This window comes from Solanum dulcamara, chromosome 3, assembly GCF_947179165.1.
Source record: "Solanum dulcamara chromosome 3, daSolDulc1.2, whole genome shotgun sequence".
NCBI classification, from domain to species: Eukaryota; Viridiplantae; Streptophyta; class Magnoliopsida; order Solanales; family Solanaceae; genus Solanum; species Solanum dulcamara.
In genome coordinates this window covers 10,626,508-10,698,596 of record NC_077239.1, presented here as the reverse complement: position 1 = coordinate 10,698,596, position 72,089 = coordinate 10,626,508, and the positions used below count along the sequence as shown (strand labels likewise).

At 38.4% G+C, this 72,089-nt stretch overlaps 3 protein-coding genes across 3 annotated transcripts in view; 1 reads left to right on the top strand and 2 right to left on the bottom strand.

The window, feature by feature from the left end:
- LOC129881541 (probable L-gulonolactone oxidase 6) overlaps positions 1-1,673 on the top strand; it is a 9,650-nt gene extending 7,977 nt beyond the window's left edge. Inside the window, exon 4 of the mRNA XM_055955725.1 lies at positions 828-1,673. Coding sequence (XP_055811700.1) covers positions 828-1,543 — 716 coding nt within the window. The 3' untranslated portion in view covers positions 1,544-1,673. The remainder of the gene's footprint in view (positions 1-827) is intronic.
- A 22,717-nt stretch (positions 1,674-24,390) lies between these two features.
- On the bottom strand, positions 24,391-26,409 carry LOC129883436 (uncharacterized). Its single transcript, XM_055958109.1, has 2 exons — positions 25,626-26,409; positions 24,391-25,214 (listed from the first exon to the last, which is right to left on the bottom strand). The coding sequence occupies exons 1-2, from the start codon at positions 26,407-26,409 to the stop codon at positions 24,391-24,393; spliced, it is 1,608 nt and encodes a 535-aa protein (XP_055814084.1).
- Positions 26,410-27,128: 719 nt separating this feature from the next.
- On the bottom strand, positions 27,129-28,917 carry LOC129883435 (uncharacterized). The gene is made up of 4 exons (XM_055958108.1): positions 28,626-28,917; positions 28,359-28,579; positions 28,153-28,308; positions 27,129-27,752 (listed from the first exon to the last, which is right to left on the bottom strand). The coding sequence occupies exons 1-4, from the start codon at positions 28,915-28,917 to the stop codon at positions 27,129-27,131; spliced, it is 1,293 nt and encodes a 430-aa protein (XP_055814083.1).
- Between the last annotated feature and the right edge of the window lie 43,172 nt (positions 28,918-72,089).

The following is a 72,089-nucleotide window of genomic DNA, read 5'->3' as shown; positions in this document are numbered from 1 at the left end:
TTAATTCTTTCATCACAACACCGTAAAAGTAATATAGGATGTTAACTCCAGATATCGTATCTATAGAGACTTGTTGGATTGATCGTCTAATTTGAATTATTATTTCAACTATCCGATAAGTAACAAACAACTTTGGGGATTATGTTTTACCATGCTAAATTTAATATTTGTACATAGATCAAAAAAGTGTATCAAACAAAGTACTAGCAATACACAAAGCTAATACATATATATATATATATATTTATAATGCACTCTACCGCCAAACGACCCCTAATTAAATATGAAAACTTTACGGTGCTTTACATATTCAATATCCAAGTAGCATTTAACATGTAAAGTATTCTTATTTTATATTTTTATTACATTATATTATAAGTAATTAGTTCAAGTTCTCATTTGTGGATTTTACTAGGTATATTGTTGTTATATTATAAGTAATTAGTTAAAGTCTTTATGTAATACTTCCTTCGTCCTAATTTATATGACACCTTTCGGATTTCGAGATTCAAATAAGCTTTTCTTCGACTGTGAATTTTTCATATGTCTTTTAAATATCTTGAATTATCAATTATTGTGTCTTATAATACTTTTTACTTAATACTCAAATATGTAAATTTTATTTCAAAAAACATAACAGATTTCATGCCCAAATTCACGGTCAAAATTAAACTGGTTGACTCTCAAAATCAGAATTGTGTCACGCAAATTGGAATCGAGGGAGTAATATTTATCTTCTTAATTAATTTTATTTTGCAAGGAGAGTTCTTTTTATTGTCCTTGTCAATATTTAAGACATTAATATAAACTTGATCACATTCTCTTAGGTTTTGCCTTTACTGGCTATCCAGTGGTTGGGTTTCACAATCGAGTCCAAGCATCAGGAACATGCCTAGACAGCCTTGAAGATGCAAGAATCACAGCATGCCCTTGGGACCATAGAGTTAAAGGTCTATTTTTTCACCAAACAACATTTAGCATTAGCTTATCCAAAGTCAAAGGTTTCATTGAAGATGTCCAAAGGCTAGTAGTTTTAGAGCCTAGGGCACTATGTGTCCTTGACTTATATAATGGAATCCTCATGAGATATGTTACAACTTCAAATGCTTACTTGGGTAAACAAGAAGATGCTTTGGATTTTGACATCTCATATTATAGAAGCAAGGACCCAATGTCCCCTAGGCTCTTTGAAGATTTCCTTGAAGAGGTAGAGCAACTAGCATTTTTCAAATATGGGGCATTGCCACATTGGGGTAAAAATAGGAATGTAGCATTTATTGGGGCAATAAACAGGTACAAAAATGTTGATAAATTCTTGAAAGTGAAACAAACCTATGATCAATTAGGATTATTTTCTAGTGAGTGGACAAATCAAGTTTTAGGCTTAAAAGATGGGTTGACCATAGTCAAAGAAGGGTGTGCTCTTGAAGGACTATGCATTTGCTCTGAAGATATTCATTGTGCCCCAAAGAAGGGTTACTTTTGTCGACCAGGCAGAATTTACAAAGATGCGAGTGTGTGTACTCGTTTGTCGTCGCGGTAAAAGACAATAAGAGATTCAGTGGTGTATGCAGAATTTATGTAAAGAAGAAAAAAAATAAACACATCAATGTAACAAGTAAATCTTAATTTAATACACTTAAATATATATTAATACAATAGTTCTTGATGAATTTTTATTACTTCTATAAATACTAAAGATATGATCTATGTTTTTTTTTCTTCAATTGAATGTACAATTTTCTAATTATTGCATCATCATTGTCATTTAGATAGTACTTTTGTAATTGCTATGCTTGCTCTTCTCCGCCAGCCCTAACCCCTTGATCAAAAATTTTAACATTTAAATTAACTTTTTTATTGAGTTTTAAGTGGATTAATTTGTTCTGATTGATAGGCTTTTTATTCAATTGCAAGTTAAGTGATGTTTTAGAGGTTAAATATGAATTTGAAAGCCTGTATATATTGACACAACACATTTCGAAGTTTCTAATCACGGATAATACACATTAATCTTAAAAATCATTTAAAATAATACACTTGAACTATACATCTAACCTAAGCTCGTTAAGAAATTATAAAAACTCTGCTTTGCCTTGAAGGAAACAGGTCCTTCACCGTCTGTTCACTGCTTGTAGTACGATTTTGATAGCAAGTCTTTGTTGTAGAGATGTTAAGGAACTGGTTCTCTTGAAGTACTTCGTTATGAACACTATCGGTCCTCTATTGAAATTTGTGAAGGACCTAGTTTTGCATATGTTTGTAATGTTTTTTACTCATTTTTCAATCATCAAAACTTTATATTGTTAGCCTTAGCTTATAGCCCTCTAGCTCACATTTTTCTTCCTAGCAAATGTAGCTTTATAGCTCATGACTTCAGCTCAACACCTTGTAGGAATCCATCCCATGCCATAAATATTTTTTATTTTGTTGCAAGGTTTAAAATTAGATAGTCAAAAATATGGATTTGGTAGTTGGCAAATTTCAACAATCAAAAGATCACCATATTTGTCAAACCAAAATCTCATTATAGTGATATCAGTTGCTCCTTTTGACCCGTGCTTTTTTCCTTATTTAAAAGGATATCCAGGTAAAATTCTTGGTGTCATTATTTTCCTATTTTATTTCCACTATTTTGACATATATATTTTTGTGTTAGTCCATTTTTTCCCAACAAACTTGTATCAGATAAGGCAGGCAGCGGTACCAGAACAAGAACAACCGGACCAATATCAATCGGAACCGGACCGTACCGGTACCGATATGAACCGACAGATTTAATGGAGGCCGTCTCAGTCCGGTATATACCGGGACGGGACCGGACTTGTATTATGGGTTTCCGTTATTTTTTTTAAAACAATTAGTTAAATTAACTTAATTAATGATTAAAAAAATATAAAATACATAATTTATTTAATATTTCTTCCAAAAGTATAACTTAAAAAGCTAAGAGTTTTTTAAAAGGTCAAATTTTAAATTTTTAAAGTTTAAATTTCAAATTTTAGACTTTTAAAGTTTAAATTCCAAATTTTAAAAAAATGATTTTGAAAATTAAAGTTTTAAACTTTTAAGCTTAATGTTACACCCGGTAAAATTACCAAAATACCCCTAGACTAAAGAACGCTAGCGCCACGCAACTTCCTTAACTTTTCGATCAATCCAAGGCCAAAATATTGATCAGGGTGAAAAAATGTGTGAGAAAATGGTCTTAGTTGTATTTTAGGCCAATCGAATCAAAAGATAAATTTCAGAGTGAAGTGACGAAAAGAGAGGTGGGCGATAGGTCCATGTCGCGGACCTGTCGCGGATTTGGACTTAATTTTATCCTCATTATTTTCTACGGGGTTAGAATTCGATCGAAAAATTTTCAAAAAAATGCACTATGAGGGAACTTATAATGACCCGTTTGGCCATTTTGAGTACGAGTCCTCCTTTTTTCATAAAAGATCCCTTTTGTATATTTAAATTGAGAATTTTGGACTATTCGATAATTACAGTTAATTAGTTGACGGGTGATTTTTAGATAACTAATTAGTTGGTGGGCTAAATTGATAATTTATCTAATATCATATATCACTTTTCTTATATTTATGAAAATAAGTTAGTAGGATTTGTTACCATAATACATAATTAATTAGAAAAGAAAAGATAAAGGGAATAGACGAGAAACTTACATGCGCGACGTCAAAGATGGAAAGGATCCACTGCAACGAACAAGTAAGTTTAAGTTGGTGGTCATATTATTATTATTCTAGTAGCATGATGTGGAATCATGAAAGCAATAGGAAATTGATTTGTATACAGCAATAGAAATTTGGCGTGGTTGCTGCCACTGGTTTCGTAACCAGTGTCTTCAATTTTAACGTTTATTATTTTATTTTACATTATAAATTAAGTTTTGATATATTGACACAAGTAACTAAATATTAGGTGTATTGTGTTATATGAATTTTATTAAATTTATGATATTGGAGAAAATTGAGACTTAACCCTAGGCTTGAGATTTAGAAAATATAATATTTAATTTATTAATTGGCATTAAGATTTGGGAACTTGATTATAAAATTGTGTGAGTTTTTGAATCTAAGCTAGACATGGGTGTTGTTAGTTTCAAACTCGTATGGTGATTATTCATTTGATTAGATTACATTGATTTGGAAACCCAGCGACAGGGAAAGGTTCAGGTCTTAGAGTAATTGCTTGATTATTTGAGGCAAGTGAATTTCTAAACCTTAGTTTAAGCTTGTAGATGCTTGTGTTTTCATGTTATGTGTACTGGAGATTAATGTGAATTGGACTGGGTTATTGACTGTATGATTGACCTTAAAAATGAAGATGAGGGGTATAAAATGGTGATCTAATGACATGTATTGGTGGAATTGATATGTTGTGATTATGAGTTTATTTTGTACATGTGAAATGACTATGTTGATGTGAGATAGGAAAAATTATTGTTGTTTTCATGTTATTATCGTGAATCATATGAACATGAATTGATTATATTGGTTCTGACATACTATGCTGAGACTGAAAATGATATGAAACAAAGGGGTCGGGCCACACGCTCCGTGGCAGAATATGTATATTGAGGGGATGGGCCACACGCTCTGTGGTAGGTAACATGGACAGAAATGTCCCCCATAGGTTCTGGACTGTAATTTAGCGGATGTGTACTGATAGGACAGACATGCATCATTTCATTGCATTGCATCGCATTTTATTGATATTTGTGAATTCGTGTTTACCACTTATTGCTCTGTATATATTGAATTTTACTTGATATGATTCACTTGATAAGACCACCGATAAATATTCGTGGACCGCATTGTTATTATTATGTAGAGTGTAGAGTTGGACTGATTTTATGCAGGTTGTAGTTGAGGAGGTTCAGTTGAGATGACAGGAGTACTTATATCTATCAAGCTTTGCTTAGCTTTAGTTATCCACTTGCTGAGTACTGTATTGTTTAGTACTCACCCCTTGCTTCTATACTTGTGTAGGTTGTGAGCCCGGACCTGCTTGATCTCCTCGTATTTTATACCACATCCGAGGTTATCATCTCGAGTGTTGAGGTAGTTGTTACATTCATCTAGCGGACACCTGTTACTTCTTTAATATGTTTTAGTCCTATTTTAGAGACAAAGACACTGTGACTGTATTTTCTTTTGTACTTTGGTAATATATTAGTGGCTTGTACACATGACAACCAATTTTAGGGGAATTTGAGTTTGTTTTATATGTTTTCAATTAAGTTAAATGTTGATATATTTATTTTTCTTCCGCATCTACTTTCCATTAGGTATTAGGCTGACTTGTCTCGGTGGATTGAGATGAGTGTGATCACACCCGGATTTGGGTTGTGACAAAATAGTATCAGAGCCCCAGGTTCATAGGTCTCACGTGTATACAAGCCGAGTCTAAGTAGAGTCTTGAGGATTGGTACAAAGACGTCTGTACTTATCTCCGAGAGGCTATGAGGACATTTAGGAAATTTTTCCTTTGTTCTTTCACTTTGTATCGTGCGTGGTTACTTGTGTTGGTACTGAATTTTCGCGTCTCTATTCCGACAGATGGTTAGGACTGGAACTACAGTTAGAGGTAGAGGAAGGGAGGCACTCCCCGGGGTTGATATTGGGACCCCAACTAGGGATAGAGATAGAGGCCGAGCTAGAGGCCGTGGTCAGGGTGTGGCGGCAGATAGAGGTCGTGCCCGAGGAGCGACATCAACTAGAGGTCATGCTAGAGCGACTTCTCTTGATCCACAGATTGATGCTAGAGAGGAACAGGTCCCTCCAGAGCTTGCTATTGCAATATTGCTTCAGGCCACTTTGATGCGAGTATTGTATGCGCTCGAAGAATTTAATCAAAGTGTGAGGGAGAATGGTACACCTGAGGGTTCTTATACTAGAGCAGGAGCTTAGACCCCTGGGCAACATCAGATTCTAGTTGTTCAGGGTCTAGTGGTCCAGTCATCTGCGGGCCCTAGAGCTGATGAGGATAGAGTACAGGTAGGGGGAGCTTAGGGTGCACCTGTAGTCATGTTGACTAACGACGAGCAATGCCGATATGAGAGGTTCCGAAAAATGGACCCACTATAGTTTCAGGGTGGGAAGACTGAGGATGCACATGAGCTTCTGACCATGTGCCGAGAGTAGTTGAAGGTAGTAGGGTTAGCTAAAACTCACGGAGTTCATTATACTCACTCCAATTACATGGACTAGCCAGAGAGTAGTGGAGAGTGTATCTGAGTTTCAGGCCAGTTGGGTCATCCCAGATGACTTGGGGTGAGTTTGCTAGTGCCTTTTATGACTATTTCGTCCCCTAGAGTGTGAAGGAAGAGAGATGTTTATGGTTCGAAAATTTGAGGCAGGAGGGTCTTACAGTTGCTAAGTATGAGACTCGTTTCTACCAGTTGTCCAGATATGCCATGGCTGTCCTTCCTGATGAGATAGAGCGGATTCACAAATTTGTGCGAGGACTGAACTATTCCATTCGTACAACAGTTTTTTGACCCGCCCGTCAGGGCGCTTCCTTATAGTCTATCATAGATGCTGCCAAGGAACAGAGTTGATGGAGAGATAGAAGTTCGGAGACCCCAAGAGGGCCTGTGCTTCTGGTTAGTGTTTGGGTACCTCATCTGGAGGTAGAAGGTCCTATAGAGGAGGTGGTTCCTTCCAACGTAGCAGACCAGTTCATGCATTTATGCCAATTTCTGAGGATGGTCAGACACCTCGTGGGTCCTACAGTACAGGTCAAAGTTACCAGAGGTCACAGTAGAGGCCGGTGAGCCGGGGTGATCATACAAGTTCTTCAGGTTTATCGTAGAGGTTTTCGCATGGGAGAGCATGTTACTTGTGGTGATCCAGATCATTTTTCGTGGCAGTATACATCTCAAGGTTGAGGAGGAACCCAACCTAGTTCTTCAGTTTCAGTTACAGGACCAGCACCGCTGGTCAAAGATCGAGGTAGAGCCCAGACGAGTAGAGGTGGTCGCACTCCTAACAGGAGTGCTGGTAGTGGTATAGTCCCTCAGGGAGGAGGTAGAGGTGTTGGGAAGGTCGGAGGTGGTAGGGGAGCTCAGTGTTATGGTTTTCTAGAGAGACCCGAGGCTGAGGCTTCCGACGCAGTTATCACAAGTATCGTCCCAGTCTGCCATTGACTTGCATCTGTATTATTTGATCCAGGGTCTACATTTTCCTATGTGTCTGTCTATTTTGTATCTGACTTTGATTTGACATGTGTCCGTATTCCATGCCTGTTCATGTTTCTATACCCGTGGGTGAGCCCTTAGTGGTGGATCAAGTATATCGATCATGTCTTATTTCCTTGGCTAGTTATAATACTTGGGTAGATATGATTATTCTGGGGATGGTAGATTTTGATATGATATTAGGTATGGATTGCCTTTTCCCCTATCATTCTATTATCGATTATTATGCTAAAACTGTTACCTTAGCGATACCTGATTCCTCGAGGATTGAGTGGAAGGGTACTAATGGCTCCTACCCCAGTAAGGTTATCTCATATATTCGTGCTCAGAGGTTGATTAGTAGAGGATGTATGTCTAATTTGGATTTTGTTCGGGATACCAGTATTGAGTCACCTCCTATGGAGACTATTCCAGTGGTTAAGGAGTTTTCTGATGTAGTTCCTACTGATCTTCCTGGTGTTCCTCCGGATAGGGACATCGATTTTGCTATTGACTTAGAGCCTGGCAATAAACCCATTTCTATTTCTCCATATCGCATGGCTCCAGTTGAGTTGAAGGAGTTTAAAGATCAGTTGCAAGACTTGTTGAGTAAAGGGTTTATTCGCCCTAGTGTGTTGCCTTGGGGTGCACCGGTTCTGTTTGTAAAAAAGAAAGATGGGACTATGAGGATGTGTATCGATTACAGGCAGTTGAACAAGGTAACTGTTAAAAATTAGTATCCTCTTCCCTGTATTGATGATTTATTTGATCAGCTATAGAGAGCGGCATTGTTTTCCAAAATAGACTTGAGATTCGGTTATCATCAGTTGAAGATTAGGGCGTCAAATATCCCTAAGTCAGCTTTTCGAACTTGTTATGGTCACTATGAGTTCTTAGTGATGTCATTTGGGTTGACCAATGCCCCTGCAATATTCATGGAGTTGATGAACGGTGTGTTTCACCTGTACTTGGATTCTTTTGTGATAGTATTCATTGATGACATCTTGGTGTATTCCAAGACTAAGGAAGACCATGTCCGCCATTTAAGGTTGGTACTTCAGAAGTTGAGGGAAGAAAAATTGTATGCAAAGTTCTCCAAGTGTGAATTTTGGCTTGATTATGTGACATTCTTAGGACACATGGTGTCCAAAGAGGGGATTAGAGTGGATTCGGCTAAGATTAAGGCAGTTATAGGTTGGACAAGGCCTACTTCTCCTACTGAGATTCATAGTTTTATGGGGTTAGCCGGTTATTATAGACAATTCGTGCAGGGATTCTCCACTATTGCAGCTTTATTGACTAGATTGACTCAGAAGGCCGTGGATTTTCATTGATCCGATGAGTGTGAGGCGAGCTTCCAAAAGCTCAAGACTTTCTTGACTTCGGCTCCTATTTTGATGCTACCCGAGAAAGATGTGGGCTTTACTATATACTGTGATGCTTCCGGTGTTGGTTTAGGCGGTGTGTTGATACAAAAGGGGAAAGTGGTTGCCTATGCTTCAAGTCAGTTGAAGGCCCATGGGAAAAACTATCCTACTCATGATTTGGAGTTAGAGATTGTGGTCTTCGTTCTTAAGTTGTGGCGCCATTACCTATATGGTGTGCATTGCAAGGTCTTCACCGATCATAAGAGTCTTCAGTATATATTCAGTCAAAGGGATATGAACTTAAGGCAATATAGATGGGTTGAGTTGTTGAAGGACTACGACATGACTATCTTGCATCACCCAAGAAAAGCCAATGTAGTGGCAGATGCCTTGAGTAGGAAGTCCTCTAGTATGGGGAGTCTTGCTGTGATCCGAGTTGAGGAGAGACCATTGGCTAGAGATGTTTAGAAGCTGGCTAATAGCCTTGTCCGGTTGCAGATTTTAGAGGATAGTGGTGTTCTTGACTTTGTGGAGGCACGTTCTTCCTTGGTTGAGCAGATTCGGGAGAGGCAGTTTGAGGATGAGAAGTTATGTATCATTCGAGATAAGTTATTACGAGGTGAAGCTAAGAAGGAGGTACTTGATTCGGAAGGTGTATTGAGGATTTGCGGCAGAATTTGTGTGCCTAAGGTGGTGACCTGACTAGATGTTTTTTGGAAGAGGCTCATTATTTAAGGTATTCTATCCATGTGGGAGCAGCCAAGATGTATCATGATCTGAGCTAGCACTATTGGTGGTGTGGGATGAAGAAGGACATCACAGAGTTCGTATCCAAGTATTTGACTTACCAGCAGGTAAAGTGTGAACACCAATGGCCTGGGGGTGTGAGTCAGAGGATGCCTATTCCTACTTGGAATTGGAAAATGATCACCATAGACTTCGTTGTGGGTTTATCTCCCACCGTGGCTGGTTATGATTCTATATGGGTAGTTGTTGATATACTGACAAAGTTTGCCCATTTTATTCCAGTTAAGGTGAGGTACACACCGGATAAGCTAGCCCAATTGTATATTAGTCAGATCATTCAACTTTATAGTGTCCTAGTATCCATTATTTTGGATCGGGGTTCGGTATTTACTTCGCATTTTTGGCAGGCATTACAGCATACTTTGGGCACTAGACTTGATATGAGTACAACGTTTCACCCATAGACCGATGGTCAGTCCGACCGAATGATTCAGGTGTTGGAGGATATGCTCCGAGCTTGTGTTATTGATTTTGGTGCTAAATGGGATCAATACTTGCCCCTATCGGAGTTTGCTTATAACAACAGTTATCACTCCAGTATCCAGATGGCCCTATTTAAGGCTTTGTATGGTAGGCGGTGTCGATCTTCTATTGGGTGGTTTGATTCAACTGAGATGTATTCTTTAGACACAAACTTGTTTAGAGATGCTATGAAGCAGGTTCGTAGAATTCAGGGTAGACTCTTGATAGCCCAGAGTAGGCAGAAGAGTTATGCAAATCAGAGAGTTCGACCATTGAAGTTCATGGTGGGTGATCATGTTTGGCTTCGAGTGTCGCCCATGAAGGGAGTGATGTGGTTCGGGAGGAAGGGCAAACTCATCCCTTGATTTATTGGGCCATTTGAGATTTTGGCGCAAGTTGGAGAGGTGGCTTATAAATTGGCCTTACCACCTAGCTTATCGGCTGTGCATAACGTGTTTTATGTTTCCATGCTCTGTAAGTATGTTCCAGATGAGTTCCATGTGTTATCACTCGATTAGTGGAGTTGGGTCTAGACCCGACATTTGAGGAGGAGCCTATAACTATTCTAGATAGGCAGGTTCGTAAGCTTAAAACCAAGGAGATAGCTTCAGTGAAGGTACAATGGAAGCACCGTTTAGTCGGAGAGGCTACTTGGGAGACAGAGGCTGATATACGTGTTAGATATCCCCATCTCTTTGAGGTTTCAGGTATATTACTTTACTCTATGTTCGAGGATGAACATGATTTTTAGTGGTGGATAATGTAATGACCCATTAGGCCATTTCTAGTACGAGTCCTCCTTCTTTCATATTCGTATATTTAAATTGAGAATTTTGGACTATTCGATAATTATGGTTAACTAGTTGACGGGTTATTTTTAGATAACTAATTAGTTGGTGGACTAAATTGATAATTTATCTACTACCCTATACCACTTTTCTTATATTTATGAAAATAGGTAGTAGGGTTTGTTACCTCAATACATAATTAATTAGAAAAAAAAAGATAAAGAGAATAGACAAGAAACTTACCTACGCGACGTCAAAGACAGAAATGATCCAATGCAACGAACAGGTAAGTTTAAGTTGGTGGTCATATTATTATTATTCTACTATCATGATGTGGAATCATGAAAGCAATAGAAAATTGATTTGTATACAGCAGTAGAAATTTGGTTTACATTATAAATTAAGTTTTGATATATTGAGACAAGTAACTAAATATTAGATGTATTGTGTTATATGAATTTTATTAAATTTATGATATTGGAGAAAATGGAGACTTAACCCTAGGCTTAAAATTTAGAAAATATAATATTTAATTTATTAATTGGCATCAAGATTTGGGAACTTGATTATAAAATTGTGTGAGTTTTTGGGTCTAAGCTAGACATGGGTGTTGGTAGTTTTGAAATGTTATGGTGATTATTGATTTGATTAGATTATATTGATTGGTAAACCCAGCGAAAGGGGAAGGCTCAGGTCTCATAATAATTACTTGATTATTTGAGGTCAGTGAATTTCTAAACCTCAGTTTAAGCTTGTAGATGCTTGTATTTCCGTGTTATGTGTACTGAGGAGTAATGAAAATTGGATTGAGTTATTGACTGTATGATTGGCCTTAAAAATGGAGATGAAGGGTATAATGTAGCATACCCTTTGGGAGGATGCAACTTAGGAAGCGAAAGACAGTTTTATTTTTCTTAATCTCAAATAGTCAACACATTTGGACAACTTGTTTTGAAATTCTATTTCCAATTCAACACCATTGTGGGTCCATAAAATAAACAAAACTCAAATTAGTAATTATCACAAGGCTATTATCTTACTTTGTGCATAATAAAAAGTCAAAGTATAAATCTAGTACATGGCATGACTTGAGTTAAAAGCACACTAAAAAAATAGCAAAACTAGTCACCCAGTTCAAGTTACAAGCATACGGTTTTGTTTTCACAAGCCTTCAAAATATCATATATAAGTGCCACATGTATCCTGTACAAGTTCCCAAAATATTTACAAAACTAGATGCATATGCAGATGTGATCTTCACAAGGGCTCCAAAAAGTTTACTCCAAATGTCCATCTTCACATCTCATCCCACACATTACGTACGATAGAAAACAACTATCGCTAAGCATAAAGCTTAGTGGTGTATAAACTTTGGGCTTGGAGCCACTAAATTCTTCAACTCCCTGGTTCATCGCAGGTGGCTCAATAAGGTAAAAGTAAGCCCAAGTAAACAAGAATATCAAGGTACCGAATATAAACCTTGGATAGTTTCAAAATATCAACGCTAATATTAGAAGGCTCAAGTATCAAGAAAACTTATAATTCAATTCAAAAGAGTTGTCAAATAATCAATTTTGCCCAATATGTATGTCATGCCATCATACTAAGCAAAATCATTATCAAGATGGAACGAAGCCTCAAAATCAAGAAGGGTCGTAACCCAATATCAAGAGAATCAAGAACTATTTTGAAAGTGGCTTTCCACTCATACTCGAGAATGGACGAAACCCTATCGTCAAGATGAAATATAAATCTAAAGTCAAGATGGGCAAGATTCGAATTGAGAGGCATGCAAATATCAAGGAAAATTCACCATAACAAGAAGGACAAAGTCCCAACAAGAATGCTAAGTGATCAAGCAATTCGTACAAGTGGGCGGTTTAGCTAAAGTTATGCAATACTTGAGATAATAGTCATACCATAATACAAGACAAGGAGTAAGGAAACAACCCATCAAAATACTTCAAATTTCAAAAAAAAAAATATTCCAAGTTCAAGTTTATACACAAACCTTGGTGTTTTAGCACATAACAAGTTCTACCACAACTCGGGGAGTTTAATTCACCTACGCCATAGACCAACCAAAGTCCACTTCGTCAAACAATTTTCCTTAGCTTGTATAAGAGAATATACATCTTAAATACACAATAAAATACCTACTTAAGTTTAACAGTCTCATCATATCAAAACTAAACATGAAATTAATGAAAATCAACCTAAACTATCAAAACAAGAGTTCTGGACAGCCTACTGTCTTGTATTGTTGCTCAGTTTCGAAGAGGTAAATGGGGGAAGTAGGCTTTGTGGCATCAATAAAAGTTATAGACATGTATCTTAGGGTCGTATAAAATTTCGAATCACCCCTACATAAATTCTTTACAAAATGATATGCCTAAAATACCAACAGCAGTCCATATAAGATTTCCAAAACAAAATCTGGGCAGCACCTCCCCTATACTTCATCACCCTTTTTCGAGCAGATAAAAGCATAACTGGGTTTTAGATCCTAAATGAAAGTTATATCCATATGAAATATCTTTCCAAAACATCTTGAATCACTCGAAATAAATCTTTACACAAGGATTTAAACTAATATTACTAACGACAGTCCCATCCAAAAATGGGTTTGCTAACAAGAAAAAGAACCTCAATCTTACCTTAAAAAGTGGGTCTCTCAAGTTGGCTAAAATATGTGGTGTTCACGTTAATATCCTCTTGTTATTCCTTTCTCTCAAGTTTTCTCTAAGTTTCTAAGTGTAAAAGATGAACAAATGAGAACCCTTAGTCATTAGTTGCCTTATATACTTCTCCCTTGAGAGTGACACATGTCAGCCTCTAAGGGTGACACATGCCATGCATCCACCCCATGGCTTCCATGTGGTGGGGTGGGGTCCACCCAAGCAGGTGCGTCACCTACTTGGTCCAAGTAGGTGCATCACCTACTTAGTCCAAGTAGGTGCGTCATCTCCTTATTCCTCTTTCGTGGGTTTGAAATCTCATCTCACTTTAAGAACCTATAAAATCCTTGCTACTTAAGCTCGACATGTACTCAAGTATCTTTGTTATATAAGACATCCAAGTCGGTATCATACGCAAGTAGATTGATTACCATGACCCATTATTTGTCCTCCAACTCCTTTCAAATCCCTCTAGACCTATTTCCAACCATCGCTACTCATATAGAACTTCATAGATAACATGGATCATAATAGCAATCCTTTAGAAAAAACATAAAAAGAAAATTGGGGTGTTACAACTCTCCCCCCCTTAAGAAATTTCATCTCGATATTTACCTTATACTCAAAACAAATGTGGATATTGAATTTGCATATCCTCTTCTCACTCCTAGGTTGCTTCATTGCCAGAATGATTCAGCCAAAGGATTTTTACTAAAGGAACTTTCTTGTTTCTAAGCTTTTTGATCTCACGGGCTAAGATTTGGATAGGTTCCTCATTATATGTTAGGTTAGGACTTATCTCAATGGATTCGACAGGAAGAATATGAGATGGATCCGAGCGATATCTTCTAAGCATAGAAACATAGAAGATATTATGGATCTTATCTAATTTTGGGTGAAGAGCTAACTTATATGCAACTAGAGCTCTCTCAAGTACTTCATATGGTCCAATAAATCGAGGACTAAGTTTTCCTTTTTGGTCAAATCTCACAATCTTCTTCTATGGAGAAACCTTTAAAAATATCTTATCTCCTACTTGATATTCAATTTCACGCTTTGTCTATCTGAAGTAATTTTTAGACGATCCTTGATGAATTTTACCTTATCTTTAGTTTGTTGCACAATCTCAGGACCAACTAGTTTTCGTTCACCAACTTCACTCCAGCAAAGAGGAGTTCTACACTTTCTCCCATATAAGGCTTCGTAGGGAGGCATGCTTTTACTTGATTGGTAGCTATTATTATAAGAAAATTCTATCAAGGCTAGGTGTCTGTCTCAACTACCTTCAAATTCCATAATGCAAGCTCGATGCATATCTTCCATGATTTGAATCACCCTTTTGGATTGACCATCTATCTGAGGATGGAAAGATGTACTAAAGTTCAACCTAGTGCCTAAAGCTTCTTGCAATCTAGTTCAGAATCTAGATGTAAACCTTGGGTCTCGGTCAGATACAATAGAAATAGAAACTCCATGTAACCTCACAATCCCCTCAACATACAATTCTTCTAGACATTCAAGTGGGTATTCCACCTTGATGGCCAAGAAATAAGCACTTTTGATTAGCCTATCAACTATAACCCAAAGTGCATCATGATTTCTTTGAGTGCGTGGAAGCCCAGACATAAAGTCCATAGTTATTCTTTCCCATTTTCACTCAAGTATCGACAAGGGTTGTAACAAACCATTCGAGTCTTGATGCTACGCCTTTATCTGTTGACAAACTAAGCATCTAGAAGTAAACTCCACAATGTCCTTCTTTATACCATTTCACCAATAGTGTTCTTTAATGGTTTGGTACATTTTAGTACCTCCAAGATGCATTGCATATGGTGAAGTATGTGCTTTATTCAAAATTTCTTTTCTCAAATTGTCATCTTTAGGGACACATAATCTGTTTTTATAAAGTAGAACACCATCCTCCCTTAATTTAAAATTAAGTTTTTCTCCAATTTAAGCTTCTTTGATCAATTTCACCAGCTTCTCGTCTAACTTCTGTGCTTTTTTCACCTGTTCAAGTAGAACTGGTTTGACTTGCAAACCGACAGCAATAGAGCCATCAGAGTTAAATGCAAAACAAACATTCATGGCTCTTAATTTAAGAAACAAGGGCAAGTGGCTTAGCGATAAACTAGCAAGGGCTTTACGACTTAGAGCATCTGCTTCTATATTGGCTTTACCTGAATGATAATCGATCGTGCAGTCATAATCTTTAATGAGTTCAAGCCACCTACGTTGCCTCAAATTCAACTTTTTCTGTGTACCCAAGTACTTCAAACTCTTGTGATCAGTAAATATATGACATTTTTCTTCATATAAGTAATGCCTCCAAATTTTTGAGGCAAACACTATAGTAGAGAGCTCAAGGTCATAGGTAGGATAGTTCAATTCATGTGGTTTCAATTTTCGAAAAGCATACACAACCACTTTATCTTCATGCATCAAGACACAACCCAAACCACGATGAGAGGCATCAGTTGGTGGAGTAAGTATAGGAGCTTGTGTTAATAAGGATTTGAGATTTTCAAAACTCTCTTGGCATTTGTCATCCCATACAAACTTGACATCCTTCTTCAAGAGTTTAGTCATAGGGGAGGCTATTATGCATTAAAGGAGATTTAAGAAATGAGTTGTGAATGTTTTGCATTAAATATTTTATGCATTTATTTGAGTTTAGAGAATAACAAGTGACATCTTTAATTGAGAAAGAGTTTGAGCATAAGTTGAGAAATCTCCTGAGTAGCATTTGAACATGAGTATTCTAATATAAACAAGTTGAGCATTGCCTCAGTACAACGTCTATTTTGAAAGTGAGTTGAGAAGTCAAATTATATTTTTGTTTTAAATATATTCTTTGAGTTGAGATGAGTTGAGTGTTGAGCTAAAAGTCTTAAAGATACTAAATGAGTAGATTGATTAAATTTTCTCACTTAATGTATATGAGCAAGAGTATTTTTAGAGTACTATTGAGCACCGATATCGGGTGAGCGCATAAACTACGTAGGCAGCGTAGGATTGAGGCCAAGCCTCTTTTGTCCCAAAAGAGGACTTTTATATTGGATCTATGAATTTTAGTGTCCTTTGCCCTGGCAAGGTATTAGACGGCTGTTGCAATGATAGTTTTTTACGTTGTATCATCACTAGCTCACAGGTGATGGATGTCAGTTAGAGAAACCCCCCAAGAGTAGAAATGTTATATTTTCATTTATTGAATGGTATTCAATTACTTATGTTTTGTAAAACATTCTTTTATACGTATTGCATATTTTATGGAGTTGAGCTATGTTTAGAGTTGAGTCCTATGAGTTGAGATGAGGTGAATATCCTAAGTAAGTTCCTTTTAGCTATTTTACATACTCATACATTTCATGTACTGACACTATTTGGCTTGCATTATTTCATAATGCAGACACAAGTGATAGAGGTCCTCAACAGGCTCATCGTTGAAGACTAAAACTGTACAGCTTTTGGTGAGGCCTCTTTGCATCCGGAGGACTTCATTTATATTTCTTTTATCCATTCTTCTTTGATAGTCAGTTAAGGTAGCCTTGGACTTGTCTTGTCACCTTTCTAGTATTGAGTTAGAGGCTTCATGGACAGAATTTGAGTTGAGTTAGATGGATTTGTTTCAGAGTTTGTTTTAAAATCTTAATTTCACTATTGAGTACACAATATTGAGTCACTTCAGGCTTGAGTAGTTTACAATATATAATTTTAATATTCATGATGTTTTGATTGCCCACTTGAGTTATCTGTCTTTTAAGTTATGTCAAACCTTCCACTGAGAGTTTGGATGTGTGATTGGACCAAGTGGTTTGCTTGGGGACCACTAGTGGTCTTCGAATGCCGGCCACGTCTGGGGTACCCTCCCGGGATATGACAAACTTGGTATCTTAGCACAGAGTTCAAGAGTCCTAGGGAATCTATGAAGCCATATCTAGTAGAGTCCATCTTATGGGTGTGTTGTGCACCATACTTATAATCAGGAGTCTATAGGACATTAGCAATTATTTCACTTTTTTCGTACTCTGAGTTCGTGCTGAAAAGTTTAACTCAAAAAGTTCCTTCCTAATTCTTGTGTTACATATTTGCAGATAATGCCGCCAAAACATACCCTAAGTCAGAGAAATGCTGCCAACCTTTAGGTCCCACAAATTGAGATATCCCACCATCTAGAGTGAAGACTAGGGGCCGACCTACAAAGCCTATCGAGGCACCCCGAGAGTATGCTACTCATCCATCTCCTACTTCAGAAGCTGAGTTCAGAGGTTCCATTACTATGCTTATCAAATTTATAGCTGGCTAGAGAGGTAACCAGAGTTCAGTGGCTCCCAACTCTAGTACCCAAGAGCCGTCAGCTTCGGTGAGAATCAGAGACTTCTTGAGGATGAACCCACTAGTCTTCATGTATTCTAAGGTTGAGGAGGACCCTCAGAATTTTATTGATGAGATATAGAAAATACTGAGAGCTATGCATGGTACTAAGATTCAGGGAGTTGAGTTGGTTTCCTATTAGCTCAAGGATCTCGCTAATGTTTGGTATAACTAGTGGGAAGAAGGAAGGGGTGAGGATGTTGAGCCTGCCGTTTGGAATGAATTTGGGGGCGCTTTCCTTGACCACTTCTTTCACAAGGAGTTGAGGGAGGATAATATAGAGAAGCTCCTAAACCTGAAGCAATAGGGGATGACCACGAAGAAGTATGGTCTCAAGTTCATATAGTTGTCCAGATATGCTCTGGAGATCATTCCTGATGCGAGAGCCAAGATGAGGAAATTTATGCCAGATTTGGGTAGGCATGTGAAGAAGGAGTGTCAGGAGGCCATGTTGATTTCAGGTACAAGAGCTCTATAGAAACATGGCATAATACAAATGAAAAGACATAACTCCAACCACAAGAAAGAGAAAAAAAGAGCTGCGGGAAGATCATTTTCGCCTTCGCCTAGAGAACTCCACTAATCCTACTACCAGACTATGCCAAGTAACATAACAAGATTAGTGTCAGTACAAACAACACATACTGGTAGGTATCATCGATAAATCTGATACTCATCGTATAATATATTTATGAGAAAATAAGAGAGATCATAAATAATTAAGCTTTATAAACCTGTCCACCCTAACCTGCTAGTAAACTCCTTACTCTCATATTTATAGTTTTTACCCTCTACTAACCACGGGTTCACTACCAACTTCGGTTTATGAACTTGAGACCTGTGGGTTATGTCCCACCATACTACTGGTCATTTCACCATAAAAATTGATAGCCAACACCCTTAGCCACTCAATGGTTCTACACAAACTATCAGTAATCTTGACCTAGTTGCCTCACATCATAAGGGCCTAGCTATCTCATAACCACACCTCATAACTAAGTCCGTTTTTATGTGACAATAATTACTACTCCTATTACTGACCGAAATTCCAATGAGAACAACTTCCTGCTAACAAGCAACCTCCACCATTAAACTTGAAGGTATAGAATATCACACATTTCTCAACATGGCCTAAAAGGTTCAACCATCTTACTCATGAATGAGTCTATACTGACTCACATTCCGTTACTCAAAACACACCACAAAATTAATAAGCTCTTTTACAAGTCTTATCCCCTAGCTCATTAACATATACACTCACTATTCCACAATTATAGATATCATCGAGTCTTCTCATGGGATCGACCACACACACACTTGTCCCTCTCATAGGACCCAAAATCATCCATATATATGTCAGAATGTGACACTTGATCCAAAAATATATCGAAATATGACACTTGATCTAATAATGTATCGGAATCTGACACCCGATATCATAATTACAAATCCATATTTATAATTACGTAGGCAGATAGGACAATGCCTATAACATCACACATATCTTGCACTCAATCAAGAAGGTTCTAACCCCTGAAATTTATTATGATTCTTCTCATATTTTCTACCAAGGTACGTACAATTTTAGCATCTATCGGTTATAATAACCCTCTAGGTCATTTTTGTTTTTCTCCAATATTTTCAGCATTTAAAGCTTTTCTGTAGCGACTCCAAGCTTTTTATGACTTACTGGCACTGACAATTCAGTCGCTTGGTCGTTCGTTTGAGTTTTATGTTTGATTCTCTATTTTAGAGCTATTATAGTTTGAATGGTTGAATTCGATCAAAATACTAGAAAAATGACCTCAGAATGGAATTTTGATGGTTCCATCAGCTCTAAAATAGCCAAATTAGGCTAGCAGCATGGTCGACATGAGTATTGAGGTATTTGTTTTTTTTTTTATGGGAACAGACCCTACACGAGGCTCCCACCTCTCGTGCACAGTCAGGGGTTGAGCAACACCCCCAAGCCTTAACATAAATAATCAAAATAAAATACAAGGAGGAGGACATAAACCTTACCTCCAATCCTATGGTGGTTCATAAGTCGGCTAACTTATTAAGGTCGGCTAACTTATCCCCGATACAAAAAAGAGACTAACTATAACTAGAAAGCATTAAACCTGTGAGAGGACTCCTCTAGGTATAAATCAACTAAGAAAGCATAAATGAGGGAGACTCTCCCCTTCCATGAGAATACAAGAAAGTAGCCTACACTAGTCCTATTCAATTATGCTACGACTCAGGCATAGCTACATTAAGAAAGAACAAGTATACGAACCTTCTATCTCGCATGGGTTGGGGAAATTCTTTTCATCTTTGCTCTTTTTAGACATGTCGTACCAAGTAGGTCCAAGGAAAGTTGCAGCAACAACAATCGTAGCTAAGAGGGATGAAATGATAGGAAGTAAATATAGCCATAGCAGCCAGCTTGCTTGGGATTGTAGTTAAGGAAGCTGAGGGACAGAATAGGTGTAATATGCATTTTGTATGTGGTGCAGCCCTGACTTGAACAATTGGTTGGATGGTTCTAGTGTTGTCTACTGATCCGGGGGGTACCTGCATATCCACAAATAAACCAAGCAAGAGTTCTAATGCAGCCTTGGCTTAGATGTTTGACTGAAGGTGCCTTGGACTTTGGAAGGGGACATTGTTGCTGTTCAATGTGCCTGCATAGCAACAAGTAAACAAATAGAGAGTTGTGTTTGTTGGAGCTCCATCTTCTTGTCTTCTCATCAATGAGAGCAGTCAAGGAGTCCCAAAGGACTTGGATGAAAGGGGGCTGCTGTAGGTGTTGGATGAATACAGCAGGTATGCATGGATAGTTGGTAGGATTAGGAAAGGCCCTTGCAGTAGTGGCTGTTATGTCTCTTTGTCTGTGACTTTGTTTACCTGCATAGACAAGCAAACAAAGAACCAAGCAAGTGTGATAGTAGTGGGGGTTGTTGCAAACTTGTAGGCAGCTTCGTGTTGCCTCCAATGGAGAGATGAGCAGCTCCTTTGAAGGTATCTTATGTGCCTGCACATAACAATTAAGAAAGCAAGGAGATTCAAGAATTTTGGGATGCAATGGGGCTGCTGCAGGTGTTGCAGGGATGTAATATATATGGGTGTAGGGCTGGTGTGTTGGTGAGGTCCTCTCTTGGAATGCTGTAGTCTCTATGTTGATGCCTTTCATTTGCCAAGGTTCCCCAGCAGTTGTTGTACCTGCACAAAAAACATCACAGAAAAACAAATATCCAACCAGACAGGGGCCTTGTGCAGGGGGCTTTCTATTTGATTTGATGGTTGTATCTGTTTTGTCTTTTCTATAGTTGTTGTTAGTATATGTTGATGAGTCAATCCAGCAACCTGCAACAATACAATAAACAACCAAAGGCAAAAAGGAACTTGCACCAGTTAGCAAAAAGGAAAGGACCTCCAAGAGAGCTTTGGGTTTCAACGTCGCTCGACTAACGTCTCCAATTATCCGATTGAGTTGAAACTTCTTGGGATATACACAAACAGCCCTTTTTTTTAGTTCTGCAAGATTTGGAAGCTTTTTGCACAAGTTGGAAAAAAGGCACCCTCTTTAGGCCTAAGGCAGCTGACTTTTTCAAGGTCGCTCGCCTAACGTCTCCAATTGTCCGTTTGTGTTGAAACTTCTTGAACCTTGTCAAAATAATATATACTGCACTCCTAAAAAGTTTGGATGCCTTGGTGTAGGTCCTCAGGTTGCAAAACACCCTGCACATCTGACCCTGCTGTATTTTGGTCATAGTCTGTTGTAGGTTCTTGGTTATCACCATGTTCTGTTGTATATTGCTGTAGGGGATGTAGCTCTGGCTTAGATGTTTAAGTGATGGTGATTTGTAGTTTGGAATGTTCCATTGCTGATGTATCATGTGCCTGCACACCAAGAAATAACCACACAAGGAATTCCAAGTATCTTGGATATAATTGGGCTGATGCAAGTAATAAAGGGTGGAATCTGGCATGTTTGAATTGTTGTTGGGGGCTGGTGAGTCTCTTGCATGTCTAGCATTTGTCTCCCTTTGTTTGGATATCTGTGGACCTGTACAAACAAGTAGCCAAAGACCCACACAAATGTGGGGGAAGTATAGGCTGCTGCAAACCTGTAGCCAGCTAGTGGAATTGTTCAGTTGTATGTTGTTACAAGCTATCTTCAGGAGGAGATCATTCCTCATGATCATCTCCTTAGGGTACCTGCACCTACATACAAAAACAAAGACAAAGCAAAGAAAAGAAAAGACCTCAAACAGTTCTTTGGAGCTTGTTAGCTTTAAATCGGTTAATTTTTTCAAAGTCGCTCGACTAACGTCTCCAATTATCCGATTAAGGTGAAAATTCTTAGGCTTTGCAATTACTATATTTTCTGTGTTCCTGCAACATTTGGAGGACTTTTGGACAAGATAGAAGCTCCAAATTGTGAAGTGCACCATTGGGAGGCTTAAGTCGACTAACATTTTCAAGGTCGCTCGACTAACGTCTCCAATTATCCGTTGGAGATGAAACTTCTTTGGTTGTGCAAATATAGTATTTTCTGTATCCCTGCAAAGTTTGGAGGTCATTTGGACAAGTTGGAAGCTCCAAGTTGTGAAGTTCTCCATTTGGGGACTTAAGTCGGTTGACTTTTTCAAGGTCGCTCGACTAATGTCTCCAATTATCCGTTTGAGCTGAGACTTCTTGGGATTTGCCCCTACTATATTTTCTGTGATCCTGTGCAATATGGATTCCTTTTGATGTTGCATGGTGCTTTTGTTTATTGTTGCAGTTGTGGCATGTGCAAGAATTCTGAATGCCTGGCCTTTGTTGTTGTTGTTGAATTGCTTGTTTGTGCAGGTGTTGTATGACTGCTGAGTCTCTAAGGCAAGTCCAACCTTGTAACAGCTATGGTAAATTTCCAGTATACACCTGACTGGCCCTCTACTAGTTGGATGATATGGTGCCTGTATATTTATACCTATAAGGCCAAAAAGGAGAAAGACAAAGAAGAAAGGTTCTATTCTAATCCTAACCTGTAAAATAAGATTGGTTATTTTAAGAAGGCATAAGACAAGGGAGGTGTTCCCTTTTACCATGGTCCTAACTATAGAACCTTCAAATTGATTATAACTATGCATAGCAATAAGTAATTTGAATAGTAAGTTGGACCAAGGAGGCTGACAAGGTCATGGTGGCTTCTTGATTCTCTTAAGCCTTCTTCTTCTGAAGTTGGCCATTTCCAGTGTGTCAAGCTCAAAGTAAGCTCTTGCCTCTTTGGGAAGCTCTTGTTTATTGAGATATATCTGTGGAGTAGTGCATTTGTGGCTATGTTTGGACAAAATATCAGCTGTAAAATTGGCTTCTCTATAAGTGTGGCTGCATTTAAAAACCTGGAATTGATGACTGATGTCCTGCAGCTGTTGGAGTTGTGTTCTGACAGTCCATGGTGGTTGAGCTAGGTATTTTATCCATCTGATTACTAGCTCAAAGTCCACTTCAAGGATCACTTTAGTATATCCTAATTGGAGACACCAAGTCAAACCAAAGATGGCTGCCAATATTTCAGATTGGTTGTTTGTGCCTTCTCCAAAAGGGGTTGAGAAAGGAAAAAGAAGATCTCCTTGATTGTTCCTTAGCAATCCTCCCCCTCCTATTTTTCCAGGGTTGTGAAGTGCACTACCATCAGTGTTCAGCTTCACCATATGAGCTGAAGGTTTCCTCCAGTAGACAGTACTAACATTAACTTCATTAGTACATTTTTCCACAAGAAGGACCAGTTCCTTCCAGCTATTTGGCCAGCTGATATAGGAGTAGGTAGTGCTTAGAAGGTTGAAGTTATCCTTGAAGACTGAGTAGATCACTCTTGTAATATTGGACTGCTTCCCTCCATATTTGATGGCACATCTATTTTTCCATAGGTTCCAACATATGAAGATTGGAGTTGCTTGTAGGATAAGTTTATGGACCTCATTACTGTAATTACTGGACCACCACCTCATCATCAGGTTTCTAAGGGGTGTGTATTCTTTACTAATACCCAGAGAATCAGAAAATACACTCCAAACCTTCCTGGCAAAGTTTCCAGAAACAAATATATGGTAAATGGTATCCAAACCAGCTCTATGGCAACAGTAACATTGGGCTGGGGCTTCTCCAAAGCTGATAAGCTTTTCATTAGTAGGTAGTTTCCCTCTAAGTGCTCTCCAGAGTAGGAAGGAACACTTAAAAGGAATGTGTTTGTGCCATGTTTGAGAGTTAATTCTTGTCTTACTCCTTTTGTCCCTGATAAGTTCCCAGGCAGAAGAACAACTAAATTCCCCATTGCTATTAGGCTTCCAAGAGGCCTGATCAAGTTTGTGGGGCTGATAGTTGATGTTACTTGCCAGGATGCTAGGTACAAACTGAGGAGGTGCTTTCTGAGAGACCAGTTCTGCATTCCATTGACCATTAATCATGAAAGAAGACACCTTAGTATTGTTCTGTCTACTACTGATAGACCTGAAATTAGCTAAGGGGCCAACTCCCAACCAATTATCCAACCAAAAGAGGCAAGAACCAGATTGTATCTGCCATTGGATATGAGGCTCAACATTGTGCTTGTTCTTCATGAGGTGCTTCCATATCAGAGACTGTCCTGTATGCCATTTTTTGGTTATAGGATTTGACCTCTGACAGTACTTAGCTTTGAGGAACTCACTCCATAAGGAATTCTTAGTTCTGAATATCCACCATTGTTTGTATTAGAAAGACTTGGCAACATTTGATATTAGTCTCACTCCAATACCACCCTCTTCATAGGGATAACTCATATTCTTCCAAGAAGACCAATGATATTTCCTCCTTTCATTCTTCCACCCCCAGAAGAATTTGGCTGTGATGCTTTGAATTTGCTTGATAGTGGTTGCAGGAGGGGAACTAGCAGATAATAAGTGAATAGGAAGTGCTTGGATGACATGCTTAATCAAAGTAACTCTTCCTCCATAACTAATTAACTTTGCCTGCCATCCAGCTATCCTAGCCACAACTTTAGCTATAAGCTCAGAATAATAGATGATCCTCTGTCTACCAATGTAGAGAGGACACCCCAGATATGTGATAGGGCTGTTCTTTTGCTTGAAGCCTGTAACTTTCTTGATTCTTCTAACAGTAGAGTTGAAGGCATTTGAGGGTACCATGAAGTTACTCTTGTCTCTGTTGATCAATTGGCCTGAAGCATGCTCATAGGTATGTAGTGTCTCCATGATAAGCTTCAAGGTATGAGATCTTCCAGATGAGAATATGATGATGTCATCTGCAAAACTGAGATGATTAATTTGAGGGCCCTTTTTAGCCATCAAGAAACCATGATATTGGGGGTGTTGATGAAGATTGTTCATGAGCCTGGAGAGGACTTCAGCACTTATGATAAACAAAGCTGGTGATAATGGATCCCCTTGCTTAAGGCCTCTTGTGGAATGAAAGAATCCATGCCTTGAACCATTAATAATCATGGAATACCAATTATCAGCCATAATTCTACATACCATATCAATGAAACCTTCTTCAAATCCCATTTTCCTCAAAACTAGACAAGTATAGGACCAAGATACCCTATCATAGGCTTTAGCCATGTCAAGTTTGATAACTACATTGCCTCCTACATTTGGCTTCTTGATCTGGTGTATAATCTCTTGGGCTAGCATAATATTTTCAGAAATGTTCCTGCCTTTGACAAATCCAGATTGGTTAAGGGAAATGAGGTTGGGTAGGATAGGTGCCAGTCTAAGGGAAATGAGTTTGGAGATGATTTTGTTTGTGAAGTTGCTAAGGCTAATTGGTCTGTACTCAGAGAGCTTGTTAGGATGGTGTACTTTTGGGAGCAGCACCAAACAAGAGTGAGTAAAGTATTTAGGCATAGCTTGTCCACAGAAGAAAGATAGAATCACTTTAAGGAGGTCCTCTTTTATGATGTTCCAACATGCTTGGAAGAACTTGCCATTCATTCCATCAGGTCCAGCAGCTGAATTGGGATTCATTAAAAATACTACAGTTCTCAACTCCTCCATTGTAGGGATAGCTTTTAGGTTTCTGTTATGCTCATCAGTGACCATCCTGGGAATACATTGGAGGGTATGCTCCTGAATTTGTGTTTCCTCACCAGTGAAAATGGCTTGGAAGTGATCACATGCAGCTTTGGCTATGTTTTCTTCACCTTGTACCCAATTATCATCCTTATTCTGGATCTTATGGATGTATAATTTCCTCATCCTTCCTCTTATCAAGGCATGAAAATACTTGGAATTCACATCACCCTCTTTGAACCAATGCAACTGAGTTTTTTGCTTTAGCATGGATTCCTCCAGTTTCAGGTATTTTATATACTCTGCATTGATGGCATGGAGCTTTGTTCTGTTCTCTTCAGAATTACTAGAGATTAGCTCTTCCTCTGCATGTCTAGTCTTGTCTTCATATTCTTTAACTTTGGCATATATATCACCAAATTGCAATCTGGACCAAGTACTAAGAGTGGCTGCCAACCTCTTCATTTTCTGATGGAAACACCACATTGGATTACCCTCCATGGTCCTGTTCCAACAATTACTGACAGTATCCAAGAAAGATGGCTGTTCTGTCCAGCAGTTAAGGAATTTGAAATATTTGGTGTGTTGGTGGTTTTGATCAGTCATCTCCAGCAGTAAGGGGCAGTGATCTGAACCCACAGAGGGTAGATGAGTAATGGTAGTCTGAGGCATCATCTCTAGCCACTTATCATTGACCATTCCTCTGTCAAGTCTCTTCCAGATTCTGAAAATTATACCCCTTAGATTAGACCAAGTGTATCTCTGACCACAAAACCCAAGATCTTATAGTCCACAGGCTTCTACGATGCTGATGAACTCAAGGCTCTTTTTTATATTGTAAGTGACACCTCCCAACTTTTCTTGAGGGTCTGTGATAACATTGAAATCACCTAATGTGCACCATAGAAGGGAGGTGGCTGACTGTTGTAGCATGCTATCCCACAGAGGTCTTTTGAGATGATCTTTGCATTTTGCATATACAAAGGTAACTATGAACTGATTTGGATTCATTACATGATTAAATTCACAAGTAATCAACTGCTCCTCATTTTCCAATATCCTGCAGTCTACATCCTTGGTCCAAAAAAGCCAAATCTTACCATTTGGATTACTAATAGCATGGTCCATGTTGAGTTGATTTCTGAAGTACTGAATCTGAATGATATCAGAAAAAGGCTCTAGGATGGCAATAATGGGAATTTAATGGATACTCTTAAGAGATTTAAGTCTTTCCATGGCTCTTTGGGTATTAATATCCCTCACATTCCAGCATAGTGTACTAATCATTGAGAGTTTTTGGAAGTGAACAGCCTAGTGTGAGGTCTGCTGGTGTGAGCAGAAATAGTTGGACTGATGGGTTTATTACTGTGACTGGTTCTATGAATTCCTCTAGGGGACAAACCTTGGGAGTTAGCTATTTATTGAATCTCATCATCATACTCATTTGTGTAGGATGTACCTAAGGGTCTGTTTAAGTGTTCACTGGCAGCATCCTCCTCATCTAGATCCTTCAAGGGTTGGTCCTCATAGTCACCCTCATCTTCAGACTCAATAACTGCATATTCATCCAGGTCAGGAGGGACTTCTATATTAGTATTAGTATTGAGGGTGCATTTGGGGAGAGATTGTGTGTGTTGTTCTGCAGTTCTGCTTGCAGGATGTTGAGGAGGTGTGTGGTTGTACTGAGTTTGCAAGGGTGTAATATCCATCCCCACTTGGTCATCCTCCAGCACAAATTGTTGGCATCCAAGGTTAGGATGCTGTTCTTTCACATTGTCTACTACCAGAGAAATTTGTTCCTCGTGAGACAAATTCCTTTCTTCTGTTCTTTTTTTTAATGCATCCCTTCTCCTTTTGCTCAGTTTATTCTTTTTTTCATTAGACCCTGTGACACTAGTGCTTGCTACAGACCCTAGTTCTTTGACCATAGAACCCAGTGGAGTGGTATGACTGGTAGTGTCAAGTTTTCCATCTGTGTTGTCATTAGGCTGAGTAATTGTAGGAAGATCCATGTTATGAAGTGTAGGGGTTGAGTCTTCTCCCTAAAAATACAGGTTGTGTATTTGAATTGGGACTTTATAGTACCCTTGTTGCTGCTGCATATCAACATCCTTTCTGTCAACATGCATTGCATTGTCCTTCAAGATAATACCTGCTCTTTCCTCCAAGGATTCCTTTGAGTTAACAGGTGCAACTTCTTCCAAGATTTACAGATTTGTAGACTAAGTAGGAGTTGTAATGTTGCCCATTTCTAGATTGAAAGTGGGAGAAGCTGCAGGTTCCAGTTCATACAACTCTGTGGCCCAATTTTGCACATTCTTTTCGTTTAATTTAGCAACTGAAAAAATTATATGAAGTGGTAGTAGGAGCTCTAGAGTCACTCCTAGGGTCAACCATACAGTTCTCATGCAAAACATGAGACATAACCCCCCCTCTGGGTACCCCATCCTGCAAGTTAATTGGCTTCTCCTGAAACCCACCATCCTCACCTCCATTAACTACTTCAGCAGCAGCAGTTAAAACATTCAATACATTACGACTACAGGGGGAGCCATGGGGGATTGGGAGCATTGAGTCAATACCTGATCGATGCTCACTCTGTACAGTTTAAATTGCGCTGGTCGTAGTGACAGTATTACCATCAATACCTGTAGTTCTGACTTGAGTGGGTTTATATACCTGTTGAGTGTTGCCTTGTATCTTTTGGTTGTTTTGTACGGTTTGGGTCTTTCCTTTGAATTTTCTTCTCTTTTGGGTTTGCCATTGGTTGTTTGGGACTTGATTCCTGTTCTGGTTGTTTGAGTGTTCCTGTATTTTGTTTCTTCCTCCTTGAGTTGTGGTGGTTGTTTCTTGTATCGGTACCTGTTATCTGACACTTACAACATTAGTTAAAACAGTCGAAGAAGAGATCATACCTGTGTTTTTTGTCGACTCATCTTTCTTTGGCTCTTCTTCCTTGTTTTTGGCCTTATTGCGTTCTGCATCTCGTCTGCTGACTGGGCAGGCTAGAGGAGTATGACTCTGGTGTTTACAATAAGTACAATAAAGTGGTATATCGTCATATTCGATATCCTGCCATCTACCTTCCCTATTTGGGTCATCATTTTCGTCAAAGCCAATCCACACACTTTGGATTCTAGGCTTGGTGATGTCCATTTGGACTTTTACTTTTGCTACGCTACCCCTCGTCTTTTGCATGAAGTCCATGTCTAAGTGCAATACTTGTCCCACATCCTCCAGCAAAATCGTAACAAATTCTTTATGGAAATAATGACATGGGAGCTCCGGGAGTATGACCCATACAGGGAGAATGGGGGTTTCATAGTTTGGATTAAAGGTAGGAGTCCAAACTTGAAATCTCATAAAGACACCTTCAATATACATGCACTTGCTATCTAAGACAGTAGCTCTATCGTGTTCGTTATCCAGGTCAATATGTATATGTCTAGAGTTAAAATGCGTAATCTTGACCTTGCCTCGGAGTTTGTTTGGGCAATGAATTTCTTTCGAATGACCTCCATCTTGGGCATTGGGCTATAGAACTTGCCTATGAGGGTGTACTTACATGATTCTGCCATTTTAATCATGTAGTCCTCTCTCTTAAACATAATAGCAGGACAGCCTTGTTTCATTACTCTTTTTGGGGTTGTAAGGTCAATTTTGGTAGTATTCTCAGTTTGTGTAGCTCTCAGCCGTGTGGCCATGGATTGTTTTGCTATAGGGGGCGGAGGGTGATTTGTGGTGACCGGTTGGTTGATAGGGGGCTTGGTCTTTGGAGGTAGCGCACTGGGGGTTAGGGTCACTACCGGATTTCTAGAGTTTTTTGGGTCGTATTTTTGGAAATTAGAAGATATTGGAGGGAAGTCTGAACTGGGAGGGTATTTGGTACTTTTAGGATTAGTTTAGGTGCTAGAATTATCTGGGGAAACATTTTTGGGCACTAAAAGACTGTTTTCGACTCTATTATCACAAGATGGAAATTTGGAATTTGAGTTAGAGGTGTCTAAAAATTGTGGCGTTTGGTTTAAAACGTTCGTACTGATATGGGGGTTAGTAATACCTTGAGAATTTCTTTGGGCGTTCACCGGATGAGTGTTTTCGGTGATTTTTACATTAGGTTCAATTCTAGTATTGGCATTTGGTGTGTTAGGATAGTCATTTTTTGAATTTAAATTTTTTTGATGGATACTGTATTGGTGCGTATTATTATTCAAACTAGAAACATTTTTTCCGATCGCCGGAGTTCCGGTGTCGCCGCTGCCAGTGTTAGTACTCAAATTGGCAACCCTAATTGATAAATTCGAATTGATAGGGACCATACCTGAAGGGGCTTTTTGTGTTTCTGGACTACTCTCTTCAAGATGAACAGGTTGGCATTGACAATTTTAGAATTGGAGTTTTGCCGCTACGCCACCTCCGGCAGTTTGGATTGGAACCCTAATTTCCAAATTGGAGGAGATAGGTGTTGTTGCTGATGGGGATTTTTGGTTCATTGTGTTCCTTGTAAGATCGTCTACCAAACCCCCAGAACAATTTGTATTTTTGCCACCAGACGCGGCGACGCCGCCACTATCGGAAATCACTTCACCGCCGGAATTCTTCAAATTGATATTCGACGAGTTTGGCTTTGTGTATGGCGGCGATTTTTGGATGGTTGTATTCGTATTGATCTCCTCAACAAGATGGCATTGGTCTTGAATCTCGAATGTCGCCGGAACGCCGACGTCGGAGTTCAACAGTGTGTCGCCGGCGACGCCGTCATCCATTGGAGCTGGGCTTTTAGTATGAGGTGCGCCTGGGGGTGCACTACCAACCCAAGGTAGTGCGCCACCTCGAATAAAATTGGAGGCCGTCGAATTTGTAGTTCGAGTGGCCGGCGTTTCGCCGGAGTTTTGTCCCACTGTCGCGCCTGGATTTCTCTCAATTTCCATGGTGAAATCCCTTGAATTTTTGATATGATGTGGCTGGGATGCTGTTCTAACATCCCCAATTTATGGTTTATCAATACAAATTACAGAATTTGACTTAGAATTGGTTCCTTGATCAGTGGCAGAATGTTGAACAGTGATCGCTACTATTTTTTCAACATTCCCGAAGCTTCGAATGTCCGATTGAGACGATTCCTATTGTGTTGGATTCGTCTCGTCGATACCTACGATTCTGTCTTTTGAACGAAATTTTTGGAGGTCCGGAGGTGGATCCGGCTCCCTGGTAGCCATAAGCTTAAAACTAGTCTTCTTTGAGAGCTTTTTTTCTAGTGAGATGTTAGAGAGAGAAAATAGTTGAGAAAATGAATTGCGATCGAGGCTACCTTAGTATTGAGGTAATCGGTGCGAGTTTGAGGCCATTTGACATTTTAGCCTTTGAAATTTGGCCTAAGGTTGACTTTGGTCAATATTCTAGAAAAATGTGCTCAGATTGAAATTTCGATAGCGTGGTTAGTTATGAAATATCAAGTTTGGTCTAGAACGACCTTTCATTCTTGTCCGGAGCCTTCCAATCTCATTTTGAGCCTCTTTGTAGAATTGACAAAAATTATGCTTGGGTGTGGGACTCATATTTTTCAAGAGGACCTTGGATAGAAATTTTGATTGTGCCAATGAGTTCGTAACATCAAATTTGGTGGGGTAGCATAGACCGTTTGTGTGCATGGGATTCCAAATGAATTCTGAGCACTCCACCGGAGTTGGAAAATATTCCAAAACTAAATGATATGCATCAACTGGTGTAGCCCAATTTTGGTCTTCGCGTTCATGCCACCCAAGACACGATCGCAAAATCCAAGGTGCTTGGTCTCCACATTCAGGGAAAAGGGTCGCGTTCACGAAGGCCTAGTAGATTGGCCTCCGCGTTCATGAGGACCATGCTGCATTTGTAGAGCATTGTAGGCTTGTCCTCCACATTCGCAGTAGCTCCTCTACGTTCATGGAGATTTGAGGCCTTAGCTTCCGCATTCGCAGAACTCTTTCTCTACGTTCGCAAAGTGTAATTCACTGGTCTTTTAATTAAGACCAGTTACTCAAACCAGCCCCAACTCCCATTTTCATTCTTCGATTTTGGGAGCTAGAGTCCATTTTTGGCAATTCCAAGTATGGTGGGTTCATGTTGATCATGGGTACATGTTGGCGTATTTGGGGAAGCATGAAGATCATCGGTTTGAGGTAATTTCTTTCCCAAAAGGGCCTATTCCTACTTGGAATTGGAAAATGATCACCATAGACTTCGTTGTGGGTTTATCTCCCACCGTGGCTGGTTATGATTCTATATGGGTAGTTGTTGATATACTGACAAAGTTTGCCCATTTTATTCCAGTTAAGGTGAGGTACACACCGGATAAGCTAGCCCAATTGTATATTAGTCAGATCGTTCAACTTTATAGTGTCCTAGTATCCATTATTTTGGATCGGGGTTCGGTATTTACTTCGCATTTTTGGCAGGCATTACAACATACTTTGGGCACTAGACTTGATATGAGTACAATGTTTCACCCATAGACCGATGGTCAGTCCGACCGAATGATTCAGGTGTTGGAGGATATGCTCCGAGCTTGTGTTATTGATTTTGGTGCTAAATGGGATCAATACTTGCCCCTATCGGAGTTTGCTTATAACAACAGTTATCACTCCAGTATCCAAATGGCCCTATTTAAGGCTTTGTATGGTAGGCGGTGTCGATCTTCTATTGGGTGGTTTGATTCAACTGAGATATATTCTTTAGACACAAACTTGTTTAGAGATGCTATGAAGCAGGTTCGTAGAATTCAGGGTAGACTCTTGATAGCCCAGAGTAGGCAGAAGAGTTATGCAAATCAGAGAGTTCGACCATTGAAGTTCATGGTGGGTGATCATGTTTGGCTTCGAGTGTCACCCATGAAGGGAGTGATGTGGTTCGGGAGGAAGGGCAAACTCATCCCTTGATTTATTGGGCCATTTGAGATTTTGGCGCAAGTTGGAGAGGTGGCTTATAAATTGGCCTTACCACCTAGCTTATCGGCTGTGCATAACGTGTTTTATGTTTCCATGCTCTGTAAGTATGTTCCAGATGAGTTCCATGTGTTATCACTCGATTAGTGGAGTTGGGTCCAGACCCGACATTTGAGGAGGAGCCTATAACTATTCTAGATAGGCAGGTTCGTAAGCTTAAAACCAAGGAGATAGCTTCAGTGAAGGTACAATGGAAGCACCGTTTAGTCGGAGAGGCTACTTGGGAGACAGAGGCTGATATACGTGTTAGATATCCCCATCTCTTTGAGGTTTCAGGTATATTACTTTACTCTATGTTCGAGGATGAACATGATTTTTAGTGGTGGATAATGTAATGACCCATTAGGCCATTTCTAGTATGAGTCCTCCTTCTTTCATATTCGTATATTTAAATTGAGAATTTTGGACTATTCGATAATTATAGTTAACTAGTTGACGGGTTATTTTTAGATAACTAATTAGTTGGTGGACTAAATTGATAATTTATCTACTACCCTATACCACTTTTCTTATATTTATAAAAATAGGTAGTAGGGTTTGTTACCTCAATACATAATTAATTAGAAAAAAAAAGATAAAGAGAATAGACAAGAAACTTACCTACGCGACATCAAAGACAGAAATGATCCAATGCAACGAACAGGTAAGTTTAAGTTGGTGGTCATATTATTATTATTCTACTATCATGATGTGGAATCATGAAAGCAATAGAAAATTGATTTGTATACAGCAGTAGAAATTTGGTTTACATTATAAATTAAGTTTTGATATATTGAGACAAGTAACTAAATATTAGATGTATTGTGTTATATGAATTTTATTAAATTTATGATATTGGAGAAAATGGAGACTTAACCCTAGGCTTAAAATTTAGAAAATATAATATTTAATTTATTAATTGGCATCAAGATTTGGGAACTTGATTATAAAATTGTGTGAGTTTTTGGGTCTAAGCTAGACATGGGTGTTGGTAGTTTTGAAATGTTATGGTGATTATTGATTTGATTAGATTATATTGATTGGTAAACCCAGCGAAAGGGGAAGGCTCAGGTCTCAGAATAATTACTTGATTATTTGAGGTCAGTGAATTTCTAAACCTCAGTTTAAGCTTGTAGATGCTTGTATTTCCGTGTTATGTGTACTGAGGAGTAATGAAAATTGGATTGAGTTATTGACTGTATGATTGGCCTTAAAAATGGAGATGAAGGGTATAATGTAGCATACCCTTTGGGAGGATGCAACTTAGGAAGCGAAAGACAGTTTTATTTTTCTTAATCTCAAATAGTCAACACATTTGGACAACTTGTTTTGAAATTCTATTTCCAATTCAACACCATTGTGGGTCCATAAAATAAACAAAACTCAAATTAGTAATTATCACAAGGCTATTATCTTACTTTGTGCATAATAAAAAGTCAAAGTATAAATCTAGTACATGGCATGACTTGAGTTAAAAGCACACTAAACAAATTGCAAAACTAGTCACCCAGTTCAAGTTACAAGCATACGGTTTTGTTTTCACAAGCCTTCAAAATATCATATATAAGTGCCACATGTATCCTGTACAAGTTCCCAAAATATTTACAAAACTAGATGCATATGCAGATGTGATCTTCACAAGGGCTCCAAAAAGTTTACTCCAAATGTCCATCTTCACATCTCATCCCACACATTACGTACGATAGAAAACAACTATCGCTAAGCATAAAGCTTAGTGGTGTATAAACTTTGGGCTTGGAGCCACTAAATTCTTCAACTCCCTGGTTCATCGCAGGTGGCTCAATAAGGTAAAAGTAAGCCCAAGTAAACAAGAATATCAAGGTACCGAATATAAACCTTGGATAGTTTCAAAATATCAACGCTAATATTAGAAGGCTCAAGTATCAAGAAAACTTATAATTCAATTCAAAAGAGTTGTCAAATAATCAATTTTGCCCAATATGTATGTCATGCCATCATACTAAGCAAAATCATTATCAAGATGGACCGAAGCCTCAAAATCAAGAAGGGTCGTAACCCAATATCAAGAGAATCAAGAACTATTTTGAAAGTGGCTTTCCACTCATACTCGAGAATGGACGAAACCCTATCGTCAAGATGAAATATAAATCTAAAGTCAAGATGGGCAAGATTCGAATTGAGAGGCATGCAAATATCAAGGAAAATTCACCATAACAAGAAGGACAAAGTCCCAACAAGAATGCTAAGTGATCAAGCAATTCGTACAAGTGGGCGGTTTAGCTAAAGTTATGCAATACTTGAGATAATAGTCATACCATAATACAAGACAAGGAGTAAGGAAACAACCCATCAAAATACTTCAAATTTCAAAAAAAAAATATTTCAAGTTCAAGTTTATACACAAACCTTGGTGTTTTAGCACATAACAAGTTCTACCACAACTCGGGGAGTTTAATTCACCTACGCCATAGACCAACCAAAGTCCACTTCGTCAAACAATTTTCCTTAGCTTGTATAAGAGAATATACATCTTAAACACACAATAAAATACCTACTTAAGTTTAACAGTCTCATCATATCAAAACTAAACATGAAATTAATGAAAATCAACCTAAACTATCAAAACAAGAGTTCTGGACAGCCTACTGTCTTGTATTGTTGCTCAGTTTCGAAGAGGTAAATGGGGGAAGTAGGCTTTGTGGCCTCAATAAAAGTTATAGACATGTATCTTAGGGTCGTATAAAATTTTGAATCACCCCTACATAAATTCTTTACAAAACGATATGCCTAAAATACCAACAGCAGTCCATATAAGATTTCCAAAACAAAATCTGGGCAGCACCTCCCCTATACTTCATCACCCTTTTTCGAGCAGATAAAAGCATAACTGGGTTTTAGATCCTAAATGAAAGTTATATCCATATGAAATATCTTTCCAAAACATCTTGAATCACTCAAAATAAATCTTTACACAAGGATTTAAACTAATATTACTAACGACAGTCCCATCCAAAAATGGGTTTGCTAACAAGAAAAAGAACCTCAATCTTACCTTAAAAAGTGGGTCTCTCAAGTTGGCTAAAATATGTGGTGTTCACGTTAATATCCTCTTGTTATTCCTTTCTCTCAAGTTTTCTCTAAGTTTCTAAGTGTAAAAGATGAACAAATGAGAACCCTTAGTCATTAGTTGCCTTATATACTTCTTCCTTGAGAGTGACACATGTCAGCCTCTAAGGGTGACACATGCCATGCATCCACCCCATGGCTTCCATGTGGTGGGGTGGGGTCCACCCAAGCAGGTGCGTCACCTACTTGGTCCAAGTAGGTGCATCACCTACTTAGTCCAAGTAGGTGCGTCATCTCCTTATTCCTCTTTCGTGGGTTTGAAATCTCATCTCACTTTAAGAACCTATAAAATCCTTGCTACTTAAGCTCGACATGTACTCAAGTATCTTTGTTATATAAGACATCCAAGTCGGTATCATATGCAAGTAGATTGATTACCATGACCCATTATTTGTCCTCCAACTCCTTTCAAATCCCTCTAGACCTATTTCCAACCATCGCTACTCATATAGAACTTCATAGATAACATGGATCATAATAGCAATCCTTTAGAAAAAACATAAAAAGAAAATTGGGGTGTTACAACTCTCCCCCCCTTAAGAAATTTCATCTCGATATTTACCTTATACTCAAAACAAATGTGGATATTGAATTTGCATATCCTCTTCTCACTCCTAGGTTGCTTCATTGCCAGAATGATTCAGCCAAAGGATTTTTACTAAAGGAACTTTCTTGTTTCTAAGCTTTTTGATCTCACGGGCTAAGATTTGGATAGGTTCCTCATTATATGTCAGGTTAGGACTTATCTCAATGGATTCGACAGGAAGAATATGAGATGGATCCGAGCGATATCTTCTAAGCATAGAAACATAGAAGATATTATGGATCTTATCTAATTTTGGGTGAAGAGCTAACTTATATGCAACTAGAGCTCTCTCAAGTACTTCATATGGTCCAATAAATCGAGGACTAAGTTTTCCTTTTTGGTCAAATCTCATAATCTTCTTCTATGGAGAAACCTTTAAAAATATCTTATCTCCTACTTGATATTCAATTTCACGCTTTGTCTATCTGAAGTAATTTTTAGACGATCCTTGATGAATTTTACCTTATCTTTAGTTTGTTGCACAATCTCAGGATCAACTAGTTTTCGTTCACCAACTTCACTCCAGCAAAGAGGAGTTCTACACTTTCTCCCATATAAGGCTTCGTAGGGAGGCATGCTTTTACTTGATTGGTAGCTATTATTATAAGAAAATTCTATCAAGGCTAGGTGTCTGTCTCAACTACCTTCAAATTCCATAATGCAAGCTCGATGCATATCTTCCATGATTTAAATCACCCTTTTGGATTGACCATCTATCTGAGGATGGAAAGATGTACTAAAGTTCAACCTAGTGCCTAAAGCTTCTTGCAATCTAGTTCAGAATCTAGATGTAAACCTTGGGTCTCGGTCAGATATAATAGAAATAGAAACTCCATGTAACCTCACAATCCCCTCAACATACAATTCTTCTAGACATTCAAGTGGGTAGTCCACCTTGATGGCCAAGAAATAAGCACTTTTGATTAGCCTATCAACTATAACCCAAAGTGCATCATGATTTCTTTGAGTGCGTGGAAGCCCAGACATAAAGTCCATAGTTATTCTTTCCCATTTTCACTCAAGTATCGACAAGGGTTGTAACAAACCATTCGAGTCTTGATGCTCCGCCTTTATCTGTTGACAAACTAAGCATCTAGAAGTAAACTCCACAATGTCCTTCTTTATACCATTTCACCAATAGTGTTCTTTAATGGTTTGGTACATTTTAGTACCTCCAGGATGCATTGCATATGGTGAAGTATGTGCTTTATTCAAAATTTCTTTTCTCAAATTGTCATCTTTAGGGACACATAATCTATTTTTATAAAGTAGAACACCATCCTCCCTTAATTTAAAATTAAGTTTTTCTCCAATTTGAGCTTCTTTGATCAATTTCACCAGCTTCTCGTCTAACTTCTGTGCTTTTTTCACCTGTTCAAGTAGAACTGGTTTGACTTGCAAACCGACAGCAATAGAGCCATCAGAGTTAAATGCAAAACAAACATTCATGGCTCTTAATTTAAGAAACAAGGGCAAGTGGCTTAGCGATAAACTAGCAAGGGCTTTACGACTTAGAGCATCTGCTTCTATATTGGCTTTACCTGAATGATAATCGATCGTGCAGTCATAATCTTTAATGAGTTCAAGCCACCTACGTTGCCTCAAATTCAACTTTTTCTGTGTACCCAAGTACTTCAAACTCTTGTGATCAGTAAATATATGACATTTTTCTTCATATAAGTAATGCCTCCAAATTTTCGAGGCAAACACTATAGTAGAGAGCTCAAGGTCATAGGTAGGATAGTTCAATTCATGTGGTTTCAATTTTCGAAAAGCATACACAACCACTTTATCTTCATGCATCAAGACACAACCCAAACCACGATGAGAGGCATCAGTTGGTGGAGTAAGTATAGGAGCTTGTGTTAATAAGGATTTGAGATTTTCAAAACTCTCTTGGCATTTGTCATCCCATACAAACTTGACATCCTTCTTCAAGAGTTTAGTCATAGGGGAGGCTATTATGCATTAAAGGAGATTTAAGAAATGAGTTGTGAATGTTTTGCATTAAATATTTTATGCATTTATTTGAGTTTAGAGAATAACAAGTGACATCTTTAATTGAGAAAGAGTTTGAGCATAAGTTGAGAAATCTCCTGAGTAGCATTTGAACATGAGTATTCTAATATAAACAAGTTGAGCATTGCCTCAGTACAACGTCTATTTTGAAAGTGAGTTGAGAAGTCAAATTATATTTTTGTTTTAAATATATTCTTTGAGTTGAGATGAGTTGAGTGTTGAGCTAAAAGTCTTAAAGATACTAAATGAGTAGATTGATTAAATTTTCTCACTTAATGTATATGAGCAAGAGTATTTTTAGAGTACTATTGAGCACCGATATCGGGTGAGCGCATAAACTACGTAGGCAGCGTAGGATTGAGGCCAAGCCTCTTTTGTCCCAAAAGAGGACTTTTATATTGGATCTATGAATTTTAGTGTCCTTTGCCCTGGCAAGGTATTGGACGGCTGTTGCAATGATAGTTTTTTACGTTGTATCATCACTAGCTCACAGGTGATGGATGTCAGTTAGAGAAACCCCCCAAGAGTAGAAATGTTATATTTTCATTTATTGAATGGTATTCAATTACTTATGTTTTGTAAAACATTCTTTTATACGTATTGCATATTTTATGGAGTTGAGCTATGTTCAGAGTTGAGTCCTATGAGTTGAGATGAGGTGAATATCCTAAGTAAGTTCCTTTTAGCTATTTTACATACTCATACATTTCATGTACTGACACCATTTGGCTTGCATTATTTCATAATGCAGACACAAGTGATAGAGGTCCTCAACAGGCTCATCGTTGAAGACTAAAACTGTACAGCTTTTGGTGAGGCCTCTTTGCATTCGGAAGACTTCATTTATATTTCTTTTATCCATTCTTCTTTGATAGTCAGTTAAGGTAGCCTTGGACTTGTCTTGTCACCTTTCTAGTATTGAGTTAGAGGCTTCATGGATAGAATTTGAGTTGAGTTAGATGGATTTGTTTCAGAGTTTGTTTTAAAATCTTAATTTCACTATTGAGTACACAACATTGAGTCACTTCAGGCTTGAGTAGTTTACAATATATAATTTTAATATTCATGATGTTTTGATTGCCCACTTGAGTTATCTGTCTTTTAAGTTATGTCAAACCTTCCACTGAGAGTTTGGATGTGTGATTGGACCAAGTGGTTTGCTTGGGGACCACTAGTGGTCTTCGAATGCCGGCCACGTCTGGGGTACCCTCCCGGGATATGACAAACTTGGTATCTTAGCACAGAGTTCAAGAGTCCTAGGGAATCTATGAAGCCATATCTAGTAGAGTCCATCTTATGGGTGTGTCGTGCACCATACTTATAATCAGGAGTCTATAGGACATTAGCAATTATTTCACTTTTTTCGTACTCTGAGTTCGTGCTGAAAAGTTTAACTCAAAAAGTTCCTTCCTAATTCTTGTGTTACATATTTGCAGATAATGCCGCCAAAACATACCCTAAGTCAGAGAAATGCTGCCAACCTTTAGGTCCCACAAATTGAGATATCCCACCATCTAGAGTGAAGACTAGGGGCCGACCTACAAAGCCTATCGAGGCACCTCGAGAGTATGCTACTCATCCATCTCCTACTTCAGAAGCTGAGTTCAGAGGTTCCATTACTATGCTTATCAAATTTATAGCTGGCTAGAGAGGTAACCAGAGTTCAGTGGCTCCCAACTCTAGTACCCAAGAGCCGTCAGCTTCGGTGAGAATCAGAGACTTCTTGAGGATGAACCCACTAGTCTTCATGTATTCTAAGGTTGAGGAGGACCCTCAGAATTTTATTGATGAGATATGGAAAATACTGAGAGCTATGCATGCTACTAAGATTCAGGGAGTTGAGTTGGTTTCCTATTAGCTCAAGGATCTCGCTAATGTTTGGTATAACTAGTGGGAAGAAGGAAGGGGTGAGGATGTTGAGCCTGCCGTTTGGAATGAATTTGGGGGCGCTTTCCTTGACCACTTCTTTCACAAGGAGTTGAGGGAGGATAATATAGAGAAGCTCCTAAACCTGAAGCAATAGGGGATGACCACGAAGAAGTATGGTCTCAAGTTCATATAGTTGTCCAGATATGCTCTGGAGATCATTCCTGATGCGAGAGCCAAGATGAGGAAATTTATGCCAGATTTGGGTAGGCATGTGAAGAAGGAGTGTCAGGAGGCCATGTTGATTTCAGGTACAAGAGCTCTATAGAAACATGGCATAATACAAATGAAAAGACATAACTCCAACCACAAGAAAGAGAAAAAAAGAGCTGCGGGAAGATCATTTTCGCCTTCGCCTAGAGAACTCCACTAATCCTACTACCAAACTATGCCAAGTAACATAACAAGATTAGTGTCAGTACAAACAACACATACTGGTAGGTATCATCGATAAATCTGATACTCACCGTATAATATATGTATGAGAAAATAAGAAAGATCATAAATAATTAAGCTTTATAAACCTGTCCACCCTAACCTGCTAGTAAACTCCTTACTCTCATATTTATAGTTTTTACCCTCTACTAACCACGGGTTCACTACCAACTTCGGTTTATGAACTTGAGACCTGTGGGTTATGTCCCACCATACTACTGGTCATTTCACCATAAAAATTGATAGCCAACACCCTTAGCCACTCAATGGTTCTACACAAACTATCAGTAATCTTGACCTAGTTGCCTCACATCATAAGGGCCTAGCTATCTCATAACCACACCTCATAACTAAGTCCGTTTTTATGTGACAATAATTACTACTCCTATTACTGACCGAAATTCCAATGAGAACAACTTCCTGCTAACAAGCAACCTCCACCATTAAACTTGAAGGTATAGAATATCACACATTTCTCAACATGGCCTAAAAGGTTCAACCATCTTACTCATGAATGAGTCTATATTGACTCACATTCCGTTACTCAAAACACACCACAAAATTAATGAGCTCTTTTACAAGTCTTATCCCCTAGCTCATTAACATATATACTCACTATTCCACAATTATAGATATCATCGAGTCTTCTCATGGGATCGACCACACACACACTTGTCCCTCTCATAGGACCCAAAATCATCCATATATATGTCAGAATGTGACACTTGATCCAAAAATATATCGAAATATGACACTTGATCTAATAATGTATCGGAATCTGACACCCGATATCATAATTACAAATCCATATTTATAATTACGTAGGCAGATAGGACAATGCCTATAACATCACACATATCTTGCACTCAATCAAGAAGGTTCTAACCCCTGAAATTTATTATGATTCTTCTCATATTTTCTACCAAGGTACGTACAATTTTAGCATCTATCGGTTATAATAACCCTCTAGGTCATTTTTGTTTTTCTCCAATATTTTCAGCATTTAAAGCTTTTCTGTAGCGACTCCAAGCTTTTTATGACTTACTGGCACTGACAATTCAGTCGCTTGGTCGTTCGTTTGAGTTTTATGTTTGATTCTCTATTTTAGAGCTATTATAGTTTGAATGGTTGAATTCGATCAAAATACTAGAAAAATGACCTCAGAATGGAATTTTGATGGTTCCATCAGCTCTAAAATAGCCAAATTAGGCTAGCAGCATGGTCGACATGAGTATTGAGGTATTTGTTTTTTTTTTTTATGGGAACAGACCCTACACGAGGCTCCCACCTCTCGTGCACAGTCAGGGGTTGAGCAACACCCCCAAGCCTTAACATAAATAATCAAAATAAAATACAAGGAGGGGGACATAAACCTTACCTCCAATCCTATGGTGGTTCATAAGTCGGCTAACCTATTAAGGTCGGCTAACTTATCCCCGATACAAAAAAGAGACTAACTATAACTAGAAAGCATTAAACCTGTGAGAGGACTCCTCTAGGTATAAATCAACTAAGAAAGCATAAATGAGGGAGACTCTCCCCTTCCATGAGAATACAAGAAAGTAGCCTACACTAGTCCTATTCAATTATGCTACGACTCAGGCATAGCTACATTGAGAAAGAACAAGTATACAAACCTTCTATCTCGCATGGGTTGGGGAAATTCTTTTCATCTTTGCTCTTTTTAGACATGTCGTACCAAGTAGGTCCAAGGAAAGTTGCAGCAACAACAATCGTAGCTAAGAGGGATGAAATGATAGGAAGTAAATGTAGCCATAGCAGCCAGCTTGCTTGGGATTGTAGTTAAGGAAGCTGAGGGACAGAATAGGTGTAATATGCATTTTATATGTGGTGCAGCCCTGACTTGAACAACTGGTTGGATGGTTCCAGTGTTGTCTACTGATCCGGGGGGTACCTGCATATCCACAAATAAACCAAGCAAGAGTTCTAATGCAGCCTTGGCTTAGATGTTTGACTGAAGGTGCCTTGGACTTTGGAAGGGGCCATTGTTGCTGTTCAATGTGCCTGCATAGCAACAAGTAAACAAACAGAGAGTTGTGTTTGTTGGAGCTCCATCTTCTTGTCTTCTCATCAATGAGAGCAGTCAAGGAGTCCCAAAGGACTTGGATGAAAGGGGGCTGCTGTAGGTGTTGGATGAATACAGCAGGTATGCATGGATAGTTGGTAGGATTAGGAAAGGCCCTTGCAGTAGTGGCTGTTATGTCCCTTTGTCTGTGACTTTGTTTACCTGCATAGACAAGCAAACAAAGAACCAAGCAAGTGTGATAGTAGTGGGGGTTGTTGCAAACTTGTAGGCAGCTTCGTGTTGCCTCCAATGGAGAGATGAGCAGCTCCTTTGAAGGTATCTTATGTGCCTGCACATAACAATTAAGAAAGCAAGGAGATTCAAGAATTTTGGGATGCAATGGGGCTGCTGCAGGTGTTGCAGGGATGTAATATATATGGGTGTAGGGCTGGTGTGTTGGTGAGGTCCTCTCTTAGAATGCTGTAGTCTCTATGTTGATGCCTTTCATTTGCCAAGGTTCCCCAGCAGTTGTTGTACCTGCACAAAAAACATCACAGAAAAACAAATATCCAACCAGACAGGGGCCTTGTGCAGGGGGCTTTCTATTTGATTTGATGGTTGTATCTGTTTTGTCTTTTCTATAGTTGTTGTTAGTACATGTTGATGAGTCAATCCAGCAACCTGCAACAATACAATAAACAACCAAAGGCAAAAAGGAACTTGCACCAGTTAGCAAAAAGGAAAGGACCTCCAAGAGAGCTTTGGGTTTCAACGTCGCTCGACTAACGTCTCCAATTATCCGATTGAGTTGAAACTTCTTGGGATATACACAAACAGCCCTTTTTTTTAGTTCTGCAAGATTTGGAAGCTTTTTGCACAAGTTGGAAAAAAGGCACCCTCTTTAGGCCTAAGGCAGCTGACTTTTTCAAGGTCGCTCGCCTAACGTCTCCAATTGTCCGTTTATGTTGAAACTTCTTGAACCTTGTCAAAATAATATATACTGCACTCCTACAAAGTTTGGATGCCTTGGTGTAGGTCCTCAGGTTGCAAAACACCCTGCACATCTGACCCTGCTGTATTTTGGTCATAGTCTGTTGTAGGTTCTTGGTTATCACCATGTTCTGTTGTATATTGCTGTAGGGGATGTAGCTCTGGCTTAGATGTTTAAGTGATGGTGATTTGTAGTTTGGAATGTTCCATTGCTGATGTATTATGTGCCTGCACACCAAGAAATAACCACACAAGGAATTCCAAGTATCTTGGATATAATTGGGCTGATGCAAGTAATAAAGGGTGGAATCTGGCATGTTTGAATTGTTGTTGGGGGCTAGTGAGTCTCTTGCATGTCTAGCATTTTTCTCCCTTTGTTTGGATATCTGTGGACCTGTACAAACAAGTAGCTAAAGACCCACACAAATGTGGGGGAAGTATAGGCTGCTGCAAACCTATAGCCAGCTAGTGGAATTGTTCAGTTGTATGTTGTTGCAAGCTATCTTCAGGAGGAGATCATTCCTCATGATCATATCCTTAGGGTACCTGCACCTACATACAAAAACAAAGACAAAGCAAAGAAAAGAAAAGACCTCAAACAGTTCTTTGGAGCTTGTTAGCTTTAAATCGGTTAATTTTTTCAAAGTCGCTCGACTAACGTCTCCAATTATCCGATTAAGGTGAAAATTCTTAGGCTTTGCAATTACTATATTTGCTGTGTTCCTGCAACATTTGGAGGTCTTTTGGACAAGATAGAAGCTCCAAATTGTGAAGTGCACCATTAGGAGGCTTAAGTCGACTAACATTTTCAAGGTCGCTCGACTAACGTCTCCAATTCTCCGTTGGAGATGAAACTTCTTTGGTTGTGCAAATATAGTATTTTCTGTATCCCTGCAAAGTTTGGAGGTCATTTGGACAAGTTGGAAGCTCCAAGTTGTGAAGTTCTCCATTTGGGGACTTAAGTCGGTTGACTTTTTCAAGGTCGCTCGACTAATGTCTCCAATTATCCGTTTGAGCTGAGACTTCTTGGGATTTGCCCCTACTATATTTGCTGTGATATTGTGCAATATGGATTCCTTTTGATGTTGCATGGTGCTTTTGTTTATTGTTGTAGTTGTGGCATGTGCAAGAATTCTGAGTGCCTGGCCTTTTTTGTTGTTGTTGAATTGCTTGTTTGTGCAGGTGTTGTATGACTGCTGAGTCTCTAAGGCAAGTCCAACCTTGGAACAGCTATGGTAAATTTCCAGTATACACCTGACTGGCCCTCCACTAGTTGGATGATATGGTGCCTGTATATTTATACCTACAAGGCCAAAAAGGAGAAAGACAAAGAAGAAAGGTTCTATTCTAATCCTAACCTGTAAAATAAGATTGGTTATTTTAAGAAGGCATAAGACAAGGGAGGTGTTCCCTTTTACCATGGTCCTAACTATAGAACCTTCAAATTGATTATAACTATGCATAGCAATAAGTAATTTGAATAGTAAGTTGGACCAAGGAGGCTGACAAGGTCATGGTGGCTTCTTGATTCTCTTAAGCCTTCTTCTTCTGAAGTTGGCCATTTCCAGTGTGTCAAGCTCAAAGTAAGCTCTTGCCTCTTTGGGAAGCTCTTGTTTATTGAGATATATCTGTGGAGTAGTCATTTGTGGCTATGTTTGGACAAAATATCAGCTGTAAAATTGGCTTCTCTGTAAGTGTGGCTGCATTTAAAAACCTGGAATTAATGACTGATGTCCTGCAGCTGTTGGAGTTGTGTTCTGACAGTCTATGGTGGTTGAGCTAGGTGTTTTATCCATCTGATTACTAGCTCAAAGTCCACTTCAAGGATCACTTTAGTATATCCTAATTGGAGACACCAAGTCAAACCAAAGATGGCTGCCAATATTTCAGATTGGTTGTTTGTGCCTTCTCCAAAAGGGGTTGAGAAAGCAAAAAGAAGATCTCCTTGATTGTTTCTTAGCAATCCTCCCCCTCCTATTTTTCCAGGGTTGTGAAGTGCACTACCATCAGTGTTCAGCTTCACCATATGAGCTGAAGGTTTCCTCCAGTAGACAGTACTAACATTAACTTCATTAGTACATTTTTCCACAAGAAGGACCAGTTCCTTCCAGCTATTTGGCCAGCTGATATAGGAGTAGGTAGTGCTTAGAAGGTTGAAGTTATCCTTGAAGACTGAGTAGATCACTCTTGTAATATTGGACTGCTTCCCTCCATATTTGATGGCACATCTATTTTTCCATAGGTTCCAACATATGAAGATTGGAGTTGCTTGTAGGATAAGTTTATGGACCTCATTACTGTAATTACTGGACCACCACCTCATCATCAGGTTTCTAAGGGGTGTGTATTCTTTACTAATACCCATAGAATCAGAAAATACACTCCAAACCTTCCTGGCAAAGTTTCCAGAAACAAATATATGGTCAATGGTATCCAAACCAGCTCTATGGCAACAGTAACATTGGGCTGGGGCTTCTCCAAAGCTGATAAGCTTTTCATTAGTAGGTAGTTTCCCTCTAAGTGCTCTCCAGAGTAGGAAGGAACACTTAAAAGGAATGTGTTTGTGCCATGTTTGAGAGTTAATTCTTGTCTTACTCCTTTTGTCCCTAATAAGTTCCCAGGCAGAAGAACAACTAAATTCCCCACTGCTATTAGGCTTCCAAGAGGCCTGATCAAGTTTGTGGGGCTGATAGTTGATGTTACTTGCCAGGATGCTAGGTACAAACTGAGGAGGTGCTTTCTGAGAGACCAGTTCTGCATTCCATTGACCATTAATCATTAAAGAAGACACCTTAGTATTGTTCTGTCTACTACTGATAGACCTGAAATTAGCTAAGGGGCCAACTCCCAACCAATTATCCCACCAAAAGAGGCAAGAACCAGATTGTATCTGCCATTGGATATGAGGCTCAACATTGTGCTTGTTCTTCATGAGGTGCTTCCATATCAGAGACTGTCCTGTATGCCATTTTTTGGTTATAGGATTTGACCTCTGACAGTACTTAGCTTTGAGGAACTCACTCCATAAGGAATTCTTAGTTCTGAATATCCACCATTGTTTGTATTGGAAAGACTTGGCAACATCTGATATTAGTCTCACTCCAATACCACCCTCTTCATAGGGATAACTCATATTCTTCCAAGAAGACCAATGATATTTCCTCCTTTCATTCTTCCACCCCCAGAAGAAATTGGCTGTGATGCTTTGAATTTGCTTGATAGTGGTTGCAGGAGGGGAACTAGCAGATAACAAGTGAATAGGAAGTGCTTGGATGACATGCTTAATCAAAGTAACTCTTCCTCCATAACTAATTAACTTTGCCTGCCATCCAGCTATCCTAGCCACAACTTTAGCTATAAGCTCAGAATAATAGATGATCCTCTGTCTACCAATGTAGAGAGGACACCCCAGATATGTGATAGGGCTGTTCTTTTGCTTGAAGCCTGTAACTTTCTTGATTCTTCTAACAGTAGAGTTGAAGGCATTTGAGGGTACCATGAAGTTACTCTTGTCTCTGTTGATCAATTGGCCTGAAGCATGCTCATAGGTATGTAGTGTCTCCATGATAAGCTTCAAGGTATGAGATCTTCCAGATGAGAATATGATGATGTCATCTGCAAAACTGAGATGATTAATTTGAGGGCCCTTTTTAGCCATCAGGAAACCATGATATTGGGGGTGTTGATGAAGATTGTTCATGAGCCTGGAGAGGACTTCAGCACCTATGATAAACAAAGCTGGTGATAATGGATCCCCTTGCTTAAGGCCTCTTGTGGAATGAAAGAATCCATGCCTTGAACCTTTAATAATCATGGAATACCAATTATCAGCCATAATTCTACATACCATATCAATGAAACCTTCTTCAAATCCCATTTTCCTCAAAACTAGACAAGTATAGGACCAAGATACCCTATCATAGGCTTTAGCCATGTCAAGTTTGATAACTACATTGCCTCCTACATTTGGCTTCTTGATCTGGTGTATAATCTCTTGGGCTAGCATAATATTTTCAGAAATGTTCCTGCCTTTGACAAATCCAGATTGGTTAAGGGAAATGAGGTTGGGTAGGATAGGTGCCAGTCTAAGGAAAATGAGTTTGGAGATGATTTTGTTTGTGAAGTTGCTAAGGCTAATTGGTCTATACTCAGAGAGCTTGTTAGGATGGTGTACTTTTGGGAGCAGCACCAAACAAGAGTGAGTAAAGTATTTAGGCATAGCTTGTCCACAGAAGAAAGATAGAATCACTTTAAGGAGGTCCTCTTTTATGATGTTCCAACATGCTTGGAAGAACTTGCCATTCATTCCATCAGGTCCAGCAGCTGAATTGGGATTCATTAAAAATACTACAGTTCTCAACTCCTCCATTGTAGGGATAGCTTTTAGGTTTCTGTTATGCTCATCAGTGACCATCCTGGGAATACATTGGAGGGTATGCTCCTGAATTTGTGTTTCCTCACCAGTGAAAATGGCTTGGAAGTGATCACATGCAGCTTTGGCTATGTTTTCTTCACCTTGTACCCAATTATCATCCTTATTCTAGATCTTATGGATGTATAATTTCCTCATCCTTCCTCTTATCAAGGCATGAAAATACTTGGAATTCACATCACCTTCTTTGAACCAATGCAACTGAGTTTTTTGCTTTAGCATGGATTCCTCCAGTTTCAGGTATTTTATATACTCTGCATTGATGGCATGGAGCTTTGTTCTGTTCTCTTCAGAATTACTAGAGATTAGCTCTTCCTCTGCATGTCTAGTCTTGTCTTCATATTCTTTAACTTTGGCATATATATCACCAAATTGCAATCTGGACCAAGTACTAAGAGTGGCTGCCAACCTCTTCATTTTCTGATGGAAACACCACATTGGATTACCCTCCATGGTCCTGTTCCAACAATTACTGACAGTATCCAAGAAAGATGGCTGTTCTGTCTAGCAGTTAAGGAATTTGAAATATTTGGTGTGTTGGTGGTTTTGATCAGTCATCTCCAGCAGTAAGGGGCAGTGATCTGAACCCACAGAGGGTAGATGAGTAATGGTAGTCTGAGGCATCATCTCTAGCCACTTATCATTGACCATTCCTCTGTCAAGTCTCTTCCAGATTCTGAAAATTATACCCCTTAGATTAGACCAAGTGTATCTCTGACCACAAAACCCAAGATCTTGTAGTCCACAGGCTTCTATGATGCTGATGAACTCAAGGCTCTTTTTTATATTGTAAGTGACACCTCCCAACTTTTCTTGAGGGTCTGTGATAACATTGAAATCACCTAATGTGCACCATGGAAGGGAGGTGGCTGACTGTTGTAGCATGCTATCCCACAGAGGTCTTTTGAGATGATCTTTGCATTTTGCATATACAAAGGTAACTATGAACTGATTTGGATTCATTACATGATTAAATTCACAAGTAATCAACTGCTCCTCATTTTCCAATATCCTGCAGTCTACATCCTTGGTCCAAAAAAGCCAAATCTTACCATTTGGATTACTAATAGCATGGTCCATGTTGAGTTGATTTCTGAAGTACTGAATCTGAATGCTATCAGAAAAAGGCTCTAGGATGGCAATAATGGGAATTTAATGGATACTCTTAAGAGATTTAAGTCTTTCCATGGCTCCTTGGGTATTAATATCCCTCACATTCCAGCATAGTGTACTAATCATTGAGAGTTTTTGGAAGTGAACAGCCTAGTGTGAGGTCTGCTGGTGTGAGCAGAAATAGTTGGACTGATGGGTTTATTACTGTGACTGGTTCTATGAATTCCTCTAGGGGACAAACCTTGGGAGTTAGCTATTTATTGAATCTCATCATCATACTCATTTGTGTAGGATGTACCTAAGGGTCTGTTTAAGTGTTCACTGGCAGCATCCTCCTCATCTAGATCCTTCAAGGGTTGGTCCTCATAGTCACCCTCATCTTTAGACTCAATAACTGCATATTCATCCAGGTCAGGAGGGACTTCTATATTAGTATTAGTATTGAGGGTGCATTTGGGGAGAGATTGTGTGTGTTGTTCTGCAGTTCTGCTTGCAGGATGTTGAGGAGGTGTGTGGTTGTACTGAGTTTGCAAGGGTGTAATATCCATCCCCACTTGGTCATCCTCCAGCACAAATTGTTGGCATCCAAGGTTAGGATGCTGTTCTTTCACATTGTCTACTACCAGAGAAATTTGTTCCTCGTGAGACAAATTCCTTTCTTCTGTTCTTTTTTTTAATGCATCCCTTCTCCTTTTGCTCAGTTTATTCTTTTTTTCATTAGACCCTGTGACACTAGTGCTTGCTACAGACCCTAGTTCTTTGGCCATAGAACCCAGTGGAGTGGTATGACTGGTAGTGTCAAGTTTTCCATCTGTGTTGTCATTAGGCTGAGTAATTGTAGGAAGATCCATGTTATGAAGTGTAGGGGTTGAGTCTTCTCCCTAAAAATGCAGGTTGTGTATTTGAATTGGGACTTTATAGTACCCTTGTTGCTGCTGCATATCAACATCCCTTCTGTCAACATGCATTGCATTGTCCTTCAAGATAATACCTGCTCTTTCCTCCAAGGATTCCTTTGAGTTAACAGGTGCAACTTCTTCCAAGATTTACAGATTTGTAGACTAAGTAGGAGTTGTAATGTTGCCCATTTCTAGATTGAAAGTGGGAGAAGCTGCAGGTTCCAGTTCATGCAACTCTGTGGCCCAATTTTGCACATTCTTTTCGTTTAATTTAGCAGCTGAAAAAATTATATGAAGTGGTAGTAGGAGCTCTAGAGTCACTCCTAGGGTCAACCATACGGTTCTCATGCAAAACATGAGACATAACCCCCCCTCTGGGTACCCCATCCTACAAGTTAATTGGCTTCTCCTGAAACCCACCATCCTCACCTCCATTAACTACTTCAGCAGCAGCAGTTAAAACATTCAATACATTACGACTACAGGGGGAGCCATGGGGGATTGGGAGCATTGAGTCAATACCTGATCGATGCTCACTCTGTACAGTTTGAATTGCGCTGGTCATAGTGACAGTATTACCATCAATACCTGTAGTTCTGACTTGAGTGGGTTTATATACCTATTGAGTGTTGCCTTGTATCTTTTGGTTGTTTTGTACGGTTTGGGTCTTTCCTTTGAATTTTCTTCTCTTTTGGGTTTGCCATTGGTTGTTTGGGACTTGATTCCTGTTCTGGTTGTTTGAGTGTTCCTGTATTTTGTTTCTTCCTCCTTGAGTTGTGGTGGTTGTTTCTTGTATCGGTACCTGTTGTCTGACACTTACAACATTAGTTAAAACAGTCGAAGAAGAGATCATACCTGTGTTTTTTGTCGACTCATCTTTCTTTGGCTCTTCTTCCTTGTTTTTGGCCTTATTGCGTTCTGCATCTCGTCTGCTGACTGGGCAGGCTAGAGGAGTATGACTCTGGTGTTTACAATAAGTACAATAAAGTGGTATATCGTCATATTCGATATCCTGCCATCTACCTTCCCCATTTGGGTCATCATTTTCGTCAAAGCCAATCCACACACTTTGGATTCTAGGCTTGGTGATGTCCATTTGGACTTTTACTTTTGCTATGCTACCCCTCGTCTTTTACATGAAGTCCATGTCTAAGTGCAATACTTGTCCCACATCCTCCAGCAAAATCGTAACAAATTCTTTATGGAAATAATGCCATGGGAGCTCCGGGAGTATGACCCATACAGGGAGAATGGGGGTTTCATAGTTTGGATCAAAGGTAGGAGTCCAAACTTGAAATCTCATAAAGACACCTTCAATGTACATGCACTTGCTATCTAAGACAGTAGCTCTATCGTGTTCGTTATCCAGGTCAATATGTATATGTCTAGAGTTAAAATGCGTAATCTTGACCTTGCCTCGGAGTTTTGTTTGGGCAATGAATTTCTTTCGAATGACCTCCATTTTGGGCATTGGGCTATAGAACTTGCCTATGAGGGTGTACTTACATGATTCTGCCATTTTAATCATGTAGTCCTCTCTCTTAAACATAATAGCAGGACAACCTTGTTTCATTACTCTTTTTGGGGTTGTAAGGTCAATTTTGGTAGTATTCTCAGTTTGTGTAGCTCTCAGCCGTGTGGCCATGGATTGTTTTGCTATAGGGGGCGGAGGGTGATTTGTGGTGACCGGTTGGTTGATAGGGGGCTTGGTCTTTGGAGGTAGCGCACTGGGGGTTAGGGTCACTACCGGATTTCTAGAGTTTTTTGGGTCGTATTTTTGGAAATTAGAAGATATTGGAGGGAAGTCTGAACTGGGAAGGTATTTGGTACTTTTAGGATTAGTTAAGGTGCTAGGATTATCTGGGGAAACATTTTTGGGCACTAAAAGACTGTTTTCGACTCTATTATCACAAGATGGAAATTTGGAATTTGAGTTAGAGGTGTCTAAAAATTGTGGCGTTTGGTTTAAAACGTTCGTACTGATATGGGGGTTAGTAATACCTTGAGAATTTCTTTGGGCGTTCACCGGATGAGTGTTTTCGGTGATTTTTACATTAGGTTCAATTCTAGTATTGGCATTTGGTGTGTTAGGATAGTCATTTTTTGAATTTAAATTTTTTTGATGGATACTGTATTGGTGCGTATTATTATTCAAACTAGAAACATTTTTTCCGATCGTCGGAGTTCCGGTGTCGCCGCTGCCAGTGTTAGTACTCAAATTGGCAACCCTAATTGATAAATTCGAATTGATAGGGACCATACCTGAAGGGGCTTTTTGTGTTTCTGGACTCCTCTCTTCAAGATGAACAGGTTGGCATTGCCAATTTTAGAATTGGAGTTTTGCCGCTACGCCACCTCCGGCAGTTTGGATTGGAACCCTAATTTCCAAATTGGAGGAGATAGGTGTTGTTGCTGATGGGGCTTTTTGGTTCATTGTGTTCCTTGTAAGATCGTCTACCAAACCCCCAGAACAATTTGTATTTTCGCCACCAGACGCGGCGACGCCGCCACTATCGGAAATCACTTCACCGCCGGAATTCTTCAAATTGATATTCGATGAGTTTGGCTTTGTGTATGGCGGCGATTTTTGGATGGTTGTATTCGTATTGATCTCCTCTACAAGATGGCATTGGTCTTGAATCTCGAATGTCGCCGGAACGCCGACGTCGGAGTTCAACAGTGTGTCGCCGGCGACGCCGTCATCCATTGGAGCTGGGCTTTTAGTATGAGGTGCGCCTGGGGGTGCACTACCAACCCCAGGTAGTGCGCCACCTCGAATAAAATCGGAGGCCGTCGAATTTGTAGTTCGAGTGGCCGGCGTTTCGCCGGAGTTTCGTCCCACTGTCGCGCCTGGATTTCTCTCAATTTCCACTGTGAAATCCCTTGATTTTTTGATATGATGTGGCTGGGATGCTGTTCTAACATCCCCAATTGATGGTTTATCAATACAAATTACAGAATTTGACTTAGAATTGGTTCCTTGATCAGTGGCAGAATGTTGAACAGTGATCGCTGCTATTTTTTCAACATTCCCGAAGCTTCGAATGTCCGATTGAGATGATTCCTATTGTGTTGGATTCGTCTCGTCGATACCTACGATTCTGTCTTTTGAACGAAATTTTTGGAGGTCCGGAGGTGGATCCGGCTCCCTGGTAGCCATAAGCTTAAAACTAGTCTTCTTTGAGAGCTTTTTTTCTAGTGAGATGTTAGAGAGAGAAAATAGTTGAGAAAATGAATTGCGATCGAGGCCACCTTAGTATTGTGGTAATCGGTGCGAGTTTGAGGCCATTTAACATTTTAGCCTTTGAAATTTGGCCTAAGGTTGACTTTGGTCAATATTCTAGAAAAATGTGCTCAGATTGAAATTTCGATAGCGTGGTTAGCTATGAAATATCGAGTTTGGTCTAGAACGACCTTTCATTCTTGTCCGGAGCCTTCCAATCTCATTTTGAGCCTCTTTGTAGAATTGACAAAAATTATGCTTGGGTGTGGGACTCATATTTTTCAAGAGGACCTTGGATAGAAATTTTGATTGTGCCAATGAGTTCGTAACATCAAATTTGGTGGGGTAGCATAGACCGTTTGTGTGCATGGGATTCCAAATGAATTCTGAGCACTCCACCGGAGTTGGAAAATATTCCAAAACTAAATGATATGCATCAACTGGTGTAGCCCAATTTTGGTCTTCGCGTTCATGCCACCCAAGACACGATCGCAAAATCCAAGGTGCTTGGTCTCCACGTTCAGGGAAAAGGGTCGCGTTCACGAAGGCCTAGTAGATTGGCCTCCGCGTTCATGAGGACCATGCTGCATTTGTAGAGCATTGTAGGCTTGTCCTCCGCATTCGCAGTAGCTCCTCTACGTTCGTGGAGATTTGAGGCCTTAGCTTCCGCATTCGCAGAACTCTTTCTCTACGTTCGCAAAGTGTAATTCACTGGTCTTTTAATTAAGACCAGTTACTCAAACCAGCCCCAACTCCCATTTTCATTCTTCGATTTTGGGAGCTAGAGTCCATTTTTGGCAATTCCAAGTATGGTGGGTTCATGTTGATCATGGGTACATGTTGGCGTATTTGGGGAAGCATGAAGATCATCGGTTTGAGGTAATTTCTTTCCCAAAAGGGCTGCCAAAGCTTAATGAAGTTTTTAAATGTTGGGTTGATTTAGGTCATTTTGAGCATCGATTTGTGCCCCATTTTTGGGTACAAGCTCAATAATGCGTGTAGAACCTTTTCATAGAGTCATTTTAGGATTCCTATTATGGATCCCACAATCCCCTTTTAGATTCAATTTTGGGTCTATCTTCAAAAAATACAATTTTAGTGTCAAAACATTCGTATTGGCGAGGTGATCAACACTTTTATATAGTGGAGGCAATTGGAGTTGATTTTGGAGAGGAAAGCTACTAGGAAGTGGACTTGGAGCACGCGTGTTCGGCTTTGAGGTAGGCTACGGTCTCCTTTATTTTGATTGAGCTCCATAAGGTATTGCTTAGTATAAATATCTTGTAGTTTGGATTGTATGTGACGGATTAGGCTCAATTCCTAGTTTCTTGCTTGTTTGTCCTAATTTGAGCCTTAGGATAGATTGCCTTTATGAGACCCCAGTCTAGTTGGTAAGATTAATAATTATGCCTTAGTTTGGCCTTGGTTAGCCCATTTTAAGTGGCTTTTTCGACGTTTATGATGATTGGTGGAGTTGCGCCTTAGGATTAATTTCGAGATAAAACTTAGTTGATGTAGCCATTATTAGACGGAAGTTATGAGACTCAATGTACTTCTCTATTATAGCACCTATCTTGAAGCCTTGTTGTAGAGATTTCCACCCCGTTAGGCTTGTGAATTGTTGTTGGATCCCAATTTCTAGATTTAGAGTTAGAATCCCATATGCTTTCTTGTCGTCATTTGGCGGGGCTATTTATGGTTATGAATCTCGAGGTGATATTTTCCAGGTGGATCTAGAGGTATTGATTTTCTAGCTGAGCATCTGTTTCCTTTTTTTCCTCCTTGTTACCCAGTTAGGGTTGAGTTTTCTTTTGGTCCATGTGATTGAGTTAGAGGAGTAGATATGAGCTTTAGCCTTGATTAGAGGTTAATTGTATTTGTGAGCCCTGTTTACATGCTCTAGAGGGTAAGGTGCTTGTGGAGTCATTATTGTATGTGATTGTGCATGTTGTTTGGGTGCTGGTGATGGCATGCATTGCATTGGATCATTGTTTTATTATGAATGTAGTCAACCCCGGTGCATGCATTGTTTCTTGGAATTGATTTGAGAAAGATGGGTTGTAACCCAAACTATTTTATACTGATTTTTAAATGGGGGTCGTACTACCTTTATTACTACTATTTTTAGTGGACGAGAGGCATCGAGGATGCGCTCATTTTATGATATTGGCCCAGTCATAGAGATTTAAGACCCTTTCTATACTAATTTGGCTATTTATCTCCGTTCACCGCGATGGAGAGGATCTTGATGATTGGATATGCATATTGATATAAGACCTAGATAGGGACCAAATGATATATAGGGGCGTTCCCGAGCCCCCCATGGCAATAAGTCGCATAACATACTTTTGTACGACACTCTGTTTAAAAAACTCCTAAGGATGCTAGTCTAAAATAGGTACAAAAGCTCTATAGAAATAGGACATAAGACAAATGAAAAGACACAACTCCAACCACAGGAAGAGAGAAACTGTCGGAAGATCATCTTCTCCTTTGCCTAGGGAACTCCACTGAACCTGCAACCAGACTATGCCAAGTGGCATAGAAATAGTAGTATCAGTACAAACAACACGTACTGATAGGCATCATTGATAAATTTGATACCTACCGCATAATATATATCCAGGAAAATAAGAGAGATTATAAACAATTATGCTATATAAACTTGTCCACCGTAACCTGCTAGTAAACTCCTTACTCTTACACTTATAGTCTTCACCCCTCTGCTAGCCACACGTTCACTACCAACTCTAGTTTATGAACTTGATGCTTGTGGGTTATGATCCCACCATGCTACTGCTCATTTCACCATAACAATTACCAGCCAACACCCTAAGCCACTCAATGGTTCTACACAAACTTTCACTAGTCTTGACCCAGTTGCCTCACATTAAGGGCCTAGCCATCTCATAATAACACCTCATAACTAAGTTCGATTAGATGTGGACGTCAACACACCAATCTGCAGGAGTCTATTCCACACTTTCTCTTAAACTAGGAGACAGATGGGTTCTCCCCGAAAGCACCCATCTTTTTTTGAGTAACCAAGGCTCTGATACTAACTTGTCACGACTCTAAACCCACTGAGCCGTGCGGGCACCCACTCTATGACCTAAGTAGGAGAACTCTCAACCCCTTATATGAAATAAGCATTGTGGAAGTTATAGAAAAAATAAAAGATAATCTTGGAAGCTTTATTAAACCAACTATAAGTCACATCATATAGTTTTGTATGAGACTTTATTAAAACACTCTAAGGATGCTAGACTAAAACAGGTACAAGATCTCTATAGAAAAAGTATATAAGAAAAATGAAAAGACACAACTCCAACCATAAGAAGGGGAAAAAAGAAGATGCAGGAAGATCATATTCACCTTCGCCTAGGGAACTCCACTAATCATGTAGCCAGACTGTGTCAAGTGGCATAACAAGAGTAGTGTCAGTATAAATAACATGTACTGATAGGCATCATCGATAAATCCGATATCTACCATATAATATATGTATAGGAAAATAAGAGAGATCATAAATAAATAAGCTTTATAAACCTGTCCACCCTAACCTGCTAGTAAACTCCTTACTCTCACACTTATAGTTTTCAACCCTCTACTAACCACAGATTCAGTACCAACTCCGGTTTATGAACTTAAGACCTGTGGGTATAGCACACCATGCTACTACTCATTTCACCCTAACAATTGCTAGCCAACACCCTTAACCACTCAATGGTTCTACACAAACTATCAGTAGTCTTGACCCAGTTGCCTTACATCATAAGGGCCTAGCCATCTCATAACCATACCTCATAACTAAGTCTGGTTTCTATGTGAAAACAACTACTACTATAATTACTGTCTGAAACTCCAATGAGAACAACTCCCTACTAACAAGCAACTTCAACCTTTAAACTTGAAGGTATATAATATCACATATTTCTCAATGTGGCCTAACAAGGTCAACTATCTTACCCACGAATGAGTCTATACTGACTCGCATTCCATTACTCAAAACACACCACAAAATCAACAGGCTCTTTTATAAGTCTTATCCCTTAGCTCATTAAATATATACACTCACTATTCCACAATTATAGATATCATCGAGTCCTCTCATAGGACCAACCACACACATATTTATCCCTCTCATAGGACCCAAAATCATCCATATATGTGTCAGAACGTGACACTTGATCCAGAAACATGTCAAAATATAATATCCGATCTAATAACATGTTGGAACGTGATACCCGATCTCACAATCACAAATTCACATTTATAATTCATAGGCAGATAGGACAATGCATATAACATCATACAGATTTTGCACCTAATCAAGAAGGTTAAGAAGGTTCTAACCCCTAAGGTTTATTGCAATTCTTCTCATATTTTCTATCAAGGTACGTACAATTTTAGCATCTATCGATACACAGGTCTAAATGCAACAACACCACCTCCAATTACCCCAAAAACTATTAAACAACTTTCTTTACCATGGTCACTTTCGGATAAACCACCAACCACATTCAAATTCCTACCCGTGGCTAGTGAATATGAGCCCAATCATGCAATCTCTTGTTAAATCCATGGTAATACTACACAATGGGTAAAGATTTAACTAATTAGATAAGAGAAGCCTAGACTACCTTCTTGCCAAGCAACCGTGGAGAAATAGTGCGGCTCCAATCCTTGGTTTTATATGTCTGATAAGCAAGGTAGGCCTGAATTTTGCCGATTGGAAATCTTCTAGTGTTGAGATCATTTCTTCTTCTCTTCCCAGGTCAAGAGAAACCTTTGGAGGGTTTTTGCAGTAACCCTTACCTCTAATTTACCCTTTGAAAGAAGAGGGGAAATAAAAAAATTGGGACTTAAGTTTTGTCTCACGTTCTCCCGCATTAGCGGCAGGAGGCCCATTGGAGCGGCGCCGCTATGGTGGGACAATTCCGTTCAGAAAGGATTGTGGGCCCCAATTGACTTACCCCTTCGATAATTTCCCCCATGTTTAATTAATGACAGTTTAGGGCGTTGCATGATATAATTAAGATAAAGTAAGAACATAACTATTACACTTTTTAAATGAAAATAAGTTCTCACTCAGATCCCATAACTAACAAAAGTCATTTTTCCAAATATTTAGAAATATTTCTTGAAAAATAAGTCTAAGTAGCTAAACAATGAAATATGATTTTGTCAATAAAACAGCGCCCTCCATACTAAATCGGTAAAAGAAAAAGAAAAGACAAAAGTATACCCTTGTCCTGACTTAAAAAAGAAAAACAATCAAATAGGTCAAATAATTTTTTTTGTATGGTCTATACTAGACATGCCCATTAGCAAGTAGAGGTACTATATAAGTACCTATTAAGAGAATTAAATGTTCCTCTCTTTAAATTTCAATTTTTTATTTAACAATTTTTTTATATCTCTCCCTTGTTATATCCGAAGAGGAGAATTCTCAATTGGTTGAAGGAGTAGATGATCCAATGGAATCTCCCTACTATGACATGCTAGAAGAAGTTCGTGTTATGATGGTTGATAATGATAGAGAGTTTTCTACTTATATGATCGATTTGCTAAAGTCTTATGAATATAAAGGTAACATTTCTAAAAATAAAAATAGAACTTGTAAGTTGTAACTTTTGGTTCTTTGATAAACTAAATGTGTGATTTCATTTATATAAGAGATTTAATTGATATAATGCTTATTATATCATTTGTGACTTCAACATCGATCTGTTTTAACAATTCATTTATATATCTTGTAAATCTTGGATTTCTGGTTTCCTTCTTATCATAACACTATTTCTATATTTGTATATGATGTTTTACTAGTTAATAAATAAGTTATGTGTGGTGATATCATATTCTTTATTTTTATTGCTTGACATACACATGTCATACACTTTGATTAACTTTTGTGTTCCTGGAAGGACACAACTTTATGTTTAATTTTAATTATCTAATCAACTAACATTTGGATTGTACACTTAATCATTTTGTAGAAAAGGGAAAATTGTTCTTTGTCAATTGTCCCAAGGAAATAATTAATTAAATCCCTCAAAACTAAATTTTGTATGTGCAGATCTTTGATTTTTACCAATCCACTTATCTTTTAAAAAAAATATTTTGGCGGCGAAGGCACAAGATTAGGGTAATGGAAAGGAAGAGATAGAGTAAGAAAAGGACAAGATAAGAACTAATCTGACTATTTAACCGTGAGATAATATTTTTTTTGGTCTTTTATTGGAAGTAGAAAAAAAAAGTGGGGAGACTTGATTATCCTAAAATGAAAAACATAACCCCTTCCTTTTTTTTATTTAATTAAAATGGCCCTTTTAATTTCAACGAGCCTTTTCTACTATGTAATTCAACCAAAAAAATTACATCTCTTGAAAAATAAATAATTTTTTAAAATCTAAACACGTTATTTCAACCTTTTGACCACATGCCAACCATGAATTTTAAAATATTTTAATTTTCTTAATTTGAAAGAAAAACAACGGATCTAGTTTAATAGATACTTGCCAAAAAAAATTTGGGGCTCAACCTTAATGGTCATTCAATTAATTTCTCTACTTTAATTTGTGAAGACAATAAATAGTTTCTAGATGAAATAAAACTTGAATTCAGGTAACAGGAGAAAGAATTTCCATTCCTTTGTCGGGATATAATGGAACTTTTGATTGATTCGTGTACTTGGGACCCTGTGGATGTAGACACACTCTCTTTGGATCCCATTGAATTTTAAATATTTGAGAAGAATAAGTAAATACTATAATTATATTACCCAAAGACTATCTTAAAACAATGATTTTTTGGGAAATCTTAGTAGATTAATTGGTTGGCTACCTAAACTTTCACTTGTTGGTAAGAGTTTTGTAGAATTCTCAACAAAGGAATGAGAGAAATCAAGTATTGTATTGATAATAATAAATGAGTACTAGCTCCTTTATATAGGAGTGAGTTGTAGAGTCCTACGCTAGCTAAACTTAGAGTTATACGACAACACAAATTGTTAGAATATATGAAAATATATTCTGACAGATTGTAACAGATTATATATATTTAGTTCCTAATATAGATATATTTAGTTTTTTTAGTTCCTAATATAGAGATATTTAGTTTCCTTAATTATAGCCTAATTATACTCTTGTATTTGTGTATATAAACTATTGAGGTTAATGAAATAAATCAAGGGATTAATCTCTTTCATGGTATCAAATTTCTAGGGTACGATCTGACCTTCTTCTTCTTCTCGAATTCCTGCTACCGCTGTCCCCCTCCTCTCCCTCTTCCTCTCTTCTTAATCACCATATATAACTCCAAATCTTCCTCTCATCCTACTTTTGTTGTATCCAACATTAAGAACCATGTTCCTATCACTCTTGAAATGGAGAACGTACAATATTCCACATGGGCGGAACTCTTTAAGATTCATTCAAAATGCCATTGGGTGATTGATCATATTATTCCTCCGGCAGCGGACACTAAGAAGCGGCCTCAACAAGAGAAGGATAAAGAACAGTGGTCCATCCTAGACACCACCATTCTCCAATGGCTCTACGCTACTATCTCTCATGATCTTTTGCATGTAATTTATGAACCCGACACCACAGCGATGGAGGCTTGGAATCGCTTGCGTGATATATTTCAGGATAACAAACACTCCTGTGCTGTCACCCGTGAGTACGACTTCACTCATGTTGACATGGAAAATTTTCCGAATGTCTCTGTCTATTATCAATATCTCATAGCTCTGGCGGATCAACTCAAGAATGTCTGCTCCCCAATCGCTAATGATCGACTAGTTCTTCAACTGGTCTCTCGCCTTACCGAGCCCTACCAAGGTGTGGCCACTATTATTCGCCAACGTGACCCATTGCCTTGATTTTATCAAGCCCGTTTGATGCTCACTCTTGAGGAGGCTATCCATGCTAAGAAAGCGGCCCAAAGCTCCTCCATTTCCTTACTTGCTCGCTCATCCGAGGGTCCTCCTGATGTTCCTAATAATTTCTCTTCCAACTGCAATCTAATGGTGCGAAAAAGAACCACAGCCGAAGTAATAATGGGGGAAAATATCATGGCAACAATGGTGGTCGTGGAGGTTGAAAAGGAGTAGCCATCAGCGACAGTAATATAGGTCGTAGTGGTCATCTTAGAGGCGGCGACAATTGCGGCACTAGGCAGCAGTCAGTGGGGCAGAACCCTCCCCCCTATTCTCCAAGGGCTGGTAGGCAGCAGTGGTCATAAATGGTATCATGGGGTCTTTGGGCTATACCACCATGTCCATATCCATCAACTTCTTGGTTCTGACCCAATTATGGACAGCAGCAGCCACCACGAGCAGGTGTTCTTGGCCCCATACCTCAGCAGGACTACACGATATCCCTTACTCCTACGAAAATTGAAGCCGCCGTGCATACTCTTGGGATCACTCCTCCGGATGCAAATTGGTACATGGATACCGGTTCCACTTCTCACATGACATCCACGCAAGGTAACCTCACATCTTATTTTAATAAGAGCAATAAATGTGGTATAATTATTGGTAATGGTAAATCAATTTCAATTCATAGCTATGGTCACATGAATTTGTCTTCCCCGTGTCCTCCCTTGCACTTAAAAAATGTCCTTCATACCCTTCACCTAGTTAAAAATTTGGTGTCCATCCACAAATTTTACCACTGATAACTCTGTCTCTATTAATTTTGATTCATTTGGGTTTTTTGTGAAGGATTTTCAAATGGGGAGGTTGGTAATGAGGTTAACAGTCGGGGAGAGCTTTATCCGATCACCAAGCCAGTCACTTCACCATCTACTTTTGTTGCTTTGGCACATCTCTTTGGCATGTTCATTTGGATCACGCGGGAAAACCTTTGTTGAATTTCCTTAGGAAGAATAAATTGATTGATTGTAATCCAAGTAGAGATGTTCATATTTGTTATTATTTTCCTCTTGGAAAACATGTTAAGTTGTCATTTTATGCTTCGAATTCTAGCACTCTTATGCCATTTAATATTATACATAGTGATCTTTGGACATCACCCATTTTGAGTTCCTGAGGTCATCGATATTATGTCTTATTTATGGATGATTATTCAAAATTCTTGTGGATGTTTCCTTTATCGCACAAATCACAAATGTTTTCCACATTTTTAACTTTTAAGACATTTATTCGAACTCATTTTGAGCGGGACATCAAGAATATTCAATATGATAATGGCAAGAAATTTGATAATGGCCCCTTTTGGAACTTCTGTAGAGCCAATAGTCTGTCATTTCGATTGTCATGTCCTCACACATCTCCTCAAAATGGGAAAGCCAAAAGATAAATATGTACTATTAATAACATTGTTCATACCTTATTTGCTCATCCTTCCCCTCCTCCTTACTTTTGGCATTATGCTTTGCAAATGGCAACTTATCTTCTCAACATCCTTCCTCATAAACTGGTAAACTATCAATCCTCTGTTCGTATTCTTTATTGAAAGGATCCCTCTTATTCTCATCTTCATGTATTTGGGTATTTATGTTATCTTCTCATTCCCTCCACACTCATAAACAAACTTCAACCCCGGTCAATCCTGTGTATTTTTTTGAGATATCCATCACATCATCGTGGGTATAAATATTTTGATTTGTTATCTCGAAAAATCATCATTAGTCATCACATAATATTTGATGAGACGCAATTTCCTTTTGACAAGTTACATACTCCTCAAAATCACATATACTAATATTTAGACGATGGACCATCTCCTTATGTGGTTCGCCATCTCACTACCTCTACAAACCCACTGAATCACCATATTTCTCCTGCACCGCTGCCCATCCCACCGTGCCCAGCCAGCAGCTCTGCCCCCTCACCTAGGCAGATCGCTCATTCGCTGCCTGCTGGGTCAGCCCCAATATCTTCTTCCGCTCTCCCACCTAGCTTTCCTCCTCCACCCACTCTCGTCTCTCCCTTTAGTCTACCCACCGGTCCTGTTACTAAGAGTCAACATGGGATCTATAAGCCTAAGAGGTCCTTCAACCTTCTTACATCCATCTAGAAGTCCCCTCTACCCCACAACCCTGTGTCTGCTCTTTGTGACCCGAATTGGAAATTGGCTATAGATGATGAATATAATGCTCTTATTCAAAATAAGACCTGGGAATTGGTGCCCTGTCCTCTAAATATTAATGTTATTTGGTGTATGAGAATTTTTGCTCATAAAGAAAAATCTGATGGTTTGTTTGAGAGACATAAAGCTCGTCTTGTAGGTGAAAGTAGTGGATTGTGGTGAAACATTTAGTCCGATTGTCAAAACGGCGACTATTCGTACGATTCTTAGTTTGGCTCTCTCCAAGGAATGGATGATTCATCAACTTGACGTCAAAAATGCTTTCTTACATGGCAAACTCAAGAAGACTATTTACATGTATCAACCTTTGGGCTATCAGGATCCTGATAGACCTAATCATGTGTGTTTGCTGAAGAAATCTCTTTATGGGATGAAACAAGCTCCACGGGTTTGGTATAAGCAATTTATTGATTATGTTCGTACCCTTGGCTTTTCTCACAGTAAGACCGATCATTCCTTGTTTATTTATCGTCAAGGTACTTCTATGGCTTATCTTTTATTGTATGTTGACGATATTATTTTAGATGCTTTCTTTGATGCACTCCACCGATCTATCATATCGCTTCTTAGCTTCAAATTTACTATGAAGGATTTGGGCCCGTTGAGTTATTTCTTAGGTATTGTGGTCACTCATCATACAAGTGGTTTATTTTTATCTCAAAGAAAGTATGCGGCGAGATCATTGACCGAGATGACATGTCATCGTGTAAGCCATCTCCTACTCCGGTTTCTCCAAAACCGAAGCTCGGGGCTATTTTGAGCATACCATTTGAAGACCCATCTCTTTATCGGAGTCTTGTAGAGGAACTGCAATACCTCACGCTCACGAGACCGGATATTACTTATGCTGTGCAACAATTATGCTTATTCATGCATGGCCTATGGGATGAGCACATAAACTCTCTCAAGCGTATCGTGCGCTACCTACAAGGTACTTTAGATTATAGTCTTCACCTTTATCCCTCTTCCACAATCATTATTGTCTCGTATACTGATGTTGATTAGGATGGGTGCCCCGATACACGGTGTTCGACTTCGGGTTATTGTGTCTTTATGGGTGATAACTTGATCTCATGGTCCGCCAAACGTCAAGCTACTTTGTCCCATTCGAGTATAGAGGAAGAATACCGAGGGGTTGCCAATGTGGTTTTTGAGTCGTGTTGGTTGCAAAACTTGCTTTTGGAACTTATTTTCCTATTCCATGGGCTATTTTGGTTTACCGTGATAATGTTAGTTCCATTTATCTGGCTAATAATCATGTTCGTCATCAACGCACTAAGCACATTGAGATGGATATACATTTTGTATGGGAAAAGGTGGCTCGTGGCCAGTTTTGAGTGTTACATGTTCCCTCTCGTTATTAGATTAAAGATATATTCACCAAAGGCCTTTCGTTGGTGTTATTTGAGGATTTTCGGGACAGTCTTAGCATTCGGCGACCTCTCTCTTCAACTGCAGAGGTGTGTTAGAATATATGAAAATATATTCTGACAGATTATAACAGATTGTATATATTTAGTTCCTAATATAGAGATATTTAGTTTCCTTAATTATAGCCTAATTATACTCTTGTATTTGTATATATAAATTATTGAGGTTAATGAAATAAATCAAGGGATTAATCACTTTCACAAATACAATTACAAATATAGATATTAATTACAAATTAACTACTATATGTACATAGTAGCAGCCTAGTCCTAATCTCACTCTAACTCGTCTAACAGTCCGACTATAACTCAACTCTTTAGCAGTCTTTGATAGTGTTCAGGACTCCTATCAGTTGGACCATGTTGTTCAACTCATTCCTTAGCTTCATCTTGATCCTTATCTTCAACAGGTTCAATTCCTACCCTATAAGCCCCATTTCCCCTTTGCCCCTTATCCTAATTTTTAAAAACGGTGATTTTCTTCAACTATTTTATCGTGCAAAACCCTTTCTCCACTTGTGAAATTTCACTGGGTATGTTGTTGTTTTTGTTGTTGTTTATATCTTATTGTGCAAAAAAGGTACGTAAATGACAATTTTAGTATAGTTTAGGAGTGTTTTATGGTTTTCCCATATTTGTTTTTTGTTAGGTTTTACAATTACTTTGTTAGTATTCATTGGTTTTTCCATTCTTAAGGTGTGTTAAATTATTTTGACTTGAATTTCTTTGCTAGCTACTTTTGTAAGAACCATGTTATACACATGTATAAACCAAGTAATTTTGTAGTAGTAACAAAAGTAACTATTAGTAGTAGGGATTAAACTTATTTGAAGGAATGATAAAGAACATACATAGAAAAATCTGATAGAAAAGAGAAAGTTCTTTTTCCTTTGAACTCTTTTAAGACTTTGAAACCCAAAGTTATTGCCCAAACAATGAGTTAGGTTTCATCTTTGATATAACAAATCTAATGTAATTTAGAAGTGGGGTCAAGGAAGGATAGTGTGTATGCAAGCCTTTAATCCTACCTTAAAAAGGTAGAGAGTTTATTTTTGATAGACCCTCGGCACAAAATGGATGAAAAAGATTATAGTAGCAACAAGAAGGAACAAAACAAAAAATACAATAATTAAGGCTAAAGAATCAACTGAAAGAAATAGAAATATAAAAAATGAAAATACCATATTAATAAGAGCCTATTTGGATCATTTTAAGGCAAAAAACTTTTAAGCACTTTTTGTAATGTTTGGGTAAATTAAAGAAGTTGTTATAAGTACTTGATTTTAAGCTACTTTGCTAAAAATAAGCTAAATGACACAAATTAGAAATCCTAACTTATTGATTTTACCTTATAATCCAAAATCTCAATCCGCAAAATACTAGAGAAAAGCATACGAAATAGTAGATATAGATCAATATTTCCTCAAAAGTGACATGGGACGTCCGAAATTCACACCTCGAGCTTCTCAATAATAATAATAATAATAATAATAACCCAAATATGTATCAACGGACCGCCCTTAATTCACACCTCAAGCTTATCAATAATAATAGTAATAATAGTAACCTGAATATGTATCACTGGCCACCCAAAATTCACAGCTCGAGCTTCTCAATAATAATAATAATAATAATAATAATAAGAGCCCGAATATGTATCAACAGGCCGCCCGAAATTCACACCTCGAGCTTCTCAATATGAAATTCCATAAATAAAGTATCACCGGTATTTCCTTAATGAAATCCTTACCCTTATTCATCACTCAAAAGTCTAAATTTCATCATTTTGTTCTTTCTTGAAAAAGGGATTTTTTGACACCGGCGAGGCAAATTAATACAAGTAGTATGTCAAATCATATATCACTCAAGCTGAATAAAATAAATTCCGTCAAGGACACCAAATCACTAACCTGAGACTCCAGTGTACCAAAAATACGGCCTCGGGCCCAATATTTTAATATCAAGGCAAACAAGACACAAGCATAAGCTAAAATTCACAACAAGTGGCAACCAAAACCAAGCAAGTCAAATCACGGCATCCTGAGTCCAAATCACCTAGAAGTGAGTTTTAAAGATTCTAAGCAGTGTAAAACAAGTCAATATATCACATAGACTAAGGATCCAATGACTAAAACCCTAACTAGTCACAAACGATGATCATCAACTCCTAATTGCTCAATGGGATAACAACACTTAAATCACCAACCTAATCATGCGTTACTATTCAAAATATACCAATTCTAATCGAGCCAAAGTCTAACAAGAGTAAGTCATAACCTACCTCAAATTGGAACCACACCCGAACCGCTAAACTTGAGCCTTTCCTTTTTGGGCTGCCTCCAAATGATGTCACTCTATAAAATTATAGAAGAACACATAAACACAAAGTCAACGATACCCATATTACTATAATTTAAAACGGAACTAAAATCAGGTCAAAATTTGACATTGGATCCATACACGAAATCAAAAAACTAACTCCGTCACAAGGTTCCAAATAGCTCAAGGAACTTGTGCCTCAAAAATAGGCACATTCCGAGTGCCGGAAGAGCTCAAAATAACTCCACCAATTTCAAGCCCTAGATTAGCCAAAAAAATATAAAGAAACGACGAATTTAAGTGAAACTTATAAGCTTTTTAGGATGGAAAAGGTCTCGGAACCTCCCTGCAAGAATTCCCAACATACTGGAGCAAGAATGATCAAAAATGATCAAGAAAAACTCTCAAAATCCCAAAATGGGACTTAGTTGTAGGAAACGGGCCTTTTAATTCACTGAAGCTAGTGAATTTGTTCATCGCGATCGCAAGCTAGGCCTCACGATCGCGAGGTCTGATCCAGTTAACCCATCACAATCGCGATGCCCAGGGTCTCATACCTTCGCGATTGCGAACACTTAGACGCAAAGAGAAAAAGTTCATGCACCAGCAGTTCAGCTGGTGTTGAACTTTGGAGAATTGAGATTTTCTCCGATGGGGGTTCGAAATTCATTCGAAACCCTGCGAACGCAAACGGATTATGCTACCAAACCAAAAATGGCATTCCGGACTCATTGAAAGTGATGGATTTTCCAACGGAGGTCGTTTCATTGAAATGTTGACCAAAGTCAACACTTTCCAAAGAAAGTATATCAAAACGTATAAACGGCCTAAAACTCATTCGGAGCACTTCCGTAACCAAATCAAAGGTCGTTCTAGACCAAACTTGGCGTTTCGGAGCTAACCGCACTGGCGGAATTTTTTATCCGAGCTCGTTTACTTAAAATGTTGACCGAATCAAACTTGGCCAAAACTTTAAAGTTAAAATGGCAAAATCACCTAAACTCGAAACGAAGACTCCAAAACCCGTACCAACCTTTCTTCTAGACCAAAATAACCTTTTGGAGATGATGGAACCGTCGGAATTCTCATACGATGCCCGAATCTCCGGATATTGACTGAATTCAACTCTTTCAAACCTTAAGCGTCAAAAATAGCCAACCACCTCAAAACTCAATCGAACACCTTGGGGAGCGTGCCACCCATCCCAACATCACATATGAGCTATAAAGAAGTTATGAAAAGAAATAAAATGGTAAAAATATACAAAAGCACGAAAATGACCTTGGAGGTCATTACATACTCTAAGTTGACATCTGCCCTCAATTTTAAGGGAAAGCATTCTTTCATTGATTATTCCTTATTTTATTTATAAACACAATGGGTCTAATATCACCTTGTTAGCAGTTTATGTTGACGACATTGTTCTAACGGGTAATGATGTTGAGGAAATACATGCTATCAAAGTATTTTTGAATGCTAAATTCAAAATCAAGGACTTGGGAACCTTACATTATTTTTTGGGCATCGAAGTGCTTCATAAACCTCAAGGATTGATTCTCAGTGTAAATTTACTGTGACATTATTAACAGAATTTTCTTGTCTTGATCTTCGAACAATGTCTTCTCCTTTGGACCCTTCTTACAAGATCAAGTCTGATGAAGGCCCTTTATTATCTGATCCTACACTATATGGAAGACTCATAGGAAAATTGAATTTTCTAACTCTCACTTGTCCCGATGTGTCTTCTTTGTGCAGCATCTAAGCCAATTTATGCTATATTCTTCTGATTTCTTTTGAATTCTATCACTATAAATTATTTAATTAAAGATAAAATAGAAATATTTTAAAATTAAATTGTTACTAACTATAAAAATATAAAAATGAGTCATATATATATTAAAATGGAGAAAATATAAAAAGGAGTTAAGACTTAGCAAGACATGTCTATTTCATCAGGAAGGGTAAGTTGGTCATTTATGATCTTTTAGAATATTATTGATCACTCCACAACTCTTTTGAATAGATTGTTAGAGAATATTGTCACGTTGTAGCTTCGAGCTATAGGAATGTCTTTGTAATTTAATATTATAAATTAATTATTTTACACACGTTTTGAATTAATAATTAATATCAATATTTTATTATAATATTCACATTATAGTTATTTAATTTTACGTCTTAAAATAATTTAGAGAATAAGTAATTAATGTTTAAAATAAAATAAGGAAAAAATTAATATATTTAAAGTGAAGTAACAGTGAAAAAATAATTTTAATATAGTGAAACAAATAAAAGTGAACGGAAAAAGTATTTGACAATTTTCAACTAATTTTCAGTGGTAAGATTTGTAATGTCTAAAAATTTAAAGTACAAAGTGTCACGATCTTGACCCGTCGTGATTGATACTCACTCTATTCTTTCGGTGGAAGAACTATTATTACAACCCAACTAAACAATAATGACAAGAGGCAAAATTTAAAAATGTTGAAACATGTTTAAATAGTAGTTTTAAAAAGCTGAGTTCGCATAAACTAAGCAAGTTAACAAAATCACACAAAAATAGTCGGAAATTCAACACCTAGGACCTTAAATTCATTGTACCAAAACTTCTACTAACAAGTCTAAGGATGGGGATGCAACCTCGATATCAACACATAAAAGAAACAAGAGTCTAAAGGTCTAAGTCTTGAAGGAAGGACCAAGACTTAGGAGAATTCACGGTAGCCTGAAAGAGCTGGTCACCCTTGAATTGAGTACTCAGCGATCGTCTACTCGAGGTCTCTCAACAGTCGCCTAAAAATGTCATGTACTCAACGAGGAAAGAGCAAGTGGAGTATCAGTACACAAAACAACAGTTTACTGGAAGGATCACGTGGCTATTCCAGTAAGTGAGATATCGATAAGTAACTACAACACAGTAAACACATATATATAGAATACACAGGTTAACAGTCTCAGTTTCAATATACAATCAAGAATAGTTCTCTCATGGAACCTACATTTCACCTATTAGTGTATCGAAACATGACATCCAGTCCAATATTGTGTCAGAATGTGATAACCGATCCAAATATATGTCGAAACATGAAATCCAGTCCAATATTGTGTCAGAACGTGATATTCAATCCAAATATATGTCGGAATGTGACATCCAATTCAGTTATTGTCGAAATGTGACAGTCGATCCAATCAAACACAGTACAATCACAACACAATGAATAGTCTCCACACTTACAAATACCAAAAACAGATTCATTGCATACAATTGACATTAAACAGTCATTTCATATAATTCATTTCATCCTTCCCTATTCACATACATATATGCATGCAAATGAAGCAGTCAACAAGCACAAACGACATATACGGGAAGATAAAATCATCACCTACCTTAAAACCAAGCTTTGGAAACTCTATAGAGCTGGATCTTTCCCTTTTCAAAGTCTCTCACCTTGTTCTTGATCTAAAAACAACAACAATTACAATGAATCAACAAATAATGTCCTACAATACCCGGATTATATCAAAATCCCAAACTTGACCACTTTCATGATTCTATCACCCATCTAGACTATTTTCCACCATTAAATTTAGGTCAAGGACCCTCCCCTAAGTTATCCCTCATGCATTCTAGGTACTAACAATCAACATACAAGTTAGGGGAGAGATTAACTTACCTTTAGCACGAAACTTGGTGGAAAACAACAAGAAATCACCCTAGGTCACTTCTGATCTCTTAAGAATGAAGTGAGATGATTAAAAATGATTTTGGGACTTTTTTCTGTAATAACTCGCAATTATCCCATTGCAGCGGGACCATCCCTTTATAGCAACTTGGCGCTGGCGGAAATAATCCTGTTATTGCAGGACGCACTAAGATAAAAAGTTTGTGTTTGAGTCCCAAGTTTCCCATTTTGAAACACACCCTCATTCCATGACATTCTAAAATCTATACTTAACTCCAAGTTCAATTTCGAGAGTTTTACTTGCCCGAATACGATTCCGTAAAGTCGTACATGCTCCATATCATCTTGGCTATCAACTCAAATGATCAAATTAATAATTCAATCCCCCACTCATTACCGTATTACCCTGAACCTCACCTGACTCATATTTCATCCAAATCTGACCTAGGCTCCATATTTTCAGTCACTTCTCAAAAGTTTTCTGGCCCGATTTTCTTCCCCATTTGCTTATTCATAACGACAGGAACAGGTCATTACACAAAAAAAATTTAATATAATAATTGTGTCTTTTTTTGTTGACATGGAAACATCAAAAAAGTTATTTGTTTAATAACTTGTTTTCTTTCACTTCTAAGTTATTCATTTGGCTATAAAATTATAATTCACATTTTTTTCGATAATAAATATTACTTAGTTTGAAAATGGTTTTTTTCTATAAAAAATTGTGTTTCAAACTTGAAAAAGCAACTCATAACTTATTTTCTAATTCTCTTTAATAATAGCAGTACATTCAAATATGAATATTATTTTACATATTATAAAAAAATAGTCACACACAACTCCAACTTCATAAATTTAGTTAAATAAAAATTATTTGAAATACCTTATATGGAAAAAATTAAAGCATAACTAATTGCTTTTTCTATCATTTTATTGTTATTGATGATGTATTCTTACATTTTGTAACTAAATGTAAATTATAATTATGACTTAAATAAATTGTACATATAAAATTAATTTTATTGAACACGTGCACAACACGGACTATCATTAAGTAGTACTTCAAATAAGTGTTGATTTGTAAATTAGTTTATTATTTCAATT

Bases quoted from the DNA above. Each gene is read 5' to 3' on its own strand.
- LOC129883436 (XM_055958109.1), bottom strand. From the start codon at position 26,409: ATGGTCAATGATAAGTGGCTAGAGATGATGCCTCAGACTACCATTACT. The intron at 25,215-25,625 runs GCAAGTTCTTCC...ATACTTGTCTAG, and splicing joins TGGACCTGATGGAATGAATG to TTTTGAGGAAAATGGGATTT.
- LOC129883435 (XM_055958108.1), bottom strand. From the start codon at position 28,917: ATGGACTTCATGCAAAAGACGAGGGGTAGCGTAGCAAAAGTAAAAGTC. The intron at 28,309-28,358 runs GTATTGATGGTA...TAAACTGTACAG, and splicing joins CACTCAAGTCAGAACTACAG to AGTGAGCATCGATCAGGTAT. The intron at 27,753-28,152 runs GTACCCAGAGGG...CTGTATTTTTAG, and splicing joins CAATTAACTTGCAGGATGGG to GGAGAAGACTCAACCCCTAC.